The sequence below is a fragment of the Marmota flaviventris genome, chromosome 3 (assembly GCF_047511675.1).
Source record: "Marmota flaviventris isolate mMarFla1 chromosome 3, mMarFla1.hap1, whole genome shotgun sequence".
Classification (NCBI taxonomy): domain Eukaryota; kingdom Metazoa; phylum Chordata; class Mammalia; order Rodentia; family Sciuridae; genus Marmota; species Marmota flaviventris.
In genome coordinates, this window is record NC_092500.1 from 83,372,259 (window position 1) to 83,425,609 (window position 53,351).

The 53,351-nt window shown below is 37.7% G+C and overlaps 2 protein-coding genes across 2 annotated transcripts; both read right to left on the minus strand.

Moving 5' to 3' along the window:
• Window positions 1-3,555: 3,555 nt before the first annotated feature.
• Window positions 3,556-5,725, minus strand: Rep15 (RAB15 effector protein). The gene is given in 2 exon segments (XM_027934230.2): window positions 3,556-4,298; window positions 4,300-5,725. Coding segments are annotated over 2 exon segments (711 nt in total). The 5' UTR covers window positions 4,594-5,725; the 3' UTR covers window positions 3,556-3,881.
• Window positions 5,726-5,824: 99 nt separating this feature from the next.
• LOC139705085 (liprin-beta-1-like) lies at window positions 5,825-43,503 on the minus strand. The gene is made up of 19 exons (XM_071609291.1): window positions 43,365-43,503; window positions 40,424-40,578; window positions 35,342-35,457; window positions 34,415-34,471; window positions 32,906-32,966; window positions 32,526-32,555; window positions 30,121-30,292; window positions 29,620-29,652; window positions 26,825-26,975; window positions 17,679-17,807; window positions 15,988-16,138; window positions 15,221-15,332; window positions 15,015-15,103; window positions 10,383-10,505; window positions 9,765-9,890; window positions 8,786-8,974; window positions 7,877-8,056; window positions 7,167-7,232; window positions 5,825-7,048 (listed from the first exon to the last, which is right to left on the minus strand). The coding sequence occupies exons 1-19, from the start codon at window positions 43,501-43,503 to the stop codon at window positions 6,962-6,964; spliced, it is 2,166 nt and encodes a 721-aa protein (XP_071465392.1). The 3' UTR covers window positions 5,825-6,961.
• Between the last annotated feature and the right edge of the window lie 9,848 nt (window positions 43,504-53,351).

Genomic DNA, 53,351 nt, shown 5'->3' on the forward strand with positions numbered 1-53,351 from the left:
GAAAAGCAACACCTTTTTGGTTCTTTTTAGGTATACATAACAGTAGAGTATATTTTGACATATTTCTGCAAACACAGAATATATCTTATTGTAATTGGGATCCCAGTCTTGTGATACCGCTTTTATTTTCACATCACAAAAAGTACAGTAAGTCTTTGATTTATAACTTTCAGCTGTTTATAACATAAATGCTTACAATTTGTACTAGGTTCTCTGAAATTTTTATAATCTTATATTTTAGTATACAACATATTTCACAAGTCTTATCTCCTTGAATTAGTTGAAGTCATCCCCATTTTACAGGTAACAAATTAAGGAAACAAATTAAGAGTTAAGGCACTTGACTCTTATGAAAATGGAGACTCAAAACTCAAATCTGTTCCCAGTTGGATATTTTTTTGCTCTGCCATACCACCTACTTGATACTCTTGATAGCCTTCCTGAGGACAGGGGTCACTATTCACCAAGGAAATATTAACTAGCTGAATACGCTAAACTTTCAAAGTAGGAATAATTATTGCGTAACTTCAAGAGATGCTTCCTGGGCTATTCATGCCCAGTTTACTAATGACTGATTACTTGGTTTCTTGAGAAGGAATGTCCAAGGCATTTATTTCTGCACTTGTATTTATTTTTTTTTTAATCTGAAAGCAGATTAGGGTTTTCTTTTAATGAACATATAATAATTATACATATTTATGGGGTATAGTGTGATGTTTTCATACATGTATACATTGTGTAATGAACAAATCAGGGTAATTAACTTCTCTATCACTTCAAACATCATTTCTTTGTGGTGAGAACATGCATAATGCTCTCTAGTATTTTAAAATATGCATTATATTTTAATTATAGCTTACTATGCGATAAAACATTGGAATTTATTTCTCTTATCAAACTGTAATTTTGTACCCATTGATCAATCTCTCCCCATCTGTCTTGGCCTCTCCAATCTTTCCCAGACTCTGGTAACCACTAATCTACTTTGTAATTCTATGAGATTGGCTGTTTTAGATTTTATCTATGGGTGAGGTCATGTGATGTTTGTCTTTTTATGCCTGGCTTATTTCACTCATTGTCCTCCAAGTTCATTCATGTTAATTTACCATAACTGGCATCCTTCTTTCATGGATGAATAATATTAGATTGTGTATATTTACCACATCTTCATTATTCATCTGTTAATGGACACTTAGTTGACGCCATATCTTGGCTGCATATTTTTATTATTGAAGTTTGGAAGTGCAACATCCTAACTGCAGCATGTTTCATACCCTCTCCATCCCATCTGCAACAAATGCCGTATGCTTTATTTTCTATGCAGGACAAAGAACAGGGCCTACGTGTAACTAGCATTTAGTAATTACTTGTGAACAAAACCGATGTTCTATTTACATTTGGAAGCATCTTTTTTGGAGGGGGGGAGCAATATATATACTCAAATTGCAGAAGCTGAGCTGTGCTTTAGAGACTTTGCTAAGAGAAATAAGAAATTGATTTTTCTACCAACACTCCAACTTCTTTTCAATTTTTTTTTGTAGTTGTAGATGGACAGCATGCCTTTATTTATTTCATTTTTATGTGGTGCTCAGGATTGAACCCAGTGCCTCACACACACTAGACAAGTGCTCTGCCACTGCAAGTAAGCTACAACCCCAGCCTCTCCCAACTTCTTTAAAAATTTTAATAGGTAATACTTGTGTACATTAATGGTCTCTCTATTGTGATATTAGACACCAATTCACACTAATTTCCAATGTAGGACTACTACAAGGCTGCCTCTGTGTTCTTCCTTATTTCGGCTTCCTCAAAGAAGGGGACCACAGTGATGAATCAACATTTTAAGGAGGGAAAACAAAGGTGAGGAGGCCATATACCTTTTCTGAAGCAAGAGGGCGTCATAGGGATTAGGAAAGTGCCCTTCCTCCTTCTCATTTAGGACTTCCTGGAATGATAAAGCTTAAGAGAAGGGATTCTGGGCTGGCATTGCCTAATGTTGCCAGGATTATTCGAATTTAACACCAGGCTCAGTGGACAGAAAATAGGAGCCAGCTCTTCATGCTCAACCTAGACTGAAGTTAAATGATGCACCCCTATGTTCTCTGTGAATCCTGTGTACTGGGCTTGATAAAGATTCAAAGAGTAGATATGTCTTACTGTACTATAAACATTTTGGTTTGTCTTCATTTTATGTAATGAATAGCAGTCTTACAAGATAGGTGTATCATCTTTAGCTTCTGGATGGGAAAATCAGGAAAGATTACAGTTCCAGAAGAAATCAATGTACTCTCTAAAAGTTTAACTGAGGAAAAAAAGATATTTTCAGCATAGGGGCAAGGCACAGGGGAGTAAAAAAGCACCTGGGGAACTGATAGTGGCTTAAAAATGGGAGGGAGTTGGATTCCAGAGGAAGGTTGGACAGGAGCTATCTGTATCCTAGAGTATCAAATCAGAGACAGTGGGGTAATAAATTCCAAACCTCCCCGCTCTCTGAACTTGGACTCTCCCATGTATACTCCTGATATCAGTTTAGGAGTTAAAAAAATATGTACAACAGAAAATTCTGAGTGCCCTGTGACAGGTTTCAGTCACATAAATCACAACAAAAAAAATGTTATTTCTTACTTTGGATAACACCCCATTAAAATACATTGCTGGATATGTTACCCTCATATGACTTCATGCAACCTCACAAGAAGTGCCCTTGATTCCAAAATATAGAAAGGGCCAAACCCATGGGAAGACTCAAAAACAGCAAACATTTTCAGAATTTGGATAGTTGCAATTTAGCCCACATTTTGCCAAGAACTACATGTTGTGAACAAGACTTTCATCAGTAGGAGGAGCAGCAACAGCAGGAAGTGGCCAGGAAGTGGCAGGTGCATCTTTGTGGTCTCAGCAATTCCAATAACTTAGAATCAAGGAATTTTCTTTATATAACTATAGGAAAGAGTTGTGGCTTTGTAACTGTACAGACCTTGCTTTTTTTGTTATGAGCCACCTAATAGCTTTATGACCTTGGGGGCTTTTTTTTTTTTTGCAAAATCTATTTGATTTGTGAAACAGAAATAAATGCCTCTTGGAATCATGGAGGCTTTATGTAACTAGAGATAATATATGCAAAGCATCTGGCCTGCAGTATGAGTTCTATGAGTAACGGTGATTCCTCTTTGTACTGCTGAATCTAACATAGGCTTTTAAGCAAAAGAGGTTATTTTATGTATATGCACATTCCTTACTGAAAATTCTAATATTATTATAACAAGAAATTGTTTTATGGGTGATTTTGTAAATCATGGGTAAAGTTAACACTCTCAATTAAATCCCACCAAAATTCTACTGTGCAGAGAAAGCTGCTAGCAAGGACCAAGAGTAAGGAAAAGAGCAGTGTAAAGTTCTGCTTGGGTATCCTGTATTGAAACTGGTGTTAGAAATGTAAGACCACCAGCTCTGTGGTCTTCCCCACCACTCCACCCTACCCACTGGCCACCAACAGCAGTAAAAATATATTTTTATACTTTTGAGTATTAGACTTTTATTTTAAACAAATACACTTTATTTTGCAAATCAAACTTTATGCATAACCTTATTATGCTTTCCAATTATTACTGAATAAATGAATAAAGATTAAACCTAATTATAAAATTTCCTAAAATTCAGCCAGGGTTTTTCTTCTTTTTCTTTTTTTTTGTTCCATAATTACGAAACCAATAATTGTCAAACTAACTTTGACCCAGGTAATCATTTTCAATCAATGGGATAAGGGAAGAGGGGGGAAAAAAAAAACCCATGTAGGAATGATATATGTAAATGAGCTTGCTTATGAGAATATCTTTTTTTTTTCTTTTTATGATACAGGCCAGTCACAGCACACATCCAGTTCAGAGGATGCTAATAAAAACTTTGCCCACCTCTCTCAGCCCATCTTTCTTACTCAGGCAGTTTCCAAGCAGTTCTTTCATGGAGACACAATCTTCGGTTTCCAGGACAAACTGTTCCACAGCCTTGCGTCCTGGCAGATGGCTCCTTACAGTCTTATTTTTGATACTGTCCAAGACGACTCCCCTGATGTCTTTAGGTTTTCCCGGCACACCAAAGATGATGAACAAGCCCAGACAATCCTCTCCTATCAAGTTACAGAATTCTTCCAGCTTATCAAATCTACTTCTCTTCCAGGAAGACTCCTCTACCCTCGACTCCGGACTGGGGAAGTCACAAGGTTTTGACTGCACAGGAGGAAGAGAAGCCATCTGTAGAGTCTGAACCGCCAGCTGAAGCCTTATTTGCTTATCAGATCCCCCAAAAGGTCCAAACCCAGTCTGCTCCAAATAGTAAGGCTTGGTGCTTGGTCATCTTGGTGGTGGTGAGCCACTCATCAACTCCCTTTTCTTGGCAGGAAGTGATGAAGTGGATTAAGAAGATCTCATTGAGAGTATTTGCAGCTGGGCAGAGTTTGCTCTGTGGATACTCAAATCCAAGATACTCCTTGAGCTTCTGAGCTGCATGGACTATGGCTTCACTGACCACCTCACAGATGCTGAGAATCTCAGTGCTGTCCTTCAGAGCCAACTGCTGTGATGCTTTTTGCCCCATTTTCTCTGCACCCAATCAATACTGCTCCCAAACATCAAGCATGTGAATGTCATTCAGAATTGCTTCTTTTTCAGAGGAAAAGTTCTGCAATGAAGTCACATCTGTTAATATGATCACAGTTTCCTAGCCCTATACTTCCTTGGTATAGCTAAGCATATAGACACACTGCTAAGCAAACATGTGAGGGCTCCCTGTTTGTCAAGTAGGTGTGCTATATTCATACAGATTCCTGCTGGTTTATTAAGTTACACGTTTTCAATTTCACACAAAACATCTGTTCTTCTCTGTGTTATGTTTACTCTACTTTTAATCTTTGGTAATTTCTTCCTAGATGTTCCCTCTTCCAAAATTTTAGTTAAAGATAGTATGTTCTTCAAAGGTGTATGGGTCATTATTCATACACCTTTTTCTATAACTGGCTTCAAATCTGTAGGAGAGTCATTGCTGTTTACTTTTCCTATATCCTTTCTGTCATGATTCCTCATTCCCCCACTCAGTTGATTATATTCCTTTCATATAATCTTTCTCAAAGACCTCAAATTTTTCTCCAATGATACACGTTAGGCACTCCACTTAAACAAATTTATGGATGTTTACCAATGAGAAAGAGTTTATTACTATTTTCGATACCAGAAACCAAGCCCATCTGTTATTTTGAACCAGGTAAAAATTAAACAATGATAATAAAGGCATTAGGCAATTAAGTATTGTGTATAATATTTTGCAAATAAAATATATCATTGAAAAAATTTTAATCTTATCAAATATTATGTTATATTGTTCTAATAAAGAAAATTTGGCATTTTTTAACAGTCTTCTGGTATTTTCAACCAGTTTCTAATAACAAATAGAGTTTTTCAAATGGTGACATATATTCACATTAAAATAAAATCCAAATACAGGAAGAGTCCAATATAGTTACCAAGTAATGAATGATAAAAAGTTCAAAGGAAATCCCATAGCATCAAATCCTTTCATTTATGAATAAATAGTAATCTATGTTATAAGTTCCTTGATGAATAGCTTGGTAACTTGCTGACAATATAAAATATAACACCACTGATATTCAAATAGAGTTTATAAACAAGTTCACTCACATTGACTGAACTGCCCACCTCATTCCATCTTGTGAACACCCACCCTTTCCACAGTTGACCATCATAAGCATATGTAGCACTGAATGAAAAATAGATTTTTTTCTAATACCCCATAAAAAACATGAATAGTACAGTTTTTGCTGCAACTATTTTTTTTAATAAAGAAAATTTGAGTTTTGTGTTATAGAAAAACAGGAACTACATTTTATGTAAGGAAATAGCCATTATATAATTAGTTTAGCCTCAGAATTTTTGAATCTGATTGAAATGAAATGAAGCTCCATTTATTGATGGCCTGAGAAACATACCATTATCTAGGCAGACTGTTAGTACTTTGATGTAATGATGTATCTAACAAAGAAGAAAATAAAAAACACTATAAAGTTTTTGTTTTATTTTTGATTTCTTTAGAAATTACCTCTACCAATTTTGAGAGGGGTCTGTGTGAATGTTTATGAATATATTCAAGTTAATGGTATATTAATGTCCCTTGAGTTCTTCCTTGTAAGGTAAATGGATCCAAGATTAAAATCAAAATAGATTGCTCTACAATTCTGTGGTGCCATTAAAAAAGGCTATTTCATGTATGTTAATTTAGCCTGAAAGATAAACTTTGTTAAAAAGTTCAGCTGTGAAGAAAGAAAAATCTCTTAAGGACCATCTGGAACATGAAAATTTAGATCACTATGTTTTGTTTTTATCTGATTTTGTTTTTATTTTCAATGTGATCTTGCCATTATCTTCCTTATGTCACAAAATAAAAGTTCTATTTTCTATGTACTATATATATACACATATATTTAGAAAAATATATAAAAATAAGATAAGAGGCAAGTGGAGGTGTAGCTGGCATTCAGTGGGCACACAAAATTCCATACACTGCCTCTGAGCACAGAGTGTCCTGCTTAGATGGCTGCAGTGAGCAATGATGTGTCAAAGTCATTCACACCCTGGTTACTGCTCCCCCAATCCTCCATGCTGGGATGTGAATGGAAACATAAAATACTCATCTTAAGTGCAACACTTTAAATACAATACATCATGGATTTTTACATTAAATAGAGGAACAAAAATTATACTCTCATTCACCAGTGTCTCATTTTTTGTGGCAAATTCTGAATAGGCACAATTCTCCTGTTGTCCATTTCCACTTCTAAGTAAGAAAAAGTTGGAATGATAAACAATATACAGTCTGTTGCTTATAGTACACAATGTAAGTATTTAAAAAATAAAGTGGAAAAAAGACAAAGGGCTCCTACTGCTCATCCAGGTCAAACGTTTGAATCTTCGTCTGTAATGCTGGCACTGGGAGAGCGGGCAGCAAAATCTTTAAACATGTCATCTTCCTTCAACATGTGCTGAAAAACAAGCAGACAGGGATTCACACTCTTGACTTCTGAGCTGAACTACACATTCTCCAGTATACATGCAATCCTTTGGGGTTATTTTAGGTTTCAATTCATTTTTCAAACTTACTGTGAGATTGTTGATGCCTTCAGAGAATGCCCCTATTTGTCTCACTGTCCCTTCCGAATCTTCCATCTGTGGACAAATCATGACATGACATACTCATTTTCATAATTTCAAGGAAACAGCAGAAATATGAATAAAAGTAGAAGAAAAACAGAAAAACTGCAGAAATAACACAAATAGTATGGAATGGGTAGAAGCAACATAACATTTTTGATGATAATCTCTTTTCATTATTAGAAGGAACACTGGACTAGAACATCTAGTCTGATGACTCTGACAATGGCACCAAAGGACTACTGATTAGAAGGCAAACATGCAGTGTGTAGCTTAAATCTGAAAAGCCTAGGTCGTAGGACCTGTCTAATCCTGACTTGTTCTAGTGCACAGATTTCCTTCACACAGAAACATACAACACAGGTAAATTGTACAGGCTTTGGATCTAGCCTGGTAGGCTAGAGACCTTGAGCTGGTTACTTAGCTGTCTGTGCTTTAGCTTTCTTATGTCTAAAATGTGGATTACAATATTCTATGTCTTAAGATTACCAAGAATATTAATATGTTCAGTGTTTTGGATAGAATCAGCAAAGTAATAAGCAATCTCTAAGTACTCATTGTTATTTTATTATATTTTTTTAGGCATTTAAAGAAAACATCCTTGATTAGTAGTTAACAGTGTAGATTCCATTTAGCATCTGAATGCTGGGTGCACCTACCTGCTCTAACCGATCTAAGTCGTCTTCATCATATAGGCGCATATCCAAACCAGGTTTAAACCCCTTCTTAGTGGCACTTCCTGATACCTGTCCCAATTCCATTGGACAAACATATTCTTCTCCATCTTCCTGTTTCTTTTTTCTCAGATTCCCAAAATTGCTGAAGGTAAGTTTCTTTGGCTTTAAAAGCAAACAAAATGACCGAGGAATTTGATAAAGTTCATATGACAAAGAACGAATAATGTATTATTTAATTATTCACCCCTTCTCATGGAGAAAAAATTTGCATAGCAAATACATCCTAGGCATATGAGTAATACATCAATATCATAAATAATCCTTGTTATGAAGCCTAAGATTAATCTTATTCATACCATGAGCTGGACAATCACTGTGATAAAATTTGTCAAAAACCTTTATGTTTTTAAGCAGGATTAGTGCAATGATGGAATTTCTCAGGGATAAAAACAATTTTGTGAAGATTTTCAATCTAAGAGCACCAAACAAACAAACAAACAAAGATCCTTACTATAATTTCTTTTTGGGTAAAGCTTTCATTATTTTATATGCCTGTTCTGCTGCCATATCAGGATAGTGACTGGTGAAACAATTCCCACTCTTTGGCAATACATTGATTATAGAAGCCAACCAACATCATGCTCTTTATCATTGTTAATGCTAATAAAAAAAATAATTTACACAGAAACCTTTAAGAATGCATTATCTAAATTACTCTTAAAGATATAAACATAGACACACATGTGTGTATGTATACACACACACACACATACACACATATACCTTTAAGATATATATCTCATCAACCCACAGAAGTTAGTAAACCCCAGAAAATAGAGTAACCGGGTAACAGCTGAAACTGAGTCTTTGCTGCAGGTGAGTTGAGCTAACCTTCACTTTGGCAGTAGCTGTTAAAAGTACATAATCTGGTAACTCCATGGCATCTCGCTTCTGATGTTGGGCCTCAGCACCGATTAGGAGATTAAAATGAGTGGCCAAATGTCTTCGCAACAGTGTCTTATTTGGTGGAATATTTAATAATTGCGCCATTGTTTCTACATTAAAACGAGGTTCTAGAACCTGTAGATTAATTAAGAAAAATTTTAAAAAAATTTTAAGAAAAATTAAGATTATTAAAAAGTACGATAGTTATTACGTTTTGTATTGTACTTTACAATTTGCAAAGCTCTTTCATTTGGGTTATCTCCAATGACCCTTTCAACAGTACAGAGAGGTAGACAGGCTATGGACTTTGATTTTTAATTTATGTATTTTTTCTTTATTTTTCCTGAGTTAGGAAATGGTGGGGCTGGTCCTATAATCCAGGCTTCAGGCCTTATTAACCACACCAGCACTTGTACCTCTCTGGAGTGCTGACTCTGAAAGCTAACTCCTTATGCAACATGTATGTGCAGAGATATAATCTATTTTTTTTTGCAAGTGTTTTAAATCATGATCATATGAAAGATAGGTATTCAACATAAAAGAGAACAGTACAAGAAGAATGAATTTCAATCGGATCTAGATTTTTATAATATAAATAAAAACACCCTGAGAGTAAAACTCACTAGAAATAGTACAGGAGTATTGGGAAAGATGACTTTAGGATTAGAACAAGTAAATTAATAAAGGTTATTCTTTATCCAAAATGCTTAGGACCAGAAGTGTTTTGGACTTGCACACCTGCACTTTGCAACCCATACCATGAGGTCAGGTGTAAGTTTTCCATTTGTGGTATGGAAATTCAAAAAGTTTCCAGATTTGGGAGCAATTCAGATTTCAGATTAGGGATGCCTGACCTGTAACACCATACTTTTTAGATTAAAAGGAAACAAAATGAGAAGTCAATTGAATAGTAACAGGGCTTTACCATGAGCCCACCATGGACACCACTGCCTCTGAGATTGGGAGCATATTCTGCCAGATCCACAGAGCGCAGCCACTCCATCACTCGATGATTGGTCCATTGCTGAACCTCGGATGGGGTGATGCTATTCTGTATGAACAAAAAAAATTACCATGAGCTTTAGATGTTGGGACAACATGATCCTCAATAGTAAACCCACAAAACTCCAAAAAGTCTGCCCCATTGAGTACCACCACTTAACATCCCATGAAAGGTTTAAAGTAAAGGATAAAAGGTATTTGATAATTTGAATTCTCTTTTAAAGGATTTATACGACAAAGTCTCAAGTTTTCTTATACACTAGTAAGAAAAGGAAAAGGAAGTCTTCATAGTGATATTTAACTCTGTGGATTAAGAAGGCAGGAAAAATACACCCATTAAAAGGAGAAAGCATAAATGATGAGTAAATCTTGGCTTTGGTTATACAGTGGACCATCATGTTGGGGGCGGGGGGGCGGGAAGGTGGGTTACAGGAAAAGAAAGCCCAAGAAGTAAGTGAGGCTGGATTCAAAGCTATCAGGAGATCAGCTCTTCAGGCATATGCATGTAAAGTGCCTACTTGAGCCTCCCTCGATGTGCTACCTCATCAGATGGTCGTCTTCGTAGGCAATTTGGTTCAAAGTTATTGATCCTCAGGACCTGAATGGCTCTTTTGATACTGAGGTGGTGCAGTACACTCACAACCTTCAAAGACAGTAAGTCATCCTGCAAAAAAAAGAACAAAGGGAGTCTCACTGTGGCTTATAACAGGAAGACTTTCCTAGGGAAAGCTCAGAAAACTGAAGAAGTAGAACCACCAATTAAAAAAAAAAATACGCCCCATGAGCTTGTCAGTGCTTTCTAAGCTTTTATTTAGTAACAGAACCCCTTTTTCTGTTCTGAATAAAATTCTCTCCCAGACCCCAGATTAATGTTTCCAAGGAAGATGACTGCCAACTGCTTCTCTCTCAGATGCTCTGATAGGATAACAGAATCTCAGGCCTCTGAAAAACAGAGTTTGAAAAGCACTAGCTGAGCATTCCTCCTCAAGTGATTAAAATAACCAAGATCCTACATGCAGGAGGGAATAAGTACAATGAAATGAATCCAAATCAGTTCTCCCAAAAGGTGCATCCTGAATGCACTTCTATCATGGAATAGGTGCTAACCAATGGGCACATGTAACTATTATCTCATTTCACAGTAGTAGGTATCTTGGTAGCTGCAGAATGGCATTTATAACGAACTTGAGTTAAAGCCATGAAGTGCTTTAGTAAACTTTTAAATAATTTGGAGTATTGTTACAAAAGAAAATGAAGAAAAGACATTCCAAGGGAAAGTACACTAATCATGTACAAAATAATGTCAAATTTTTATTTTGAATGATTTACTATTTGTATTTTTATATCATAAATGAATAGTTTAGATTTCATTCCAAATATGTTCTATTTTTCTAAGGAAACTACAGAAAACATATTATTTAAATTTATTAACAGTCTGCATGAAGTAAAAAATATTGTGCTAGTATGATACACAGTTAAGTTATTTACTTGACTTTTTAGTTAAGTGTGGACAATGATGACATAATGTGCTTTCTGTTATGAGTTTTATATTAGGATTAGTTTGCCTACAGGCATGAAACACATGTAAAATGAGTTTTTATTTCAGTTAAATCTTGCCTATCAACTCTGAGCCAATTTCTAATTATGATTTTATCATCAGAAGTGTTTCATCTCCCTGACCAATTGACACTGTCTCAACATGAAGTAAAAAGTCATCCAGAAAAATGTGAAAGTAATTCATCAGCTGTATCTTCCTTTCACTCAAAAAAAATCTTCGAGAGAGAGAGAGAGAGAGAGAGAGAGAGAGAGAGAGAGAGAGAGAGAGGGGAGGGAGGGAGGGAGAGAGGGAGGAGGGAGAGGGGGAGGGAGGGAGAGAGAGAGAGAGAGAGAGAGAGAATAGCGCTGGGTCACAGTATAAAAGATAATTTGTTTTTTGATTTGGAACTGAGGATTGGACCCAGGGCCTTGAACATACATTTCCAGCTCTATCTGTTATAATTTGCACATACTGCAAATAAAGGAATTTCTTTGTTTCCTCCTTAGTTTCCACAACTTTATCTGCAGGTAAGGTTGAGACTTAAGAAGTACAATAAAAGGCATCTGCCAACTGCCCTCTCTTTTTTCTTTCAGCTAAGAGCCAAGGTTTGGTTTTCTGAACTAAGAAGCACATGATAGTTTTAGGGAAACTCAGAAGAATGCACTTGCTACACTATTCTCTGGCCTTAAAAGAGTCTTCTAGTTCTATATTACTATGCTTTCATTAGACATTATGACCAATTTTGCAAATACTATGTCACTTGATGCAAAGGTTTTAGTAAAAGTGAAAAAGAGAGAAGAAATTATAAGCATCAACATATATCACCTATCAACCCTTTCAAGGAAAACATTTCACCAGTCTGCAGCCACTGGGAACTTTTTCAAACACACCAAACACACCAAAACAAATTATTTCTGAAGATAGTGATTTGGGGTACCAGTCTACCTCCAAACACACCCAAAAAGTAAACAAGGAAAACACCTACTTTGGGCACACCTTACTGATAAGATATTTCTTGTTTTCTTTTTTAATGTTTATTTTTTAGTTGTAGCTGGACACAATACCTTTATTTTATTCATTTATTTTTATGTGATGCTGAGGATCAAACCCAGGTTTCACACATGTGATGGGAGCGTTCTACCGCTGCGCCACAACCCCAGCCCAAGACATTTCTTATAAGAGGAAAAAAGAAGAAGAAAAAAATGAATCTACTATAGAATACTTCTAAGAATAAAAATATTAGACAGCAATTTAAATCCTTAAGGCTACTAACTGAGAAAAAATCATTTCCTGAATTTTTTTTCTGGATTAATTTCTTAAAGACAGGATCTTAAGATAAATTAGAAAATGCATTTAACATATATTAATTTAAAATTGAGGTACAGAATGGCCCAAACATTTCACTGTTGGCTATTTTAATCTAATTAAAATATATCAGATTAAAAAAAAAATCTCATGTACAATGTTTCCAATGTAAATAAAATGTTAGTTACTTTTGAAAATATTTATATTTTGAAGGGTCTTAAAAGGAAAGACCAGGGGCTGGGGTTGTAGCTTAGTGGTAGAGCCTTTGCCTAGCACCTGTGAGGCACTGGGTGTAATCCTCAGCACTTCATAGAAATAAATAAAATAAAGGTATGTGTCCACCTACAACAATAATAAATACATAAATAAATAAGAAAGACCATTTCCTTTCAAATCAAAATAGACTTTGTGATTCTTTTTAATTTGGGATTTTAAAAAACTTTATTTTGGAGTAATTTTAGATACACAGAAGAGTTGCTAGATAGTATTGGGTTCTGTATGCTTCTTACCCAGTTTCCCCTAATATTGACATCTTATACGGTATATAATATTAACATCTTTATATCGTAAAAACTGAGGAATTAACATAGACAATAAATAATTAAACTACAGACTTATTCAGATATTTATTTCGTAATTCTCACCAGTTTTTCCACTAAGGATCTTTTTCTGTTTCAGGATCCAATCAAGGATACCATATTTAAAGCAGATGTTTTGTGGCCTAGGACTTATGGGATTGGATTTTTCAAGGTAATTTACATATTTCTGGTCACAAAAGTTATGCACATCCTTTTTGTGACTTTAAGTCTTAATCTGCTCAATTTCCAGGGGAAGATACTTACACCTAGACAGACAGGTAAATAGTCGCTGAATTTGTTCCAGGTAGAACAGCAAACTATTAAGAAACAGTTCTGGAATCAGATTGTGTCTAAATGCTTTATGGCTTTCTACCATTTTCTAACTGTGGAAACTTGGTTAAGTTAATTCAAATTCTTGATTCCTGTTTCCTCATCCAAATCATGGGGATATTATTAGTACTAACCCAAAGGGTTATTGAAAATCAAATACTAACATGTGTAAAATGCTTAGAAGAGACTAACACAACAAATATACAACATGTTACACACATTAGTATTATCACATGCAGGCTCACATGATATTGCCATTAAGAAAAGGGTTAAAGTTCAATGGTAAGAGAAGAAAACAAATGCCATGACTCAAACTCCACATTTCTTAGACATTAAAAGATTCTTATCCAAGTTAGCTAGTCACTCTTTCCTCTTATGTAAAAAATATGATATCTATAGAATACCATCTGAAAATGGTATTCAAATAAAAGTACCTTCACTACAATTTTAATCATACTATCTAGAACAATATTGTCCGGGAATTTATCTTCCCCACTGTTTTATTGTTTATTTTATTTTATTCTTTATTTTTTTGTGGTACTGGAGATTGAACCCAGAGGTGCTATAACATTGGCTATATTCCCATCCCTTTCTTAAAAAATTGAAAGAGGGACACTAAGTTCCAAGACTATCCTTGAACTTGGGAATCCTCCTACCTCAGCCTACCAAGTCACTAGGATTATATCTGAGTACCATCACAACAGGCTCTCTCATTGTTTTTAAAGTAGGAAAGAGTTTTTCTATTCATTTTCTATTCATTGACAGTAAAAGAAGGAATCAGAGTGAAAGTCTAGCCTTCAGCTCTTCTCCTTTACCCTGATAACTCCTGCCCTCACAGAACTGGGCTGAAGTCAAGAAGTGTTTCAGGAAATAGATGTCCAAGAGAAGGGAGGGGAGAAGGCAAGTCCCTATGTGGATGTCGGGCCAAAAAGGAAGCCTCTGCTGAATAGTCACTGCATATAGGAATACATAACTTAAAAACTTCCAGGGCTTCAGAACTCCACATTCAATTTAAAAATTTCTTTATGAGATTTAATTCATATACCATAAAACTCATCCAAGTAGACACTTCAATGTTCATCTTGTTGAAAAAAAAAAAAAAAAAATATATATATATATATATATATATATATATATATATATATATATATATATAAAATATTTATTTTCTGGATAGCTTAGTTTAAATTAAGTTTTGCTTAGCTTAAATTGAGGTTTCAGGTAATCCCAGAGCAGTTGCAATTGCCAAATCCTACAATTTCTAGTCACAGGAAATATTTTCCCCTCACTCCTCAAGTTAAAGTGACATCTTCATACTCTGGTGGAACCATTAGGAAAACATTATATTTTGATTACTCTATTTGTATGTTTTTCAAAGGAAAAAAGTCTTAACTCCTCCAAACCCTAGCAAAAAATCACTTACAACTGTCATGTAATGTAGCATTCGACCATCCACCCGTCCTTCATCAAACTGGGTCTTATACTGGGGGAGGCCAATATCATCCAACCATCCTAAAGAACAGAAACCAGCATCATTACAGTGTCACAAAACACTTGTTTTTGTGATTAAAAAGAAAAGGCAGCGATATTTATTTACTTATTATTTTATTAAAAATAAAAACCTCTTACTAGTGACCCAGTTGAAATCCAGCTTCCCATGATTGGTTTCTTCCTCGGATCCTAGAGCTTGCAGTGCCAGCTGGAGTTTCTTTCGATGAAGTGAATGCTTGATTCCAAGTTCCTAAAACAATAAAAAATAACTAAACTTATAATTCTAACTATGTGGGCTTATGACTCTGGAAAATGATGCAAATTCTTCCAAAATGAAACTAACAGTAAGGATTCAATCTACATTAAATAACATACTAACTCAGGCTAGTAATGTTGCTGGATAAGAGGTTGTTAGAGAGCTAAGATGGCCCCAATTAATTTAGTGATATATTAGTGACTTATTTTTTTGTAAGATAGCAACTGTGGCATGCATAATAGGAACTTCACTCTTATTTTGTGTAAAATTTTAAATAAATGGGACACAGAACATTTTTTCTTTTTATAAAGTTAAGTTGAATTGCATATATTACGTTGAAAAGATAAGTCAATGTGATAAAGCCACAAAATGATTTTAAGTCATATGAGCTTAAGGTTTATTAGTATAGCTATATAATTATTTTTCCTTAGAATTCTCAGTGGCTTTTTTGTTCCACAAAGAATCATTAAGACCAGGCCCTTCCTTTTAAGTCCATGAAATGAAATAAGTATAAAGTGGCTGAAAACTCAAACCTTTTCAAGATTACTAACACTGGCTCCACCCATGCCCCTTCCTGGAGTATAAAGTTACCATATAATTATATTCTCTTTCTCTTAGTATTTTATAAATAAAATAGAGAAGCAGTCACCTTCTCTAGATCTTGCTGAGAAGCCTGCAAAAGTGTTTGACCAGACGCAATCCAGTGCTTGCCAGAATTCAGGTAGGATCCCAAGCCTTGTTCTGCAAGCCAATTACAAACTTGCTCCTTGGTCCATTTGGCAAATGGTGTATCCAAATCACTGCAGGAAAATGAACAAGTGCAAGAGAAACAATTCAAAGACAATTGTGTAGCTTATCATCAATTTTTAACAACTCTACATTCAATAGATATGGAAAGTCCCTGGCGATACACAGTTGACCATGAAAAATTTAATTTTTAATGTGTATTTGGAGAAGGAAGTAGTACCAGAGTTGAAAGTTATCTTCTAAGACCACTGTCTTCATTTTAAATGAAACCACAAAAGATTCAATGTGATTTAGCAAGAATATGTTCTATAGAAAAACACTAAGTTGAACCAACACAAATCACTATAACCAGTTTCAACCAATGTTGTTTTAAGACTGTATTCCCAAAGAGAAAACTCTAGGACAAAAAAACTCAAGTCTAACTGGAATTAACTTTGACAGAATTATGGTTTTTTTCCTGATGATAATTTATGGGAAGAGGACAATATGCTGCCATTGAGTATAGAATAGAGTAATCAAAATAAAATTTGTTTGCTTTTACTTAGACACAGTGTTCCTATTTGGAGGGAAAAAAAGTAAAGATGAACATGACTTTGAATTTTTTTTTTTTTTTTTAATGCACAAGGAAGTCCTTCATTGTATTCAAAGAGAACATATGGCAAACGAGATCACTAGGTATTTGGAAAAGGCAAAGGGAGTTTCTTCCTTGCTGAAATCTGTGTCCAATGACCTGCCTGTTGGGAGGGACTGTTTTAAATTTAGTATCAACGCCTTGTACTGTATGTTTGCCAACCCCACCTCTCCATGCTTAGAAGGTCAGAAGAATAGTTCTCCACTTTGATAAGGGTGATAAAAGTTCTTAAGAGTCTTAATATATAAAACATTACATAGCCTTGATAAGTCTAAGAAATGTGATAGAATTTGTCTTTAAGTATTTTCGAAGACTCCACTAGTCTCAAATATTTATTGAATAGTTATTATTTGCCAGATACTTAAAACATATTAATATTTAATCTTCACAATCACCTTTTGTGATGGGTCTTAACTATTATGACAAGAAAATTGAGAGGTACACAGCATGGAAGTCATTGTTTATGATCATCTGGCTAGTAGAAAGCGGTAAGGACAGAAACCAAACCCAAGTTTCAACTTACTCTTCTGTGTGTGTGTGAGGGGGGCGGGGCGGTATGTGGCTGAAGGCCAAACTTAGGGTCTCACACAAGCTAGGCAAGCACTCTCTACCACTGAGTTGTATACCAGCCCCTAGAGTCTACTTTTAAGCACTATGCTATCCATGGCTGTTCTTCATAGTACTTCCAAAGCAATAATTATATAAAATTTATGTCCAAGAACCACTGTAATACAGATGTGGCTGACACTTTAGCTCTGGCTCCTTACCTAACTCACCCAGTCCTCATTTTCTCTCCAGCTCTTACCAATCATGGACAAACCACACCACTTTTTAGATGACGAACCCTGTGTGATGATAAGCTATACTTTTGATAATTTAACCTAGTGACAGTATACTGCAGGTGTCCCTGAGCCTTGATGCTTAGGTATAGATGCTAACGTTCATTCATTGGCTATACTTACCTGTTAGACTGTCCCAAATCTCGAGACCAACCCAATCGGGGGCCTGCAGTTGCCCTTGTCCCTCCTCTTTTGAATTCAGGCTCAGCCATGTCATCTGGGTTGAATGTAGTCGATTGACTTCTCCTAAGTCTGAAGAAGACACAACCCCACATTGCCATATATTAGAACTGAAGAAGCTTTAGACTTTAAAGTCAATCAACTTATTTTCTTGGCAGTACTGGATATTGAACCCAAGAGCACCCTACTGATTAGCTATATCCCCAGTTCCTTTTATTTTATTCTTAAAAATTCTGATACTGGGTGTTTTTTTTCGAACTGGGGATTGAACTCAGGGGCACTCATCCATTGAGCGACATCCCCAACCCTACTGTATTTTATTTAGAGACAGGGCCTCACTGAGTTGCTTAGTGTCCCGCTTTTGCTGAGGCTGGCTATGAACTAGTGATCCTCCTACCTCGGCTTCCTGGGCTGCTGGGATTATAGGCACCACTGGGATAATGGGCGCGTGCCACCACACTTGGGTTTCATTAAGTTGCCCAGACTGGTCTCAAACTTATGGTCCTCCTGCCTCAGTCTCCTGAGTAGCTGGGATTACAAGGGTGCACTGCAGAGCCCAACTAATCAGAAAATTTTTAACTGGTACGTAGATTTGAGCTATTCTTCCTTGTAGTGTGTCGCGACCCCTTGCCCGCAAGGAAGACGCAACTCCGAAATCTTCTCTCAGTAGTTTATTCGGGCCCTTGATATTTATTATTCTTTCTTCTTCTCCTTCTCCCGGATGCCCTCCCAGCCTTAATAAAGCATCCCAAGCCCCAATGCAAAGCTGCCGCGTGGAACTTTCTCACAGGGTGGTGAAAAATCATGTGCCAACTCCCTCAGATAAGGAGTTGTTTGTCACATACCACAGCGGAGCCAGCGCCATCTCGTAATGGCGACCATAGTCTGCAGAAACGGCAGAAGCGGCTCACCACAGTTCCCCCTTTCTGTTTTATTAAAACAATACAGGCGAGAGTAGAGGTCCTATCCCACTGTGCAGAAGTGGCTGCATAGTATGGCTCAGTCCTAAGGAGGGCCCTTCCCCAGATCCGAGGCCATATCAGCCGACGCCTTTTTTCGTGGGGCGGGGCGTGGACGCGTCTAACCCGCATGCAATAGGACATGCTCTCCTTGAGGTCCACGTCAAGGATCACTCAAGTGCAGTGCCTTGCCTCGCATCCTGTATCGTGACGATGGTGGACGAAGGGGGATAGCTGAGGCTGAACTGTGGCTGTATTAATGACAAACAAGTTGACAGCACCCTGAAAGAAAGGCACGGACTTTAAAGCGATAGAAAAGCACTAGTGTGAAAACCCATCTGCGTGCAATGGCAGCAAGACCGGCAGAGTGCAAGGGCTTTCCAACACTAAGAGAATAACAAGGAAAGTCATGTCGATCCCAGTGCAATGTTATAATAACTTGGGGTGCAACAACCATGACAAAGGTTTACTGTTTAAGATGCGCAAGCCAGACTTGAGGTGAGTTGCCATTTTCTAAAGCTGCAAGAGCTTGTATGATCATAGCCTTTTCTTGTGCATGGCGAGTTTTAAGGCGACAGAGAAACCACAAACAAAGTATAACACTGAAGCAACACATTGCACCAAAAATGCCTACTCCCACCCACTCTTTGAAGAAGGAAAAAGCAGAAGATATCCAATCGGTGAATTGACCCAAAGTCACTGGTTCAACGCGGGTACTATTCAAAACAGCAATCTGAGTTAGTTGAGACTGGATCATGTCTTCCGCTGCCATGGACCAATTTCCGGCCAAATATTTGCCAATGATGCGGGAGGCATTTCTGGAATCATTAAATCTGACAGAGGTTATACATAAATGTGCACGTTGATCAACACAACCCAAAAGCACTAAGTCAGCCAATTCTTCTACCTGAGCTTGAAGTAAATCTATCCTTTGGTTGGCAGCTAAAATCCCTGACAAAATATGTTGATTAATTGAATTTTGGGATTCAAGTATAGTGGAAGTTTGTTGAACAACTTGATTAATAGTGGCAGCAGTTTGTACTTGACTGGCCATGGCTACTCCAGCTGTAACTGCTGCAGCAGCAGACACTGCCACAGCTGTCACTATAGCTGCCGTAATTCCAAAATCTCTACGGACTCTAAGTAGTTCAACAATGGGGAATTTATCTGGGTCCGCAGTGACTGGGATTGGGACAAAGGTTGGAATTTTCATAACCACTGCTACAGTCCAAGAACCATTCCAACACTCAGATAAGAGACAGGTAACACTAGAACAATCCAGCATCCCCGACGAGGTATTGTTAGCCAAAAGGAGCAAGAACGGGGATTGGACGCAGACCATTGCAGGAGGCAATGTGGCATTATATAGCAAAGAGTTGAGCGAAACAGATGTGAGCCTATTACCTCGTTCACTTTTCCTAACAGTGCCAGAAACATTAGCCAGCCAGGTTTTGGCTCCTAGCAATTGAGCCAATGCAGAAATATCAGCTGAAGCCCCCTTCTCATTGGAAATCAGCCATTGAAACTAGGACCAACCTACTCCTGTAGAGGAGTTGGCACTATGGTTAAAATTATAAACATACCTCTTAAGAGAGGGGGAAAAGGAGAAACCCTTAGCAACTTGAAGTTTCTCCCAAGAATGATCTTGACAAGGCGTAAATGTTGGGGGGAAACCAAGATTAGGGGTACAGTAAGGAGAGGCCTTGAAATGAGTGGCATTGTAAGTACTATTAGAAGAAGGAGGCACTGGGATTAGTACCTTGGAGATCATAGCCAAGGTAGTTATGTTTAAAGCAGAGCTATTTACAGGGGTCCCTGAACCTGATTGCTTCCCCGAAACTACTTGGCTCAGTACAGCATTAATAATACTCCCTGAGACCTGATTGGACCGCAATGGGTCCTCCCAGTTAGTCAGATTTTTGGTCTTAAGGCTAATGCAATTAGCATTTCCAAGGCTGAAACAAAAAACTCCTGTGAGATTAACCTGAGATCGATTAAAAATGCTTTCCACGTCCCCTCTAGGAGAGGCACAGGGAGCAGACATCTCACATGAGGTAGAGAAAAGAGTGGGGAGGACACTAGAACTACCATGAACCGGCATCGGCATTGGCCAAGCCCGTGCCACTGCCCACCACTGCATTGGTGTCGTCTGTGCCATCGGCACCAGCACCAGAACCAGAGCACGTAGCAGAGTGAAGATCCTCATCACAGGGTTGCTGTGGTATCTCTTGTTGCTGGTCGGTTGATGTCAAGACTCTTCTTGTCAGGCGTTCAGGGACCCACAACGGCTCCGTGCGATCCTGGGGAAAAACACATACAGATCCTCGTGCCCATGTCAGCACGGGGTCGGGGCCGTTCCATTGGCCTGTAAGAACATCCTTCCACTTAACATAACCAATCACAGAGGGCTGAGGGGACACATGTCTATCAGCCACAGAGCGACCATGAATATCCAAATTTAAAAAATTAATGGTAAAGAGAGCTAAGGACAGGCGTTCTTTAGGAGTGTGTTCAGCTCCTATTCCCCCTTTTTGTTTTTGTAAAGTTTTTTTTAAGGTGCGATGAGCACGCTTAACAATGTCTTGTCCTTGAGGATTGTAAGGCAGACCATGAGTAAGTTGCACTCCCATGGTAGAACAAAAGGATGTAAATTGTCTGTCAGTATAAGCAGGTCCATTATTAGTCTTAAGGGATGTAGGAGCACCCCATGTTGTCCATGTTTTTAGGCAATGAGTGATAACATTACGTGTCTTTTTTCCCGACAAAGTAGAGGCATGAATAACTCCAGAGCACGTATCAACAGAAACATGTACATACTTGAGGTTACCAAAGTCAGGTATGTGTGTCACATCCATTTGTCAGACAACCAATGGTTTTAATCCCCGTGGGTTCACTCCATAAGTAGGGGGATGAAGAAATGTGACACAATGGGGACATTGTAATACTATCTGACGAGCATCCGCTCTTGAAATGGAAAAACGCCTGCGCAGCGTTAAAGCATTAACATGGAAATTTTGGTGAAATAATTTAGCCCCCTCTAAGGAGGAAGCCAAGCATATCAACTGGCCTCTAGTGGCTGAGTCCGCACAGGCATTACCCTGTGATAACGGACCAGGAAGAGAAGTATGAGCCCGTATGTGCATTGGATAAAAGGGAGCAGTGTGGCTACAGATAAGTTGTTGAAGCTGATTAAAGTAAGCAGATACATTATGGGCATTACTAATAGCTCCCACGGCCTCTAGGACTTTGAGTGCTTGTACCACATAAATGGAGTCCGAGATAAGATTAAAAGGAAAAGAACACTGTTTAAAAACCTCAATAACAATTTGTAATTTAACCCATTGTGGATTACCAGGAGTAAATTGATGTTGAACAGGGGGAGAATCATTAATTACATAAGCTCTCATTTCAGACTTGGAACCATCAGTGAAAATATTAACAGCCCCCGGAATTGGATTGGGTGAAGTTACCTTAGGGAAAATGATGGGATGTTTTTTAACAAAATGGAGTAATGGATGGGAAGGGTAATGATTATCAATAGCCCCTTGAAACGAGCAACATAGAATAGCCCAGTTGTCTAGAGTAGCACACAAAACATTAAGTTGAGCCTTAGTATAGGGTATAATAAGAGAAGAGGGTGATTGTCCGAAAAATTGAATGCTTTGGTGAATCCCTTTAAGTGTTAACGCTGTAACAGCATTAGGATAGTATTTTAAAGATTTTTTTGGGGATATATGTGGGTGGATCCATAGTAAAGGCCCATCTTGTCACAGTACTCCAGTAGGCTGTCGCATAGTGGCAAGCACACATAACTGGAAAGATTTATCACTTTGGAGCCTGTATAGAGTAGTATGTTGTATAGTTTTTTTTATTGTTATAAGGGCCGTTCTAGCCTCTTTGGTGAGGCTACGAGGAGAAGTAAGATCTGGATCACCCTTAAGGGTAGCATACAAAGGCTGGAGCACACCATTAGGAATATGTAAATATCCCCTTATCCAATTAATATCTTTCAACAGTTTTTGAAAATCATTTAGAGTTTGGAGATCTTGAGTTCTTATGGTGATTTTTTGTGGTTTTAGTTTATCATACCCAATTATTGTTCCCAAATACTCAATAGAATTTCCCGTTTGAACCTTTTTAGGTGCAATATATAGCCCATATTGAGCTAACAGCTTTACTAAGTCTTTATAGGCCTCATTAACTATCTGTTCTAATTTAGTGGCCAATAACACATCATCCATATAATGAATAATCTTGATGGAGGGATACTTATGTCTGAGAGGTGCAAGTGCCTTTCCCACATACATCTGGCACATTGTGGGACTATTAGCCATTCCCTGTGGTAACACTACCCACTCAAACCTAAGATCTGGCTCCTCGTGGTTACACGAGGGAAGGGTGAAAGCAAAACGTTGTGAGTCTTTAGGATGCAAAGGAATAGAAAAGAAACAGTCTTTAATGTCAATAGTAATAATATGTCAGCCCTGAGGAATAGAGGAGAGCAGAGGTAGCCCTCTTTGAATGGGCCCTATAAGTTGTATTTGAGCATTAACTGTTCGTAAATCATGTAGTAGGCGCCAATTTTTTGATTTTTTTCTAATAACAAATATGGGAGTATTCCATGGAGAAGTAGAAGGTTGGATGTGACCCAAGTTTAGTTGTTTTTTAATTAAATTATGGGCCGCTGCCAATTTAACCGAGGGAAGAGGCCACTGAGGCACCCAAACAGGCTCCTCGGTGAGCCATGTTATGGGTATTTGAGCCCCAGTGGCCCCTAGGAAAAACCCAGACCAAATCTGTTAAGCTTTTGATGACCTTGCACAGGATGTCTACACCCCTGTAGGTGTTTTTCTAGTCCTAGACCTGGCCTATACCCCATATTTTGTATAATTTGTTGAGACACCGGAGAATAGTCATTACTAAGAGTAAACCCCATGTCTTTCATCAGATCACGACCCCATAAAGAGATAGGTAAATCAAGTACATAAGGCTGAAAGGTGCCATTGTGTCCTTCTGGGTCCTTCCAAGATAGATGTCTACAGCTGATTTGAGGGGCTTGGGCATATCCCAAACCTTTTAGTGATTGATCTGAAAGCTGTACCGGCCACCCCTTTGACCAGTCCTTTTGTGCTATTATACTACGATTTGTTCTAGTATCTAGCAATTCCAAAATTGATTTGTCTTCTATGGTTAAGGTTAAAGTAGGACGGTCATTCATATCCAAGGACAAATAAACAGAATTCCCTCCAGTGACTCCAATCTCATCACTTGTCCTTGAAAAGGAATCAGCAGGAAAGCGGGTATGTAGACTGGGTAGAATTAGCAATTGAGCAATCCGGTCTCCTGGGGAAATGGACACAATACCCTTTGGAGCTTCCACCATAACCTTTACTGATCCTACAGTATCAGGACTAATGACTCCAGGAAAGACATGAAGACCTTGTAATATAGAGGATGCACGTCCAATTAGCAAGCCTACAGTGCCAGGTGGTAAAGGTCCTTTGAATTTAGTTTCCACCAATTGGACTCCCATCTTAGGTGTTAGTACGAGTCTGGAGGTGGAACAGAGGTCCAATCCCGCGGCACCTGTAGTGGCTCTCCGCGTCTCATGGGATGGCGTAGAGATGGCCATGTCTCGGGTTTGGGTGTGACATTCTCCATTGCCCCATATATTTGTGGGCCCTGAGGTCGGGGGCCCCTTCGGCCGTTTTTTGGCCCAGCTGAAACAGGCTGTCCATAGATGTCCCACACTGATCTACACTCTTTTGCCCAATGCTTTCCCTTTTTACATTTTGGACACAGCCCCGGTTGACGAAGGCCATTGGAAGGGCCACCGCGAGGGGGTCCAGTAAAATTATCTTTTTTAGGACATTCACGTCTGAAATGACCAGGTTGACCACAATGGAAGCATGTTCCGGCACCAGGACTGCCCCCTTTTGTCATCCGAAGGACAGCAGCTGCAAGACCTGCATTAGTTAAAGGTCCTCCAATCTCTCTACACACTTTTATCCATGTTTCTATGCCCTTATTTTTATAAGGAGTGATTGCTGCTTTACATTCCTTAGTGCACTGCTCAAAAACCAATTGCTTGATAAGGGGCATGGCTCTATCAGGATCCCCAAAAATCTTTCCAGCGGCATCCACCATCCTTGCTACAAAATCTGAAAAGGGTTCTGTAGGGCCTTGTAGAATCTTGGTCAAATTACCAGACACCTCTCCTCTATTTGGAAGCGACTTTCATGCCCGAATGCAAATGTTGTTAATTTGATCATATGCCTCAAGAGGAAATCCTGTCTGTTGATTTGCAAATCTACCCTGCCCTAAGAGCATATCCTTGTCCCAATGGGGATGTCCCGCCGCATGGTTTTGGGCGGCCTGCTCTATTGCGCCCTCTAGCACGAATGCTCTCCAGTCCAGATATTTACCCGGGGAAACGCAAGCCCGAACAAGGCTAGCCCAATCAGAGGGAGTCATACAGTATCTAGATAGATTCTCCACCTGAGTCAGTGTGAAGGCGGCATCCACCCCATAAGTGCGCACAGACTCCGCCAGGGTCTTTACAATTTTAAAATCTAAGGGTTTATGGACTCTTCCCCTATTGTCATCCTGAAAAACTGGATAAGCAAGACCCATCTCAGCGTGAACAGCCCTCCATGTTTGGGCATGGAAAGCTCTCCCCGAAGTGCCCCCACCATACGGCGGTGGATCCGGGGGATCGTTTTTCCTGAGCTCCTGTTTCTTTTTGTTCCCTTCTTCTGTAGCTAAACTCCCTAGCTGACAAGACAGCCTCCCGAGCTCTTCCTCCTCATCCTCCTCCTCCTCTGACCCACTTTTGCATGGGGGTGTACGCAGCGTACTGAGATCTGGATACAACCGTCTCCTCCCCCGTGTCATGCTCTGCACACTCCCCTCTTCTCGAGTCACTTCGCTTTCTGCCGTCTCCGACTTTTTCTCATGTAATCGCTCTAAAACCTCCTGTCCTTTAGCAAGTGCTTCCTGGCATCTGCCATCCGTAAGGCAACCACGGACCATTTTCCAAAGGGGTATCACCCCACCCTCTAACATGCCGTGCTCAGATGCAAAATCAAGATCTTTGCCTAATTTATCCCAACTAGGCACAGTAAGGCTGCCCGAAAATGTAAACCACGGCGCAGCGATATCTACCTTTTGTAAAAATCTCTGTAGTGTACTATGCTTCACTTCCAGTCCCTTGGAACGTAACAGGCCATCTAGGGCCAGAAGAAGCGGACTTGAAGATGTGGCACCCATGACACAACGACAAAAAAAATACAGACAACAGAAACACACTGACACAGCGAAAGAAACACAGAAAGCAAAAGCGAAAGTAGAAGCAAAAGTACACGGCGCGGCTGCAATAAAATGCAAGGCTTCCTCTTTCATTACAGACAGAGGAGCTGCCCCGCTTTCTTCGCGTATCCCACTTACCTGGGACTAACCCCGCTTTAATCGCGGATCCCCCTTACCTGGGGACTGACCCCGCTTTGAACGCGGATCCCCCTTACCTGGGGACTGACCCCGCTTTGATCGCGGATCCCACTTACCTGGGACTAACCGGTGCACCACCCCTGACTACTGAGAGTTCTGATTTCCCGGGTCTCGGCACCACTTGTCGCGACCCCTTGCCCGCAAGGAAGACGCAACTCCGAAATCTTCTCTCAGTAGTTTATTCGGGCCCTTGATATTTATTATTCTTTCTTCTTCTCCTTCTCCCGGATGCCCTCCCAGCCTTAATAAAGCATCCCAAGCCCCAATGCAAAGCTGCCGCGTGGAACTTTCTCACAGGGTGGTGAAAAATCATGTGCCAACTCCCTCAGATAAGGAGTTGTTTGTCACATACCACAGCGGAGCCAGCGCCATCTCGTAATGGCGACCATAGTCTGCAGAAACGGCAGAAGCGGCTCACCACAGTAGTGTAGTAATGTATATAACTATACTTAAACTTGAACCAAAGCCCAGTGAGTTAATGAATCCCAAATCACAATCTTCCTTCCATAAGAGGAACATAAAAGCTTTAAAAATTTCATACCCATTTTCAGCCAGATTTCCAATTATCCCTTCATTTGAGCAAGTAAGACAAATTCCACTTTACTCATTCACTCTTTCACTTACTTTCCAAAGAGTCTCATGATACCTCTGGATTTCTTTTTGGAATCTGGAGATGGTGGAGATATCTGGAAAGGACTGTTTCCCTGTGAATCTCTGGGCTGAGAAGATGTCCCAGCCAGATCTAGGTGCTCCACTGTCTCCTTTTCTGTTTCAGCTATTCCAAGAACAGAAGAGAAGAGTTGGTGAATTTTAAAATGCAGAATGAACATGATTAGAAATCAACCTTGGTTTTAGCAACTGTTAGGGATTCTTCTTCTGTTGGTCTATAAATCAGTGACTAATCGAGAGCTTGATAAATATGAAAAATGTAACACAAATGTATATTCTACACTACAGTTTACTTTCTTGAGTATAAAGATGATTAACTTAAAATCACAATTGCATTGAGATTAAAAGTGTAAGATGGGACTTCTAAACTTTCTTCAACTCATCTGAACTCCAATCTTACAGTTAGTTTCATGGCACTGTTGACTACCTCCCACGCTCTTTAAAAGCACTCTCTCTCTTTTTTGCTGCCCTGACACTCCTAGATCATCATCTGACAGTATCTCCTTTGCTGTAGCATCCCCCTCCTTTTTTTTTTTCTTTTTGGTACTAGGGATTGTACCCAGGGGTACTCCTCTATCACTGAACTACATCCCAACCCCTTTTTTTGAGACACAGTCTCTCTAAATTACTGAAGTTGACCTCTAGTTTGCTATCTTTTTTTCTCAGGTGGGATCATAGGTGTGTGCCACTGCACTCAATGCATTCCTGGTTTCTTTTCCTCTTATTCCATTTTAAGATTGGAAGTTCCCTCTGTAGGATCTTTTCGACAAGCTCGTCCACTTGAAACTTGGCACTAAAAAATAGCTTTTGCTTTTGTGTGTGTAGTCCTGAGATTAAACCCCAGGGCCTCACACATGCTAAGCTAACACTCTATCACTGAGCCACATTCCCAGCCCATTTTTTATTTTGAGATAGGGTCTCACTAAGTGCTCAGGCTGGCCTCAAACTTGAGATCCTCCTTCTTTGGTCTCCCATGCAGCTAGGATTAGAGGTGTGTGCCTCTATGCCCAGCTTAAGCTTGGCACTAAATGATGGTTTTATCATTTAAGAGTAGGTGGAATAAAATTTCTGGGCCTGGTCTCTTCTCCCAGTCTCAGTATCTGAACATTTGTACATGTTCCCAATTCAATGTGCCAGAGACATTTTGTACTCAAATCCAGCCAACTTCCTTGAGAGTCTCTTATATTTAACTAATATTCTCTTTGTTACTCCATTTAAAACTCTTGTCATTTTCTTTTTATCCCTTTTTTTCCTTTGGCATTTAATCACCTCAGTTATCAAGTACTACCTACCTCTCCAATACTGGGGATTGAACCAAGGAGTGCCTAAACTTTTTATTTTTCTATTTTGAGACAGGATCTTACTAAATTGTTTAGGCTGGTCTTAAACTTGCAATCCTCCTGTCTAAGCCTCCTGAGTAGCTGGGATTACTGGCATGAGCCATGGCACCCAGCCTAGCAATTTTTAAAGAAATTTATCCCAATTTATTATGATTTGGGCAGTGAGAAAATTTTAAACTGGATATACATAAATTTTCCTTTTGATATAGTTAGTACCTATTTATTTTGCTTTAAAATAATAACATCCATATTTGCCACTGCCAGATCTATTTTAGTTCTGTTAACTGTCTCTTAGTTGTACATTAACAAATACAAGGGCTACTATTTCTTCGATGTGAGATTTTATACTTAGTAAAGGAAAGTAAAAGTTGTACAAAAATCACAGGAACAATGTTTCAGCAAGATATACAAGTTGCAGAAGTTGACTTTTCTATGAAGCAGGGCTGTGATTACAGGTTATACAATAAGCAGCAATTGCCTCTAAGCAACAACAATCCAATTCTAAGAAAGATGAAGCAGATTATTTGAAAAGAGTTGTCTAAATAGATCATCTTGTTTTATGTATCCAGTGCTCATTCTAGATGTTTAAGACTACAAGAGAGCATGTCACTTTTGCTGGTCCACATGAATACACATGTGGATGTCTATATGAGGTGACAATACCCACTGGGAAAACCAAGGGAACCTACCCATTTGCACCCTACAGACAAGATGGGTACTGGTATCCCTGGAAATGTTGCCTAGCAAACCCTCATTTTAAGAGAATCATATTTTCCTTCTGAAGACTCTTTTTTTCTCTCCCTACCGAACACTGCCATACAAAAAAAAAAAAAACACTGAGCTTCCTCTCCTAAAATAAATTTCAGGTGACTCTTCAGGTAACATGTAAAGTTTCTTCTGTCACTGCTAAATGCTGTCTCCATCTTCAAAGCAGTAAGATGTCAGAGAAATGCTCCCTAAGGTAACTGAGTCCATACTTATCATCTCAGTGTCTTCTATAAAGCTTCCTACCTGACTAAAAACATTTCTTTTTGAAGGCTGAGGGAAAGGTACACATGGAAAAGGGATTGGAAGTGAATGAGTGATGATATATGTACCAGGGGTGAGAGAGCTGGGATGGACAATGCCAGGAAACTCCTACCCTTGACTCTGCCATCTGCAGGGCATTTGGGGGGCCTCTCAGGTCTCCCCACAAGGTGTCAACAGCCTTGGCTAAAACTGTGGTTAAGCTTGGAAGCAAAGGTTCTATGGAAAACTTTTTGTAGAAAATGGAAAAACCAATCTGGAATGGAGAACTACGTTTTCTGATTGCTGCCAGCTCCCTCTCTAGAGATTATAGAGGCCAAGAGCAGGGATTAGATAGGTTTGGAGCACAGCGCTGGTGAAGGTTGACATGCAGGGGTACAATACCTAAGGTGGGTGCACTGGCACTTCGTTTACGATCTTCAGAAATCCCAACAATGCACACAATCACACGCAGCCCAAAGGAGAGAACACAGGGGGTGACAAAATGAAACACAGATGAGACTCCTCCTAACAAATGTGCACCATGGAGGAAAGGCACACACTGTGCTTCTGAGGCTACACATAGACTCCATCAGGGCTGTCAGCAAGGGGTTAGCTTATCTACTATCAAAACAGATGGGACACTCTCTAATGATGCCATGGACAATCACATTTTTAGGTCTTTCTGCTGTTTATACCACAGGAAACAGCGTATGGTGCGAGTTGATACATCCTCACACTGCTAAATTAAATCCACTGAAAAAAACATCATTTGCTAACTATACCTGCCCCTCCCCAAGTCATTCACCATCATGTACAAATAGATGAATAGGGGAAGGAAGAGACTGATCTTTTCCCTATTTTTTCCCTCAAAGATCAGGTTACATGCATCTTGGCCACACATACCCAAGTTTGGTGCACTTGCTGTCCTTTTGTTACTTTTGATTTTAAAGAAGCCCCGGCCAAAGGAAGATCTTGCTTTTCGAGTGCCAAAGGGGTTGTCATCCACGGAGGCATCTCGTCCTGGAACTTTGGGAGGGAGGCTCCCAAATGTGCTACTTTCTCCTGAAGCTTTATCCTGAGAGAAGGGTGACAACAGTGAAACAGAGCACTGATGTGCACAATCCTTGCAACACACCAGGCCCCGCACTAAGCCTTAGACCATGATATATGCATGTTTTGCTTAAAAGAATAACTAAGAGCTGGGCATATAACTCAGTGGCAGAGCACTTACTTGCCTAGCAAGATTGAGGTACTTGGCTTCAATCTCCAGAACCAGGGGTGGGGGGGGGGGGGGAAACTGAAGTAACACATTGATTACCAATATCAAATAAAATAGAAGTATTTTTTAAGAAATCCACGATGAAAGCTACTTAAAAAAACAGCAATAGCAACAAGATAAACACCCTTCATCACTAATCCATAATCAATGTATTTACAGTTTTAATTTTTAAGATAAATTATCAAATTTTACTTTTTTATGTTTTAAAGAATTTAACTTTTATTTTTTATTTATTTGTTTTTTTCTGTGGTGCTGAAGATCAAACCCAGTGCCTCACCCATGCTAGGAAAGCACTCTACCACTGAGCTACAACCCCAGCCCAAATTTTATTTTATTTGCCTCATTCTTTAAGACATGGAATGAAGGTATTATAACCAGAATAGCATATTTCTAAATTTTCTAGCAATCATGATATAGAACTAGAATACAGTTCACATGTTGCAGGCAGTAGGTGGGATGTGCTGGGGATTAAATCCAGGGGTGCTTTACCACTGAGAATATCCCCAGTCCTTTTTATTTTTATTGAGACAGGGTCTTGGTTAAGGTGCTGAGGCTAGCCTTCAACTCCTGCCTTAGCCTCCCAAGTCACTGGAATAACAAGGAGTGTGCCACCAAGTCCAGAACAGTTCACATTTTTATATTACAACTCTATCAACAGAAGCCTAATGTAATTCTGCAAAGCAGGCATTAGCCCACATTTTTATATTAGCAATATAAGGAGATTCTACTCTGTTATTTTCACCATTCGAAGAGTAATAAAATGCAGATATAAACAGCAACTGCTTATTTTGGGCTTTTTGGTTATCTGAATTGGCAATTATAGTATCATAGTATTATATGGTTTTAGTATTATCCCAAAATGCTTCTAGTTTCATGTTTTTGTCCCTAATATCTTTTGCATTCTGTTTCCTTCTTTTGCATAGGTAGAGAAAAGGGTAAGGGGAAACATAAGCATCTAAGACAGAGATTTTATTCTATGTATCTAGTGCACATAGTAACTGCTAGTTTACAGATGATGCAATGTAGTAGCAGGGTTGTTATCTGTGTCTCAATACTGATGTCAAAAATTCAACCATTTATTGAGCTGACAAGACAAAAAGGACTTAAATGACAGCCCTTTTTACTGACTGCCTTGCTAGTTCTATCTATGTTTAACACAGGTACTAAGAGTGGACAGTCAGGAGACCACCTCTGGAAGTAGCCTGTCAACCCAACTGGAACCTTTAAAAGTTCATGATTGAAAAGGAGGGCAAAGAAGTACATGTAGATGATATCCTAAAAATACCAAAATGTATGCCTCCAATGGAAATGGTGTTATAAAATAAACTACTCGTAATCTAAGGGCTTAAAAACACACACAGACACACACACACATATTACTGGGAACAGAATGCAGGGGTGCTCTACCACTGAGTTACACCCCCAGTCCTTTTTTTTGTTTTGTGATAAGGTCTCATTAGGTTACCCAGGCTGAAGTTGAACTTGTGATCCTCCTGCCTCAGCCTCCTTAGTCAATGGGATTATAGGTGTGTGCCACCATGCCCTATCAAGAAGGGCTTTTAATAAGGCCTAAGGAAACCCATTTGTGGTCATTAAGAACATCAAGTAATATGACTGTGAATTTTTAATTTTGATTTTGCTTAATAACTGTTAGGTGATATTCAGATAACATAAAATTAACTATTTTAAAATGAATAATTCAGTGGCATTTAGTACATCTACAATGTTGTGTAATCACCACCTCTAATTAGTCCCAAAACAGTTCCATCATTCTGAAGCAAAACCCCTCACCATTATGCAGTTTCCCCCCATTTTTTACTCCTTTCACCACTATACAAATCTATAACCAGTTTTTATGGACTTATCTATTCTGGATATTGCATAGAGAAGAAATCATAGAAGATGGCCTTTTGTGTCTTCCATCTAGCATGATGTTTTGGTGGCTCTGAGAATTTTGGTCTCCTGGAGACATTTAAGCAATTTACATGTAATAGAAGTTGAAAACATTTTAATATGGATATAAAATTACCTCTGAAGGCTTCTGAATAGACTCCTTTTTCTGTTCAAAACAACGACAACATTTAAGGTTGTTACAGGAATCCTTCATATATTCAGAATTTGTCACATACTGTTCCATAATCGGAAGTTTACATCACCTCTAAGCTACAAAATCTTAGTTTCATTTATTTCCTAAAATGTTCTATTATAATCTCCATTCTTGGTTTTATTAACTACTTTGAATTCTTATATTCATAATTAATATTTATTGTTAATTATGCCATGGTTGCTAATAATTATCCATTAAAGAAACTACAAGTCTTCTTATAAGTTTTATTTGCAAAATGAAAAAAAATGAAGATCCCTAAATATATTCTTCTAGGGGTAACAGGAAGAAAACACAAAACCTACCCCATTTTTTGTCTCCTTCTTCAGACTGCCTAGGCTGCTGGATTTTTGCAGACTTGAAGTTCTAAAAAAATAATAATAATAATAATAATAATTATTAGTATTAATAATATGTGACTCTGATTCCTGTTTCTAAGTAGATCATCTTAGAAAGAAACGAAAATTGTGTGTGTGTGGGTTGAATCTTGAAAATAAAAGAAAATCTGGAATCAGTCACTTACATACTTAACTAAATTATAACATTTAGTTCTTTTAAAAGCAAGGGTGGTTAATTATCCTGCCAATAGCTCTAAATGTCTCTTACATATTAGAATAGCTGGAAAAGCACTTAGGACTATCCTTACAATGTCAACATTTTAAAACAAGCCAGTGTTTTCCATGGACTAATGGTGCATCCTTTGCATGTATACATTTTTATCAGGAAATTTAAATACCCATATACTACTTATATCTAATTCTTTTAATAAAATCAAGAATGACAATTTTATTTTCCAATTCACAAAGGAATTTTTTTTTTTTTTTTGAGCCTGGCAAAGCAATTTGTCTTATAGTTTGACCCAAGCAAAATGAAAGAATCCCTATTGCTGACCATAATAATTCATTAGCTATCGTAGGGAAGGCAAAATGATACTATAAATACTCAAGAGATTTTCTCTTTCACATTATTAGCATTCAGTAAACAGATATGGAAATGGACTTTCTCACAAACTAAAAGTAGGAATATATGACCAGTTTACAAAGAAAAAAAGGGGCTGAGGATGTAGCTTAATGGTAGAGTTCTTGCTTAGCATGCATGAAGCTTTAGATTTGAGCCCCAGTATCACCAAAAAGAGAAAAGAAGAGAGAAAGGGAGAGACAGAGAGAAGGAAAAAAAAAAAGGAATGCATTTGTTCTAAAAATTATAAATATGCAAACTTTTAAAAGCATTTCTTCTGTATTTATGTGTATGTAAATTGCCAGAAGTGTTGACTACCAACTAAAGTAAAAGATAATGGCAAAACAGAAATGATCTCATCTTTGAGTACTGCTCTATAAAAAGGATTTCCTAATTTAATACAGACTGCAACTTGGATAAATATTCATATTAGGTCTTATAAGTGAAAATACAAAAAAATTTACAAATGAAACAAAACCCAGAAAACAACAACAACCTAAACTATTTCAACTTTTCCAGTCATCACAACACTCTGTGGGATGTTTTGCTGCTGGAATCAAAAGTATAAGTCAGTACAAAAAAGAATTAAAAGCACTGAAGTTCAAATAAATACTAATAAAGGATAAAGATCTGCAAAAACAGGACACAAGCTGATGGTAAAAGAGTGTCTCTTTATAAACTTACAACCCTGCACTCCCACCCAGTCATTACAGCTGCATTAATTTATTCATTAGTTTAACAGACACATACATTGCCACTATACACTAACTGTTAATATTGATTATTGTTAGTGTAAGAGACCCTTTTCTTTCTCAAGACTCAATCACACTTTTGACATTCAATAATATGTAACTTACAAAAGACCATCACACAACTGGGTTTCAATAGCAGCACCAAGGATTGCTTTTCCTTCACTAAAATGAAAAAAAAAGGTATTTATTAATGTCATGAATAAACAAAAATCTTACCAATGATCCCTGACTTACAATGGTGTTAAGTCCTGAAAAACCCATAATAAGTGGAAAAATCATGCTGATTTTTCATCAGTGTTGAACACTCCTACCCAACAATGCAGCTTAGCCTACCTACCTTAAACTTAGGACATTTATACTAGCCTACAGATGGGCAAAATCATCTAACACAAATCCTATTTTACAAGGAAGTGTTGAATAATTTGTATAATTTACTGAATGCCGTATTGAAAGTGAAAACCAGCAACATTGGAGAAGCTGAGAAATCACTGAGTTGAACCAATATAGGTTAGTACTGCCTATATATTCTATGTGAACAGAACTGTCAAGAATGAAAGAATAGTAAAAGAAGATATTTCTATTTTTTAATATTCTGCTTTATTTTAGTTGGCCTAAATGTACGATTAGGCAGTTAGAAGTATGCCAGTAAAAATTCTATTGGCCTATAGAGATAGATTCCCTCTTCTGTTTCCTTCATAGGCATCTTCTAAACAGCCTTGTGGCACATCACTATTATTACCCTGCTTATAACACATTGTTGGTGACCCATGATCTTTAGGAAGTAAAATCCAAGTTCCTTAAAACCCCTCTCTAACCTGACCATCTCACATCTTCAGTCTCAGGTCCTATTACTTCCTGCTTTATGCCTTTTACTTCAATAATACACAACTGATTATGGGTTCCTGGCACATCTCTTCCTGTTTCCTGTTTTATGAGTAAAAACTATGTTTGTAAATACATGTGAAGCCTTTTTTTTTTTGGATCTACTTTTGCGAACACTTATATTGCAATGGTAGGCTACAAATGACATACTTCTCTTCAAATGAAGTCTCTGGTTTAAGAGGCAACTTGGTTTTTTCAGGAGTTTCCACTCCTATAGTTGCTGCCGATAATGAAGGGACTGAAACTTGCAAGATGCTGGTGTGGAACTGTAATTACAAAAATACACCAAAAAAAAAAAAAAAATCAATCAATCAATCAAACAAACAAACAAGCAAAGACTTAAGCCAGAGAGAAACAAAACATAAATAAGATGAATAAAAGGTATAGTGACAAAATCTTATACCTCATATATCTCTGTTTAGAACTCTATTCTAATATTTATAAAATTATTTCAGGAAACAAGCATCTATATAAAAGAAGCATTAATCAAAGAAAATATCCTGGAGAGAGGTAATTTTTAAACTTGGTTCTGAGTAAGACATTGAATACTGTGAGTAAGACATATCAAGTACCATTAAGCAAGTTTACAGCAAATATTAATGGCTTCGAGCCCTGGCTAAATCCTTGGCTCTGACATACTTGCATATGTGATTTTAACTGCATCAATCTCCTCCTCTGTATAATGAGGATGACAGTGCCCACCCTCCTCAGGGTTCCAATGACTTCACATGAGAGTTGGAGAAAAGTACTTATTGTAGACAAAGCACAACTTTCATTTTAATTTCTGCCATTAATCTAATATGGTACATTGGTCAAATTAATCATTATTCCATGTGTGAACTAGTTGACTAATTTCAATTCACAGAATTAATAAAAAATGTAATTAAAACCAATTAAAATGTACTTTGTGGCTATCACTAAAAAAGATTTTGCTTAATAACAATATTTACAGCAACAAGTAAAATGTATAACACATTTTCTCGAATGCTTCATATATCCTAAAACTGGAGTGTGTAAAAGAATTTTAAAAGAATTTTATTCAGGGTTTCAGTTAGATTGTAGGTCACATCAGAGCTAATAAATCAAACACTTTGTGAAATATTCCAGTAAGAAAATGATCAAAATGTATCCCAATGAACTCCTGCAAGTTAAGCAGTTAGTGACAGCTCCTCAATTCCGAAAGGGAGCCAGCAAGCATCTAAAGACCCTATACAGGATCAGCTCATAAAGCTCATTTGGTTAAGCAAGCAATGAATTCAGCTTTGTGATTTTTATTTCTGTTGTTGAGTAGCGGTCTCATCCTTTGACACTATTTAAGGTTATAAAAGGGGTGAGAGAGCACTTGCCTAGCCTTGGGTTCAATTCTCCCACTGGAAAAAAAAAAGAATATTTATGTGTGTGAGTGTATATCAAAGGTTATAAAACAAAGTCATATTATAAAATAGGATATTATTTCACTATCAGTTTTTCAAATTGAGTCTTATAATTAATCCTGGACAATTTATTTTATTTAGTCATTGTTCCTGTTTCCTGAAGTTCATATGTCTCCTTGGATTCCTAATCATGGGGAAAAAACAATGATACTAACAATCTGACTCGCTTTCTTGATTTTGAGACTTTAAGGCTTTAGTTCCAGCCTCAAATCTCCCTTCTGGCTTTTAAGTAATGTGGCTGAACTCCTCAATTCTCATCCAATTATTTTTGCTCCAAACTAAAAACCTATCATTAAACTGGCATTCATGTAGCAAAGACTCTTGTTTAAAGATGGGAGATCATTTGGGTGTGTGGTACGTGTCCCCTCTCTATAAATGAAGCACACTCATCATCAAATGTCATTTTCCCTTCAGTATGAATATATAGTTAATAAGGAGAGGACTTCGCTTCTAAACTAGTTTATTTCTTAACTAATTCCTGATCGATGACATTTAAGAAGGAAATTTAGTTGTTTTCTCCTTGAATTCATTTTCATTCAATTCAAATTTCACTTTCTCATTATGTAATTATCAAGAACAGATATAAAAAAGTAAAGTTACCCATGTGTTTTTTCTAACTATAGAAAAATGTGAAAGGAGAAATGACCAAAGAAGGAACTGATAAATAAAAAGGAGTTGAGACTGTTTAGTTAAAACTTTTTCCCATTCCTAGTCTTAAATTTTATATACTAAAATTAAGACATGGTTTCATGGTAAAAACAAGCACAAGTACTGTCAAAAAAAACCTGGTCTCAAGATGAATCCAGGAACATGGCAGTAAAGCCCTTTGTTGACATCACAGGAAGACTGAATGTCTCACTGAACCTTTTATAAAGTCCAAAGACTGAAAATCAGGGGCTGTCCCCCAGCAACCTTAGAGGGAAACTAAGAGAAAAGCTTCTTATTAAGACGTGGACAATTCCAAGGGTTTAAGTAGTATACCGATGTTCAACATCTCTAGCAATTAGAGAAAAGTGAATTAAAACTACACTGAGATTCCATCTTACTCCAGTCAGAATAGCAATTATCAAGAATACAACTAACATTAAATGTTGGCAAGGATGTGGGGAAAAAAGATTTACTCATTGCTGGTGGGACAACAAATTGGTGCAACCACTCTGGAAAGCAGTATGGACATTCCATCATTTGACCCAGTTATCCCACTCCTTGGTATATACCCAAAGGACTTAAAATTAGCATACTACAGTGACACAGCCACATCAATGTTATAGTAGCTAAATTCACAATAGCTAAGCTATGGAACTAACCTAGGTGCCATTCAACAGATGAATGGGTAAAAAAAATGTGATACACACACACACACAAAATGGAATATTACTCAGTCACAAAAAATGAAATTATGACATATGCCCATAAATAGATGGATCTGGAGACTATCATGCTAAGTGAAATAAACCAATGGCCACATGTTCTATCTAATATGTGGATGCTAACAAACAATAAGGGTAATGGGGGAGGAAGAATAGAAGTTCATTTGATTAGACAAAAGAGAATGAAGGGAAGTGGGGGAGGTGGGAATAGAAAAGATAGTAGAATGAATCAGACATAACTTTCCTATGTTCACATATGAATACACAACCACTGAAACTCCATATAATGTACAACCACAAGAATGGGATCCTAATTAGGATAAGTTATACTCCTTTGTATGTATGTCAAAATACACTCTACTGTCATGTATACCTAAAAAGAACATATAAAAAAATTAAAAAACAAAAAAAACCAAGTAGGACACCAAGTCAGACTCAAAAGGAGAGAGCAGGTAGAAAATGAAAGGGTGGCTTGGGACCTCTATGGCATTTTTACAGTCACAAAACTGCCTGTAAATACTTATCTGCAAATACTTGGAAAAGGAAAGAAGACTTGGATAGAAGACTGGGCCCTCATATAGGAACTGGTAACACTTGCCTAGATAGATTTTGAAATTGCCGCAGACTATGGCCACTGTGTGCCTTTAATTTTATCTATCTATCTATCTATCTATCTATCTATCTATCTATCTATTCATCCATCCATCCTAGGGAATTGAACCCTGGGGCATTTTATTACTAAGAAACATTCCTAATACTTTTTATTTTTGAGACAGAATCTTGCTAAGTTGCCCAGGCTGGCCTTGAATGTGAGATCCTCCTGCCTTAGCCTACTGAGTAGCTGATATTGCAGGCATATGCCACTGAGCTCAGCCAATTTCCTCTCCTTAAAATGGGAGTGCCTATAGCAGGTTGCAGCACATCTACCCCACCACTGTATGTTGTGTGTAGAGTGGGGGTGCAGAGGGGAGGTAACTTGTTCTTTAAGTTCCCAGCTACTTTAAATGATTGTCAAGAAGCTGTGACCAAAACTGTACCTGAGGAGTTTCACTTATATCTTGATCTGATCTGGATGACCAGCTCCTAGATGTCTTTGGAGAAAGACTGACTCTATGCATGGGACAGGGACATAAATTATGGCCAGAGAGTAAAATGATAGACTATATATCCCAAATATGTTTGTATCAACATATCCCACCTCATGTATTCTGACAATGTGGTACTGTGATTTGTCCATCAAGAGACAACATCTAAGTTCCCTCTCTTTGATTCTCAGTCACATAGAAGAGAGACTATGTGATTTGTGAGATGTCATAAAAGGGGATGCAAATTTGCCTGGTCCTCTTGGGATTCTCACCCTTAGGACACAGCCACCACACTGTGGAAGCCAAGGAAGCCAAGCAGTCACATGCAATAGGCCTTAGAGGGAAGATAGGGCCTCAGCTGAGGTCTCAGCCAATAGAAAGCCTCCACCAAAGGACACATGAGTAAGTAGCACTCAGAGAACTCAAGCCCCATGGCTTTTGTGCCACTTCAGCTGATGCCAAGTGGAGGAGAGATGAGACATGCTTGCTGAGCCCTCCCCAACTTGCACATTGATCAGCAAGGTAGGTACTGTCATTCAAGCTGCAAAGTTTTGAACTGGTGTACAACAGATAACAAACTGATGGACATTCGAGTCTGATGTAATGTAGATGAATTTAAGATGGTTTATTCCCTACAGTGGCTTTTTCCAAGTCTCAACAAGCCTGAGGGAACTTTTATTCGATCATCTTTCAAAGTCATCATCAGAAATGACTAAAATAGTGGGCTGGGGCTGGGGCTGAGTGGTGAGCGCTTGCCTGGCATGTGTGAGGCCCCGAGTTCGATCCTCAACACCACATAAAAAAAATAATAATAATAATAAGTAAAATAAAGGTATTGTGTCCATCTACAACTTAAAAAAATGATTAAAATAAACCTATTTATATCTCACTTTATCCCCCCTTTATTAATTTCCTATGTATTCTTTAATAAATAGATTCTAATCTCATATGTAAAATGATATCTACCTCCTCCAGGGGGGTTTTCAAGAAAAAAATTTTTTGAGACAGGCTATATTGCTTAGACGGGCCTCAAACCCCTGGGCTCCAGTGATCCTCTCTTGCCTCATCATTTCAAGTACCTGGAACCATGGGTGCATGGCACTATGAACGATTTGTTTTTCCTGAATTTTATAAGCAATTTTGACAATGCTCACAGCATTTTTTTAAAGAAAGGAAAGAAGAACGGGCAGACTGGGAGAAGAGAAAGACCTGTAGGACACAAAAAATTGCTAGAACCAATTTAGTAATTCAACTGAGAAGAGAATCCATGCTTTCATGTTATCAACAGTGTTTTAATGACAAAGTCTCTTCAACATGAAGAAAATATTGACATTCTGTAAATACCTCTTCTAGAATACTTGTGTTGAATGGGTCACGACTGGGAGATCCCATTACTGGGGAAGATGATGGACTTTTCTCTATGTCACTAAAGCCCTGTGCATCCAACAAAGTAGAGATGGAACTGGAATTGAGCAGATCTTCATATTCACCATCTTTGCCTAGAAAAAGACAAAAGTAAGAAGAAGATAATAGCAGCTCTTCACTTATTTCACTTTTAGAGGAATTAGAGTGACCAGAATTTTTTTCTTTTTTTTCTCTTGAGGGGGTGGGGGTGCTAGGGATTGAACTCAGGGCCTCATGCATAATAAATATGTACCTTATTACTGAGCTCCACCCACATTCCAAAATATAAAAAATTTTTCTGATTCTCAAAAATCCAAGAGTCAATTGTTCCTGGCATCACTGGAAAAAGAGCTACATGTAGAAACAGCATCTTAAACTGTGAGCACCTAAGGCCAGTGAGTACCCAGGGGTGTTATTAGTAGAGGAAAAAAATCATATTTGTTAGGGTTATTAACTCACAAGACTGCAATAAAACAAAAAGTTAAGTTATTCCAACAAACATGGAAAATGGGGGGGGGGGGGGGGGCTGGTTACACATTTTTAGTTTAGAAAAACCAAGCTGACACAACAAACTAATTTTGAATAGGAACATAGCCCCTATTAAAATGACTCATTTTTCATCGCTACTCTGGAAAATACACAGAGAGGAAAATAGAAATAGAAAAAAAATGAAATTTAATCTTCAAAAATATCTTTTTATACCATTTCAAAGAAGAAAGAACAGCCTAGCAGAGAAAAGCAACCACATATTCAGCAAAGCAGTGACTTTATTTCTTCATAGTTATAGAAATAAAAAGGATTAATTGATGAACAACATGGAGCCAGATAGTCATTTTTTTAAAAAGTAGAACTAATGTCTCTAAATGACACTAAATGCTAAATCATATACTTGCTTGAAGATCTTAATCAGACCATAACTTCTTAAATTGAAATATTACTAGAATTTTATTCTAATTTTACCAGAACTTAAGTGTTATTAAAGAGTTGTGTCAAGATTAAATAAATAAATACAAATGCTAGTGAGACATCCCTGTTTATGTAACTCTTTACTGGAACAGGGCATTCTCTGTAATGTTTTATGAAAACCTATGCACTGTTAAAACTACCTTTGGGGTTAAAAATTAAAACTACTTAAAACTTAAAGCTTAAAACTACCTTTGGGGCAGGGGATGTAGCTTAGAGGTAGAACACTAGCATATGTAAGGAGTTTGAATGCCAGCATCACAAAAACCTACAAACATAACACTAGCTTATTATGTTTTTTTCTGTTGCTAAGAATTGAACCCAGGGCCTTGTGCAAGTTTAGGAAAATACTGTCACTGAGCTAAATCCCCAATTCCAAAACTACCTTTCTAATCTACATGTTTATGTGCATAAGAAAAAAGTACTAGAAAGAAATATGTGAAAATATCAATAGTGATCATGCTGGTACAAATGTTTAGTGTATTTTCCCCCTTTTCTCTATTTTCTAAATACTTTGGCATACAGACTATTTATGGGAATTAATACTCTTCCTTTTTATTGGTGCGTTATAATTATACATAGTAGTGGGATTCATTATGCTGTATTTGTACATGACAAATCTCATTCCATATCTTTCTTGGGTTTCAAACATAAGAATTGCTGGGTTGAAATTCCATAAAATCCATAATATTTTAAATGTTATGTAGGTGTAAAAATTAATCACTTACAAATTTGCAACAATCCTTAAAAGAGATACTTGAAGGCACAGAAAAATGCTGGGTGATGAGAACTGTCATAGACTACATGGATAATTAGAGGGTGATTTGCTTATTTAGATGTTTATAAAATCTTCATATGTTAGTATGAAAAGAAAAAGGTTCTTTTTTCCCTCCAAAATATCCTGGTCCAAAGCATTTATTTTTTTCTTCATGAATTTATCAAAACTAAAATTTCAAAGTCCGAGTGTTTCATGAGTATTTTTCAAAAGACATGTTCAGTTCCAGTGCTTACTTTCAGAGCAAATAATTACGCATGACTTACTAACAAACAAAACAAGAGCACTTTTAAAGTTCCTCATATTTTTGCTTTGAATGACCCTCAAATTTTCTCCACATTCGAAGATAGCTAATTGTCCCACATGCAGATAAAGCAGTAATAAATAGAACTAATTTTACTTAGATGTCTTATAGATTCTTTGAACACACATGTTCAGAGCTGAACTCATCTCCCTTAATCACCACAATGTTCTTTCTCAAGGCTTCCCCATCTTGGTAAATGGTACCATCACTTGCACAACTGCTATAGTCAAAATCATCTATCTTTCTTAATTGTTTTCCTCTTTACTCTCATCTAATTTATCCCACCACTGTGTTGATTTCAACACCATACCACATTTTCAATCAGACCCGGTCCCACTAGATCTTTTCATTTGGAATACTGCAAGAGTCTTAATTGCTTTCCCCTGCTCCCAATATCGTTCTCCACCTGGTCCAGTTGTTATACGACCATGCTGAAGACTATTAAAAATCCTGCAGTGGATCTCTCCACACTTGAACAAGAGCTGAACCCTTCATCCCCATTATTGAGCTGCTGCTCATCTCATCATATCTCTCTCCCCACTGCTCACTACCTTCTGGTCACATTGGTTTCCTTTTACTCTTAAATATACCAGGATGTAGGCCCTTTGCACATGTTGCTATTCTCCCTTTCTAGAATGCTATCTAATCAACTTCTTATAGATGTTCTTCCTGGCCAACTAATCCACTATTCTTATACTCATTAGCCTGGATACTTTCTGGTAGAAATCAACTGCCTGATAATATTATTCAATAAATAAACGAGCCACTGAATTTAGAATAATGCAAGAAATTAGAGGGGGCACAGTTGGACATCTGCTCCAACCATGCAGTAAGCAGACGTCCAGAGCCCAGCCCAGCCGAAGGTGGGAAGGGGCATAGTCGGACATCTGCTCTGCCTGCCCGCCTGGTAGGCAGAAGACCAGAGGCTAGCCGGGGGCTCAGCCAGCCATTGGCTCCGCCCACACGGTAAGCAGACATCCAGAGCCTAGCTGGAGGCAGGAGGGGGCCCAGCCAGCCATCGGCCCAGCCACCCGCCCTGCAGACCTGGAGAAGGGGCTGTCATGGGGCGCTGGGGTCAGACCAAAGGAGGCACAGAACGCAGAAACTTGGCTTGCGGGTCACCAGACCGAGCTCTGGACAAACATAAGGTCTCCCCAACATCCCCCACCTCATCAAACACGTTAGGAGAAAAACAGATGGAACCCATCTTGGAAAATCCCACCAACCCTTTAAACCCATCACCCGGTGGGCGTGGCTACCAGTGCGTTCTGGGACGGATCAGGCACCTGGTTTCCATCTCAGAGACTAAAATTAGACAGGCTACATGTGGAAGCTCAAGTCCTCTCACACTAGCTACATCCACCACCCCGAACACAGGGACTCAAGCTAGGATTAGACAAAGCCACCTACTGGAAGGGGAAAAAAATAAAATAAAATAAAATTGGGTTCGGAGAGACTTTTTTTCTTTTCTTTCCTCACTTACTTTCTTTTTCCCTCCCTCTTTTTTCTCTTTTTTTTCCTTGTTATTTTTTCTTCTTCTTTCCTTCTTACTCCCTCTATCCCACTTTCAACCCCCTAAATTTTACTATCTATGAGTAGGGTAATCTCATAAATACAGATAGGAGTTTGAATCTATACATTCTTCCATTAATTACCCATCTATTGGTTAGAGCTCTCCAAAGTTGCTCGGTTAGATCAACCCCATACCCTCACTCTTTTCCCCCTAAACATAGCATCCTACACCTGAAATTCAGTTTTCTTCATGCTACCAGAAATGGTAGGCTTTTTATGAAACTAAGGACTATATTTTTAAATGATAATTGAAGCTAACATCGGTAGACATAGACCTAGCTATAATTGTATTAATAATGAAAACTTGTGCTTAGATGATGTACTATTGATATTGGGAACTGTTAACATTTCTTTCTCCACAAAAGAGGGACTATGGAACTAAAAAAGAGCAATATAAATATATAGGGGGAAAATCAATAACACAACAGTTTCACAAAGGTGGAAAGAAACGTGAGCAGTATGAAAAGACAAGGAAAGAAAGGACCACAAACAATGCAGGTCAATTCAACATTAGAAGAGGTAATATCGGCAGCAGATGGAATGTCAGATAAAGAGTTCAGGATATACATGCTTCAGATGATCTGGAGTTTCAAGGAAGACATTAGACAGCAAATTCAGACAATGAAAGATGACTTCGACAAGGAATTACATAAACAAATCCAAGAAGCAAAAGATCAACTTTACAGGGAGATAGAGGATATTAAAAAAAACAAACAGAAATGCTGGAATTGAAGGAAACAGTAAACCAAATTAAAAACTCAAATGAGAGTATTACCAGCAGAGTAGAACACTTAAAAGATAGAACATCAGACAAAGAAGACAAAGTATTTCAACTTGAAAAGAAGATAGACAGCTCAAAGAGACTGTTAAGAAACCATGAGCAGAACATCCAAGAAATACGGGATAACATAAAGAGACCAAACTTAAGAGTTATTGGGATACAGGAAGGTATAGAGGTCCAAACCAAAGGAATGAACAATCTATTCAACGAAATAATACGAGAAAACTTCCCAGACTTTGAAGAATGAAACAGAATCCCAAATCCTAGAAGCCTACAGGACGCCGAATGTGCAAAATCACAAGAGATCCACACCAAGACACATTATAATGAAGATGCCCAACATACAGAACAAGGAGAGAATTTTAAAAGCAACAAGAGAAAGGAAGCAGATTACATTTAGGGGTAAACCAATCAGGATAACAGCTGATCTTTCAACACAGACACTGAAAGCCAGAAGATCCTGGAACAACATATTTCAAACGCTGAAAGAAAATGGGTTCCAACCAAGAATTGTGTATCCAGCGAAATTAAGCTTCAGGATGGAAGGTGAAATTAAAACCTTCCACGATAAACAAAAGTTAAAAGAATTTACAGCTAGAAAACCAGCTCTTCAAAACATCCTTGGCAAAACATTACAGGAAGAGGAAATGGAAAATAACAATGAAAACCAACAGCGGGAGGTAGTACAGTAAAGGGAAAAATAATCAAAGAGGAAAAACAAACCATGTTAAGTAACATAAATAAACAAATATGGCTGGAAAAACAATACATAACTCAATAGTAACCCTAAATGTTAATGGCTTAAACTCACCAATCAAGAGACACAGGTAGTAGACTGGATCAAAAAAAAAAAGATCCACAAATATGATGCCTACAGGAGATGTATTTGATAGGAAAAGACATACATAGACTGAAGGTGAAGGGTTGGGAAAAATCATATCACTCATATGGACCTCGGAAACAAGCAGGAGTGTCCATACTCATATCAAATAAAATAGATTTCAAGCCAAAGTTAATCAAAAGGGATAAAGAGGGACACTACATACTGCTCAAGGGAACCATACACCAACTAGACATAACAATCATAAATATATATGCCCCAAACAATGGTGCAGCTATGTTCATCAAACAAACTCTTCTCAAGCTCAAGAGTCTAATAGATCACCATACAATAATTATGGGAGACTTCAACACACCTCTCTTACCCCTGGACAGATCTTCCAAACAAAAGTTGAATAAAGAAACTACAGAACTCAATAATACAATTAATAACCTAGACTTAATTGACATATATAGAATATACCACCCAACATCAAGCAGTTACACTTTTTTCTCAGCAGCACATGGATCCTTCTCAAAAATAGATCATATATTATGTCACAGGGCAACTCTTAGAAATTATAAAGGAGTAGAGATAATACCATGCATCCCATCTGATCATAATGGAATGAAACTGGAAATCAACGATAAAAGAAGGAAGGAAAAATCATGCATCACTTGGAGAATGAACAATAGGTTACTGAATGATCAATGGGTTATAGAAGATATCAAGGAGGAATTTAAAAAATTCTTAGAGATAAATGAAAACACAGATACAACATATCGGAATCTATGGGACACAATGAAAGGAGTTCTAAGAGGAAAATTCATTGCTTGGAGTTCATTCCTTAAAAAAAGAAAAAAACAACAAATAAATGATCTCACACTTCATCTCAAAACCCTAGAAAAAGAAGAGCAAACCAACAGCAAAAGTAGTAGAAGGCAAGAAATAATAAAAATCAGAGCTGAAATCAATGAAATCGAAACAAAAGAAACAATTGAAAAAATTGACAAAACTAAAAGTTGGTTCGTTGAAAAAATAAATAAGATCGACACACCCTTAGCCATGCTAACGAAGAGAAGAAGAGAGAGAACTCAAATTACTAGCATACAGGATGAAAAAGGCAATATCACAACAGACACTTCAGAAATACAGAAGATAATTAGAAATTATTTTGAATCCTTATACTCCAATAAATTAGAAGATAGTGAAGGCATCGATAAATTTCTTAAGTCATATGATCTGATTGAGTCAGGAGGATATACACAACCTAAACAGACCAATATCAATTGAGGAAATAGAAGAAGCCATCAAAAGAATACCAACTAAGAAAAGCCCAGGACCGGATGGGTATACAGCAGAGTTTTACAAAACTTTTAAAGAAGAACTAATACCAATACTTTTCAAGCTATTTCGGGAAATAGAAAAAGAGGGAGAACTTCCAAATTCATTCTACGAGGCCAACATCACTCTGATTCCTAAACCAGACAAAGACACTTCAAAGAAAGAAAACTACAGACCAATATCTCTAATGAACATAGATGCAAAAATTCTCAATAAAATTCTGGCAAATCGGATACAGAAACATATCAAAAAGATCGTGCATCATGATCAAGTAGGATTCATCCCTGGGATGCAAGGTTGGTTCAATATATGGAAATCAATAAATGTTATTCACCACATCAACAGACTTAAAGATAAGAACCATATGATCATCTTGATAGATGCAGAAAAAGTACAGCATCCCTTTATGTTCAAAACTCTAGAAAAACTAGGGATAACAGGAATATACCTCAATATTGTAAAAGCTATCTATGCTAAGCCTCAGGCTAGCATCATTCTGAACGGAGAATGCCCTCTCTCACCACTTCTGTTCAACATAGTTCTCGAAACACTGGCCAGAGCAATTAGACAGACGAAAGAAATTAAAGGCATAAAAATAGGAAAAGAAGAACTTAAATTATCACTATTTGCAGGTGACATGATTCTATACCTAGCAGACCCAAAGGGTCTACAAAAAACTACTAGAGCTAATAAATGAATTCAGCAAAGTGGCAGGATATAAAATCAACACGCATAAATCAAAGGCATTCCTGTATATCAGCGATAAATCCTCTGAAATGGAAATGAGGACAACCACTCCATTCACAATATCCTCAAAAAAAATAAAATACTTGGGAATCAACCTAACAAAAGAGGTGAAAGACTTATACAATGAAAACTACAGAACCCTAAAGAGAGAAATAGAAGAAGATCTTAGAAGATGGAAAAATATACCCTGTTCATGGATAGGCAGAACTAAAATAATCAAAACGGCGATATTACCAAAAGTTCTCTATAGGTTTAATGCAATGCCAATCAAAATCCCAATGACATTTCTTGTAGAAATAGATAAAGCAATCATGAAATTCATATGGAAAAATAAAAGACCCAGAATAGCAAAAACAATTCTAAGCAGGAAGTGTGAATCAGGCGGTATAGCGATACCAGACTTCAAACTATACTACAGAGCAATAGTAACAAAAACAGCATGGTACTGGTACCAAAACAGGCGGGTGGACCGTACAGAATAGAGGACACAGAGACCAATCCACAAAATTACAATTATCTTATATTTGATAAAGGGGCTAAAAGCATGCAATGGAGGAAGGATAGCATCTTCAACAAATGGTGCTGGGTAAACTGGAAATCCATATGCAACAAAATGAAACTGAATCTCTTTCTCTTGCCATGCACAAAAGTTAACTCAAAATGGATCAATGAGCTTGATATCAACTCAGAGACTCTGCGTCTGATAGAAGAAAAAGTTGGTTCCGATCTACATATTGTAGGGTCGGGCTCCAAATTCCTTAATAGGACATCCATAGCACAAGAGTTAATAACTAGAATCAACAAATGGGACTTACTCAAACTAAAAAGTTTTTTCTCAGCAAGAGAAAGAATAAGAGAGGTAAATAGGGAGCCTACATCATGGGAACAAATTTTTACTCCTCACACTTCAGATAGAACCCTAATATCCAGAGTATACAATGAACTCAAAAAATTAAACAATAAGAAAACAAATAACCCAATCAACAAATGGGCCAAGGACCTCAACAGACACTTCTCAGAGGAGGACACACAATCAATCAACAAGTACATGAAAAAATGCTCACCATCTCTAGCAGTCAGAGAAATGCAAATCAAAACCACCCTAAGATACCATCTCACTCCAGTAAGATTGGCAGCCATTATGAAGTCAAACAACAACAAGTGCTGGCAAGGATGTGGGGAAAAGGGTACACTTGTACATTGCTGGTGGGACTGCAAATTGGTGCGGCCAATTTGGAAAGCAGTATGGAGATTTCTTGGAAAGCTGGGAATGGAACCACCATTTGACCCAGCTATCCCCCTTCTCGGTCTATTCCCTAAAGACCTAAAAAAAAGCATACTACAGAGACACTGCTACATCGATGTTCATAGCAGCACAATTCACAATAGCTAGACTGTGGAACCAACCTAGATGCCCTTCAATTGATGAATGGATAAAAAAAATTGTGGCATTTATACACAATGGAGTATTACTCTGCACTAAAAAATGACAAAATCATGAAATTTGCAGGGAAATGGATGGCATTAGAGCAGATTATGCTAAGTGAAGCTAGCCAATCCCTAAAAACAAATGCCAAATGTCTTCTTTGATATAAGGAGAGCAACTAAGAACAGAGTAGGGAGGAAGAGCATGAGAAGAAGATTAACATTAAACAGGGACAAGAGGTGAGAGGGAAAGGGAGAGAGAAGGGTAATTGCATGGAAATGGAAGGAGACCCTCATTGTTATACAAAATTACATACAAGAGGAAGTGAGGGGAATGGGGAAAAAAAACAAGGGGGAGAAATGAATTACAGTAGAGGGGGTAGAGAGAGAAGATGGGAGGGGAGGGGAGGGGGGATAGTAGAGGGTAGGAAAGGCAGCAGAATACAACATACACTAGTATGGCAATATGTAAAACAGTGGATGTGTAACTGATGTGATTCTGCAATCTGTATACGGGTTAAAAATGGGAGTTCATAACCCACTTGAATCAAATGTGTGAAATATGATATGTCAAGAACTATGTAATGTTTTGAACAACCAATAATAAAAATTAAAAAAAAAAGACACAATGGCAGCCGTACAATAAATAACTATTTAAAGAGAAGAAACATGTCATTAATAAATAATAAATTTAACTTATTAGATGTCATTAATAAATAGCTATGCATGGTTAGTGTGTGAAAGCATTCCCAACTACTCAGGAGACTCAGACAGGAGGAACACAAGTTCAAGCCAGCCTGGGCAACTTAGTGAGACCCTGTCTCAAAATATTTTTTAAAAGTGGGGGCTGGGTATGTAGTTCAGTTGTACAGTGTGCCTGGAATCAATGCCCAGAACCACAATTAAAAAATAAATAAATAATAAAGCCCAGTACTAAGTATGGTTGGAATATATTAATTTTAAAGCATAAGCATACTGTTTATGCTTTAAAATTAATATATAAAATTAATAAATTATTGGGGACAATTAAAATTCCATTGTAAGTTAAAGTTGATCATCATTCAGGCAAAGAATTCAATTATATTACAGACACCTATTTTAATGTTCCAATCACTAAACATTTATGTTCACAATTTAATCTAAAAGTATGTATATAATACACAGTTTCTCTTTTCCTCCCTGCCTGCAATGAGAAAACCTGCCTGACCACAAACCTAGAAGCAGCAACTTTCCATTCCATGTGATCCTGTTTTCTTTTCCAGTTGGCTCAATTATCATTTACTCATTCATTCAATAATTTTTACTGCCTAATTACCATGCCAGACACTGTACTCTCCTGGATCTGCCAGTCTAATGAGAAACCTGAAGTTGAATAGGAGCCAGTCAAAGTTTGTAATCCCAGTGGAGGAAAAGTATCCACAAAGGCCTTGGAGCTGGAAAGAGCTTAGCACATTCAAGGAAGTGAAAGAAAGCCAATGAGGGGATGAGGACAAATGACTATTACGATACTTACCACATGCCAACCATTATTTTCAGTCCCTTAAATGCATTAACCAGTTGAATTCTCACACAATCCTATGAGTTCGTGATATTATCATCTGCTTTACAGACCAGGAAACTAAAGTCCAGAGCAATTAAATAATTTGCCCCAAACCACACTGTTTGTTAGTGGTAGAACAACATGTTCTAAGGAGGAACACAGAGACATGGTAAAAAGATTATCAAAAGAACACAAGAATAACTTAATCTAAACCTATCATCTTTTCCCCCTTTTAAATAAAAATTTAATAAAAAGAAAAGCATACACAGCTAATTGATGTAATGGTCAGTATATTCTCAAGCTACAGTAGGCAAAAAAGTATCTGCTTCATTAAACATACAAATTTATCACCTCCTAACATTTTATTTACAACTCCCTTTGCTTGTAGCATGAATCATAGTAATATTCCACAACTTATGATTACAAGCAAAGTATTGTATTATATGAGGGAAAACAGCTTAATGATTTAAAAAATTGCAAGGAACTTTAAAATCATAAAAAAAACAGGGAGAGGTGAATATTCATAATGGATGAAAAGTGAAAAAAAAAAAAATCCTGCTGTCAATTCTTTCAGCTACCAAAGCCAAATTTTAACTGAATGTCACAGAAATCAATTCAATTTAGATCAGTCTTTAAAAACTGACTGAATGCTAACACGCCAGATACTATACTAGATGATGAGAAAATAAAGATGAATGAACTATACAGTCTTTACCCTCAGTAATCACAAACTCTAATGGAGTGAGGTGGACATGTATACAGGCAATTACCATAAAAGTGATAAAACTAATGCTAACTTGAGGAAGGAAAAAGGAGTGGCAGGAAAAAAAAGAGAGTTTACATTTGGGGAGTATTAAAAGATTCGTATGAATTTGCAAAACTGATCAAATGCAAAAAAGGATAAGACAATAATACTTGAAAAATTGAGAGAATTTTGTATCATGGCTTAGGTACAGGGTGTATTAAACCTACATTTCCTAAGTAACTGGTAATGAAGTAGCAAATTACTGCCAATGATATGCTACAGTTTAGACTTTATCGTAGGAAATGGGAAAACATTGAAGGGTTTTATAAAACAATGTGATACAACAGATTTGGGGGATTTTTCCTTTTCTTTCTTTTTTTACAATAGTTACCCTAACTGTAATACAGAAAGTGACTAAGACAGGAACTCAATTAGAAGGCTCTTACAATTATTCAGGTGAAAGATGATAAAGATTATTCTGGAGTAATAGCAGTGAGGATGAAGAGGAGAAAATAGTTTTAGCAGGTATTTAAAAGCAAAAACTGAAAAAAAAATTGTTAACAGATATAGGGGAGAGGAAAGAAGACAGTATAACTCTCAGACTTTTGACTTCAGCCACTGCATGGAAAAGATGAACAAGGGGTTTTTCTTAAAGATTTTTACATATATAGGCTTTTGAGAGTCAGAAGTTAAACAAGGTCATGGCTGAAGGCAACAAGATTTGAGGTGCATATGTGCATCACCTTCAGCGTATCACCATCCCTGCTTTCTACAACAAATCTAAACTCCTAAGTGTGTGACAGACAAATCCCTTCACTTTCTTGCCTACTCCTGGCATTCTAACTCCCACCAGACATCATCAGCTTTGATACTCCTTGCAAATACAAAAACTGTCTCAAAAGGAGGTGGGTGGTGGCACTAGCTGGGCATGGTGGCGCATGCCTGTAATCTCGGCGGCTTAGGAAACTGAGGCAGGAAGATTGTGAGTTCAAAGCCAGCCTCAGCAAAAGTGAGGTGCTAAGCAACTCAGTGAGACCCTGTCTCTAAATAAAATACAAAATAGGGCTGGAGATGTGGCTCAGTGGTCGAGTGCCCCTGAGTTCAACCCTGGTACCCACCCCCCCCCCCCCAAAAAAAAAGAGGCCAAATTTCTAATCAGTTTCCTTATTAACGTTCAAAGACTAAGGGGAAACAATGTGTATAGTGCTATTTCATTCTTCTAGGTAAAAGGACCAACTCCTCTAAAGAGAACTTTAGCTGGCTCTCTCCAAAACTCCCAGTGGTATGTTTAACAAACCCTAAATTCTGTCTCTGAGCTCTCCTTTCCAAGTCTCTTTGTCATAAGAAAAACAATTCATTTAAAAAAAGATAGGAAGTCATTCATAACCAGGGTTCAGCATCAGAATTAGCTGTGGAGCCTCTAAGCTACACTCGTGGCTACAGTCTGATTCTGTGGAGCCCAGGTGTCTATAGTTTAAGAAGGTTCACAGTTGAGACAGATCTTACCCCAGCTGAAAACAGGTTGCAGAGATCAGTGAATTTTCAATCAGTCAATTGCTAATTTTGAGAAGACAGCAATCTACTAGCCAAAGTCAGCTTTGATTTTATCTGTTATTACCTAATATTCAAAACTAAATATGATACTATGCAAAGAATATGAAACTCTGAAGTTGTAGTTCAGGTCTGGGTTCCTCTGTTAATAAGTTCCTGTGATCTTGGGCAAAGTACCTGACCTCTTCTCTATGTCTGAATTCCTCAATGTAAAAATGAAGAAGTTGTAATAAGATAAATTATTTGATTCTTAATCTTCAAATTTAATCCTAATTTAAAATGGGTGGCCACACTAAACACT

Excerpts from the sequence above, each read along its gene's own strand:
- LOC139705085 (XM_071609291.1), bottom strand. The coding sequence starts at position 43,503 with ATGTCTGCTTACCGTGTGGGCGGAGCCAATGGCTGGCTGAGCCCCCGG. Across the intron at positions 9,891-10,382 it reads GAAGACGACCATCTGATGAG|AATAGCATCACCCCATCCGA; the intron begins GTAGCACATCGA and ends TTGTTCATACAG. Across the intron at positions 8,057-8,785 it reads CAGCTACTGCCAAAGTGAAG|CCAAAGAAACTTACCTTCAG; the intron begins GTTAGCTCAACT and ends TTGCTTTTAAAG.